The 72,089-nt window shown below is 44.8% G+C and overlaps 3 long non-coding RNA genes across 4 annotated transcripts; all 3 read left to right on the top strand.

Moving 5' to 3' along the window:
* Positions 1-16,887: 16,887 nt before the first annotated feature.
* LOC134761177 (uncharacterized) lies at positions 16,888-42,802 on the top strand. Its single transcript, XR_010139482.1, has 3 exons — positions 16,888-17,275; positions 40,713-40,783; positions 42,274-42,802. It is a non-coding gene; the product is annotated as an uncharacterized LOC134761177 (long non-coding RNA).
* LOC129052697 (uncharacterized) lies at positions 19,495-28,561 on the top strand. 2 transcript variants are annotated; one of them, XR_008517814.2, is made up of 3 exons: positions 19,495-19,674; positions 28,210-28,346; positions 28,485-28,561. It is a non-coding gene; the product is annotated as an uncharacterized LOC129052697 (long non-coding RNA). The 2 variants fall into 2 exon arrangements; XR_010139481.1 differs by lacking the exon at positions 19,495-19,674 and adding an exon at positions 27,313-27,488.
* On the top strand, positions 35,780-37,420 carry LOC129052698 (uncharacterized). Its single transcript, XR_008517815.2, has 3 exons — positions 35,780-35,885; positions 36,241-36,429; positions 36,627-37,420. It is a non-coding gene; the product is annotated as an uncharacterized LOC129052698 (long non-coding RNA).
* Positions 42,803-72,089: the final 29,287 nt, after the last annotated feature.

The following is a 72,089-nucleotide window of genomic DNA, read 5'->3' as shown; positions in this document are numbered from 1 at the left end:
TTGGGTTTCCAAATGCTCGTTGTTAATACGTAAAAATATAATTTTTATATTGACCTTTTATCTTGCATCTGTGGTAAATGTATTTATTGTAGCAACTTTTTAAAAGATTCCTTAAGATTTTCTATATACATAATAGCATCATATGTGAATAGTGACAATTTTATTTCTTCCTTTTCAATGTGCATGCTCTTTCTTTCTTCTTTTCTTCTTTTTTTCTTTCTTCTTTTTCTCTTTCTTTTGCTTTAATGCACTGCCTAGGACCTCTAGTAGCTGATGTTAAATACAAGTGATGAAAGTGTACATCCTTTGTCTTATTCCTAATCTTAGGAAGAATGCATTGAGATTTTCATTAAGTATGATGTTAGCTGTAGGTTTTTGGAAGATGTCCTTTATCAGGTGAAGAAAACTTCTGACATTTCCTATTCCTACTTTGTTGACAGTTTTTGTCATGAAAGGAATTGAATTTTGTCAAATTTTTTTTTGCAAAAATTTGGTTAATCATATGGTTTTTCTTTTTATTCTTTTAATATGGTGAATTATATTGATTGATTTAGTGGATGGGACTAAAGGTGTAGTTCAGTCTTCTACATTTTTCCAGGATTTCTGCCTACTTGTTCTATTGACCACTAACAAGGATGTGTTGAAGTCTCCAAATATAATTACCAATTTGTTCATTTCTCCTTTCAGTTCTATCAGTTTTTGCTTCATATATTTTGAAGCTCTATTTTTAGGTGCAAACCAATTTAGGGTTATTATATCTTCTTGATTGGTAATTTAGCCCTTTTATTATTCTGAAATACCCCTCTTTATCTCTGATCTTTTTTTTTGGTTCTGAAGTCAACACATGTATGGTATTAGCATAACCATTTCAGGTCTTCTTTGATTAGTGTTTACATTATATATCTTTATCCATCGTTTTACTTTTAACTTACCCATATTATTATACTCAAAGTGGAATTTTTAAACACCATATAATTGTGTCTTTTATCCATTTTGATTATCTTTTAAAATATAATTTATTAATTATACTATTTTATTTTCTAATGTGTCAATTTTTACAGTATTATGAGCTATATTTCAAATGCCATAAAATTAACTCATTTAAGGTATACAGTTGCTTGCTTTTCAGTATATTCACAGAATTGTGTAATCACCACAATCTAATTTTAGAACATTTTAAACACCTCAAAAAGAGGCTCCATACTCATTACCAGCCATTCAATTTTTCCCCTGAATCAGCCCCAGGCACCCACTAATTTACTTTCCATCTCTGTGAATTTGCCTATTCTGGACATTTCACATAAATGAAATCACACCATATGTGTTTATGACTTACTTCCAATTTGTCTTTTAATTGGCATGTGTATTTAGACTACTTACTTTTTGTTGCTGTTTGTCTGACTGCATTATTTTAATATTTTAGTATATTATTTTATCTATTTAGTACTATACTATACCTTTTGTGTAGATTTTAGTGATTGTCATAGGAATTATAATGTACATACTTTTCATAGTTAAGTATGAATTAACATTTTACCACTTCAAGTGGAATATAGAAACCTGACCATCATAGTTTCTTTACCATTTCTTGTATGTGGTAGCATTTATGTATATCATGTTTACAATCATTGAAAATCTCAATAATTTTTCCTTTCAGTAATCATACTTATTTTAAAGAACTTAAGAGGAAAATAGTGTATCATTATGTTTACCTAGATAGTCACCATTTCCTTTGCTCTTCCTTCATTCTCAATGTTCCAAATATCTGTCTGGTATAATTATTCTTATTTCTGAAAAGCTTCCTTCAGTATTTGTTTTAAAGCAGGCCTACTGGCCACAAGTTATCTTAAACTTTCTTCATCTGTCTCTTTCACTCCTGAAAGATATTGTTGTGGAATCTAGAATTCTGGGTCAATAGTTCTTTTTCGCAGTACTTAACAATGTTATGTCACTTAGTTCCTTCTAGTCTTCCTGTTTTGTCGTGAGAAATCTGTAGTTATTTGAATGATTACTTCCTTACATCCTATTCAGTGTCTTTCTCTGGATACTTTTTTTTTTTTTTTTAGTTTTCAGCAGTTTGATTATTATTTTTCTGGTGGAGAATTTCTTTTGAGTTTAACTTGTTCTTGAATCTGTAAGTTTATGTCTTTCCCCAAATTTGGGAAGTTTTAAACCAGTATTTTTTTTCAAGTATTTTTTTTTCCTGTATCTTATTCTTACTTCTCTGGGACTCCAATTACATAAATATTAGAACTTTGTTTTTCTTTCACAGGTCCCTGGGGTTCCATACATTTTCTTAATATGTTTTCTTTCTGATTCAGAATTGATACTTTATATTAACTTATCTTCCGGTTTCCTCTTTGTCATCTCCAATCTGCTATCGAGTTCACTTGAATATTTAAAATTTCAGTTATTATATTCTTTGGTCCTAAGATTTTTATTTTATTCTTCATTATAACTTAGTTTTCCTTGTGAAGACTTTCTTCCTTTCCATTTGTTTCCAAGTGTTTGCCGTTACTTCATAGAGCATGGTTTTGATAGCTACTTTAAAGTGTTTTTCTAATAATTTCAATATAAGTGTCATCTTGGTGTTGGTGTCTGTGATTAACTTTTACCTTACAAGCTATCTTTGTCCTGGTTCTTTGTATACCAATTAATTTTGGATTATATCTTGAAAATTTTAAATACTATATTATATAGTTGATGACTTTGTTTAGCAGATAATCAATCTGGTTATGTTCAGAACATAGCTCTGACCATCTTTTCTGTGTTTGAAAAGTTTTTAAAGGCTTTGCAGTGCTATTAAGATTTTCCAGTGTGTAAGCCATCAAGTGGCCAATCTCAGACTTGGGCAATGGTGCAGTCCATAGTTCAGCTCTCAAAGTCTCCGGGTTGTTATTTAAGGTCAGATCCATTCATGCACAGCTTGAAGGTGAACTCAAGAGTTTATACATAGTTTTATAGGACAGCTCCTCAGTCTCCTTCCTCTTCATGATGTCTCCAACACTTTTTGGTTCCCTGGAGCTCCCTTTTGCAGTCCTTGAGCCAGAAACCTGAGGCTAGCATTTTTCTGCTCTGCTATTATTTTCCAAAACCACATTGTGTCTAGGTCAAACAGCAGGATGAGAGAGGAAAAAGAGGAACAGAAACTCATTCTATTGCTCCTATTACCACCCCTAGTCATAGGAAAGTATTGCCTTTCCTAAGTGTTTGGAGTTTCTTTCCAGGCTCCACTTCTTTTGCACTCTAGAAAGATTGCCTGGGTAGCTGGGGCAAGAGAACATGAATAAAAAGGGGGGAAAAACAATGAATTTTCCCCTCTGTCTCTGGACCGTTGGTGTATACTTTCCCATTCCTCTGGCCAGAAATCAAAGGTTCTTCTTTAAGCTCTTTTTCTCTGTAACTGGTGCATTCTTTGATATTTCATGCAGACTTCAAGTCCAGTCTGGGCAATAGCAGAGGAAAATAAAATGGGGACCGCACCACCAGTTTGGCGCTCCTTCAAATTCTTCTCTACTTCGCCAATCTGCCTGCTGTTATTTCCTTTCCAGGGCCCTCGTGGAGCTGCTCCATGCATCCCATTCAGGATTTGCTTTCTGCTATGGATTGAATGATGGTGGCCTCTCCAAAATTCATGTTGAAACTTAATCCCCAATGCAACAGAATTAAGAAGGGGGACATTTAGGAGGTGATTAGCTCATAAGGATGGTGCTCTCATGAATGGGATTGATGCCTCTAAAAAAGAACCAATTATATTTGGGGACCTCAACACTGTGCCTTTGCAGATTTGCCTGTTCTGTCTAAATGGCTCTTTCCAATTTAGAAAGTTGGTGAAATTACTGTCTTGTTTTAAGTCTCAGGCCAGTAGCCACCTCCTCTCTCTCTCTCTGACCCCAGTTTCCTGGGTTCAGCCATGCACTTGCCACACCATTTTTGGAACATTTCTGGTTCTAGTCTGTGCCCTTCACTGGACTGGGAAGCTCCCAGGAAAAGGCCTGGGTTGGTCATCAGTATGGATTCAGCTCCCAGCATAGGTCTGCCCTGCTTGGATTCTCAGTCAGTGCCTAGCAAAGGGGCCCAGGTGCTTTGTAACTAAAAGGCAGGAGCCCGGATTTCCAAACTTCTAGGAAAACAGAGAAATGCATTTGTTTTCCTGACAGGGAGTGCTGTCCACCTCTACACAGCACTGGTTTACTGCTCATGAAGACTCTGTGCCTTCAGTGCCTGGGGAGCCCCCACTCCTGGGTACAGGATTTGCACCAGATTTCCAGACAATCTCTAACAGGTGGAGGTGGAGGCTCAACCTGCCTCTGAAGACTCTTTAATATTTCTGATCCCTGGTCCTTCTTCCGGAGCCCTCTGCTCCTATGTCTCATCAGCCTGTCCCCAAAAGGGCTCAGCTCCAAGGCATATTTCCTAATGGGGCTGCCTCCTCTGCTCAGGCCATTGCTTTTGTAAGGCTCCATCTTTTATCCATTCAAAGCAAGAAAACAAAGTCTGCCTGGTGCCAGGTCCTGAGCACTACAGATCCCAGGTGCAGAGAGATGGGCCCCACGTGCTCCTGCACCTTCAGCCCATTTGGTCTGGTTCCTACTGGCAGGGCCTCCTTCTCCACCCGAAGCACCGGGTATCCAAAGGGAGTGATTATGTGCTTGCTCGTGAATTCCAAGCAGGCAGCAAGCTTTGTGCTCCACAAATGGGGTTTTTCTGGGTCAGAGCTCATAAAGAATAAAGGAATCTGATGCAGTTACACAGAGAAGTGGCTGGGTTCCGAGGGTCAGATGCCGGCCTGATGCGAGAGCAAAGCCAGGGACTCCATACGCATCTGCCGTGCAGCTGATAAGGAGGCAGTGTCTGGGGGGATGAAGGCTGCATCCCAGCTCAGCCCACCGCCACTAAGTGGTTATGTGACCTTGAGCCCTCCACCTCTCTGAGCCCCCCAGCCCTCATTCGTAAATGATGACAGCCCCTGCGCCACTGTTGCTGTGTCAGGAGAGGACACACCAAAAAGAGCGCCTGGGGTCAGCATCCATCTCACTAGTACTTCACAGTCCAGTAGCCAGTTATAATTCCATGGCCCCTGGGTGCTGTAGGAAGCTTGGACAGCAACATGCAGGAAACACTGGCTGCCTTCCTCATTGGTCCACTTCACACATAGGGAAACTGAGGTCCAGCCAGGGCACAGATCAGGGGGGTTTGGAAGGAGACTTGAACTCAGCTCAGGGCTCACACTAAACCACACAGGTGGTTCCTCTAGTCCTCAAAAGAAGGGCCTGGACTTTTCTCTTTCTGGAAGCTTTTGAGAATTTAACTCAGGGCGAGGTGCACTGTGGTCTTTACAGAAAGTCTAAACCCCTCTGCCTTACAAAGACTTTATCCTGCCCCTTCTCATTCCTCTCCATTGTTCCCCATCTCTTCCCACTGTAATAGAAAAATTATTCATCAGACACTTGTTTAAAATGGCAAGACAAGCTTTATTTGAGACTACTGCCATTGAGGGGAGAGATTGGGCTCAACTCTGAATTCGGCAAGGACAGGATGGAAAATGACCCAGAGGGACTTGAGTGGGTATCAAGGGTAGAAAATTCTTGCTAAACTGGCCCAATAGGATTCTTGCTAGAGGTGATCAGATATCAAGAAGGAAAGAGGAGCCGGAGTAGATACCAAGTGTGAAAGGATGCTCAGCAAACTGGCTTAGCAGGAATCTGCTGAAATGGGGCTAAGCAGGCCAAGGCTGAGTGCAGAAGAGGCTCAGAGGAGCCAGAAAAAGTTTGATCAAGCAAAGAATCTTTGTCGACAGCCACCTCTCTCACCATCTCTGTCACCCACAGGATCCAGTGACCTTGAACCAGAGCCAAGGATATTTAATTCCTTGTTTGTCAGCTTCCAGGGTGACCCAGCTCCTGCTAAGACCTCTCTGCTAAGCAGCAGAGGTAAGACCAAGTCAAAGGGAGCTGGTGGAAAGCACCTCAATGACTGAGCGGCAAGAGGAGAGGCAGGAACAGACAGACAAACCAGCCGTCAGGACAAGGGGAGGATCGGACTTCCCTTAGTGACCTCTTTGCTGGCAGAGAGGTCTCAGCAGGAGCTGGGTCACCCTGGGAGCTGACTTAGCCCTCCCCACTCAGGCCCTGCCCCACAGTCCTGGCTCCTGTCTGCTGGCTGCCTCCCCCAGCAGGTAAGAGTTGACCGTGGGCCAGGACTGGACTGACCATGGCTGGGTCTCCAAGCCCAGCCCCAGCCCTGCCCCAGCCCTGCCCCAAGTAGGCCCTGAGAGAAGCCTGCTGAATGAAAGAGCAGCTGCAATTATGAAAATAGCTATCCTTCAGAGAACAATATGGGAACTCAATCAATCAGTCATTGAGAAAGAAACATTCATGCGAATTAATTGAAAAGCATCTTTAGGGGGTAATGTCTAAGCAGTATTCTATCATCATTGGTTTTTCATGCCTCACTGAGAGGTTGGTCTGAGAGCTGGGCTAGGCCCTGGAGAGGCAGCCACAAGCCCCACAGGTTGGGGAGGCAGAGTGTCCGGGGCCCACTGATCCGACCTCCCTCCTGCTGCCTTTCTCCCCTGAGGCACTGCACATCGGTTCTACTGGGTAGGTGTAGCATCCTCATTTCCAGATGGTGAGCAGGGGCTCTGAGCAGCAGCTGAGTATCTCACAAAAGCTCACCCAGCTGATATTGGTGGTGAATTCAATTGAACAGGCTCTCCCGGACTGTGGCACCCAACTTCACCCATGTTCATGCCTTCCTCGGAACCAGACCCCTGAGCTTGCAGTGGTGTGTCAGCACGAAGACAAAGGTCATTCATGTCCTGACGTCCTCACTCCCCAAGCCCCCAGCAGCCTCACCCCATCCTCACCTGGGATCCCATCAGGCCGAGGGCATGCAGCCTGGGCTGCGGGAGTATTTCTCTCCTCTCAACACTGCAGAACTTCATGCATTCTCCCCCATCCTCCACCATTGCCTTTCTCTTTATGCATCCATTCATGTCACAAACACGTACTTATGCCACCCACTAATGGCTTCTTTTCAAAAGAGTGGGTGCAAGGTCAGGACAGGATAAGAAGGCATGAGGGATCACAGCACAGCTTCATTCATGTATTCATTTGCTCAGCATGCATTGCCTGAGCAGTCCTGTGTGTCTGAGCATGCATTGCTTAAGCAGCACCTCCTACTGTGGGGTGGGCCCAGAACAGGATTGAGGACACACTGTGTGCAAAACAGGCAAGTCCCTGGGTTCACAGAGCTGACACCTAAAAGCAGGACCAAACAGAAAAAAGCACACAAATGATTAAACAGGGTCATCTCCTGGACTGCTAAGTGTGAGGAGGGAAAATAAAACAAGGTCATTCAAATGCACAAATGAGATGAATAGTACTAACAGCTAATGTTAAGTGAGGACTTATCATGATGCGTTCAGCCCTGTGGAAGGGCTTCACATGCTTAATATCCTTCTCTCCACTGTGCAGAGGAAAAACTGAGGTATGGGCTTGTTAAGGAAATTTCACAGGCTTCACAGGTAATATGAGTCAGCACAGCTGCAAACCCAGGCATTTGGCTTTAGAGCTATGCTGCCCCCCAGTACAGACATAAGCCACAAATGTGAGCCATGAATGCAAATTTAAATTTTATAGTAGCCATATGTTTAAAAGTATTTTAAAAAGTGAAATCAATTTTTATGTTTTTAATTGACAATTAAAATTTACATATATTTATGGTGTACAAGGAGATGTTTTGATGTATGTATACACTGTGGAAAAAATAAATCAAGCTAATTAACTTATCTATCCCCTCGCGTGTTTATTTTTGTAGTGAGAACTTTTAAAACCTACTCTGAGAAATCTTGAAGTGTACAATGTGTTACTTATTGTTAACTACAGCCACCATGCTGTACAACAGGTCCCCAGGACTTATTCCTTCTGTTTAACTAAAACTTTGTAACCTTGGAGTGAAATTATTTTTTTAACAATATAGATCATTTAACTCAATAGATCAAAAATATTGTTTCAGTAAGTAACCAGTAAAAACAAAATATTGAGCCATTTTACTTTCTTCTTTTCAAAATAAGTCTTTGAAATCTGGAGTGTAGTTCCCACTCACAGCTCATCTCCATGCAGACCAGCCACACTTCATGGGCTCAGTGGCCACATGGGATTCATGGCTGTCACGTTGGACAACATGGATCTAGAACCAAGGGGAGGCAGGAATGGGGGCCATACATGCCGGTTTGGAAGCGAAAGAGGATGGTCAGGATGGGCAACATTTTACGAGTGCTGAACATTGTGGAAAAGCAGCCTTAAGAGTCACTGTGGGAAGAAATGTATTGGCAGAAGAAATGAGAAGGGCATCAGCCTTGAGCTGGGAACAATCTTGATATATTTGAGGAGCAGGAAAAACAGCACTGAGCCCAAGTGCACTGCTCAGAATGTGTCAGAAGCAAGGTGGGAGGTCCCAAGGTGAGTATGTAGAAGAGCAGATGAAGGACACATCCTTGGGCACTCCCAATACTCAAGTGCCTACTGAAGCAGAAGGGTCCAGAACAGGAAGGGATAATTCACAAAAGGAAGTGGGACATAGGACATGAAAGGGGATACAGAACACGAAGTGGGGCATACTCAGAACAGGAAGTGGAACACAGAACAGGAGGTGGAGCATAGAACAAAAAGTGGAACATAGAACGGGAAGTGGGACTTAGAACAGGAAGTAGAACACAGAACACAAAGTGGGGCATACTTAGAATAGGAAGTGGAACACAGAACAGAAAGTGGAGCATAGAACAAAAAGTGGGACACAGAACAGGAAGTAGGACACAAGACAGGAAGCGGCAGAACAGGAGGTGCAACACCCTAGGGAGATTGAAGTTGAACACAATAAATTGTGTCACTGGAGCCACATGCAGACTTAATCTGAAAGACAAGGCAGTGGTCTACACTGCAAGTAAGACTGGGCATTTGGGGCAGGCAGGGCTGGGTTATGGGGATGCAGAGGTGGGCGAATGCATTGTAAGACCTTCAGCTTTTCCCTGGTTTCAACTTTCTCAGCATTTCTGGCTTACAGGAAAGCAGGGACCATTCTGCAATGTGAAAAATTTCCCTCCATTCTCAACCTGCGTAAACAAAATTAATCCAACCAGAAAGCTACAAGGAGAGCAGCACCTCCTATGTGGGAATCATCTGGCTAGAATTTCCTTGCTTTATAACTGATGGGGAGGAAAGTGGAACAAAAGGAGGCCTTGGAGGAAGAATTATTGCTCCCATCCAAGGCTGATGGGTGGCCTTGCAGTGGCCCGGCGTGCCATTTCTGCTCACTGTGCCACTTAATAATCACGATGTCTATTGTTGGTTACCTTAGAAATCACCATGTCACTTCAGCCTTTCCAAGGGGAGGGGGCAAAAAGTCTGCTGTAAGTCTGATTGGAGTTGTCACTTTTTCCAAGTTTATTTAAATAAGGAGTTACTACAAGGGAGTAACTGCTGCCTGATCCAAGGGAAGGATCACCAAACATTCATTTGCAAGCAGAGTTCTGTAATCCATACAACCTTTTGGCCTCAGAGCACTGCCAGGTGTAGCCTCCAGATCTCATTAGTAAGAACAGCCATGGGAAGGTGGGCTCAGTGACCTTCATTAGGCAGAAGTGTTCTACCTGGCGATCTGGGTGTGGAACTGCTAAACAGCCCTCTGAATTCCTGATGAGGATTCATGAGACTCATCTGTCTTCACTGCAGAACTCTGTCTGGGCAATAATCACAAAGCCCTTGCAAGAAATAGGCACAAAGACAGAGCGTGGTTTACGAGAAGGTTACAGAACAAGGTTTCAGAAGGGGGCCTGTGGGTCAGCCACTCAGTCTACAAATCTTTGTGGAGCATCTGCTATGTGTCAATGACTGTTCTAGAACCAGGGATGCCATAATGATTAAGCCAGACCAAATCCCTGAGCCCACTGATTGAATGTTTTAGTGGGAGGTCCACCTGTCTTCTTTGCCACTTTCCATGTACCTTGAAGAAATAAAATTCCCCTAGTCCCTAGGAATCAGATTCCTCAACTGTGAAGTGGAAGCAATGATAACACAGATGGCTCTTCCTGAAACTCAGTGGTGTGTCAACACAGTAAAGTACTGGGCAACTTACAATTGCCAAGAGGTGGAAGCAACCCACACGCCTATCAACAGACAAATGGATAAACAAAATGTAGTATACACGTGCACTGAAATATTATTTGGCCATAAAAAGGAATAAAATTCTAACACATGCCACAGCATGGACAAACCACTTATGCTTCTCTATCCCTCCCTTGTCCCAAATCACTCACCAATGTTGTCAAGATTCTACCAAGACGCAGGATGCTTGCTGAGTGCTAAGGATGCATGAGAGAGCAAGACAGCTAAGGTCTCTGGCCTCTCAAAGCTTCACCTGGAAGAGGCTCACGCTGCCAGCAGACACCCACATAGATGTGAGGTTTTACAAAGGCTCGAGAAGGAAATGTGAAAAAGTGGTGAGATAATCCCTAAACAGCAGGGGCCCCTAGGCTTGGAGGACAGAAAGGGTGGGGGGGGGGGGTAAGGTTGACAAAAGCAAACCTGTTGAAAGTGAAGACAGATATAAGGCCTGGAATCATGAGCACAGAAAGATGCATCCCCTTCAAGACAGTGTGTATTAGTCTGTTCTCACACTGCTAATAATGACATACCCGAGACTGGGTAATTTATAAAGGAAAGAGGTTTCATGGACTCACAGTTTCACATAGCTGGAGAGGCCTCACAATCATGGCAGAAGGCTAAGGAGGAGCAAACGCACGTCTTACGTGGTGGCAGGCAAGAGAGCATGTGCAGGGGAACTGCCCTTTATAAAACCATCAGATTTCATGAGACTTATTCACTCTCACGAGAACAGCACGGGAAAACCCACCCCCATGATTCAATTACCTCCCACCAGTTCCTTTCCATGACATGTGGGGATTATAGGAGCTACAACTCAAGATGAGATTTGGGTGGGGACACAGCCAAACCATATCACTGTGACAAATAAGAAAGACTACACATCAATGAGTGTTCCACTTTAGAGGCCGAGAAGGAAGAGAGTAAGCACAAGAAGGAAAGAAGAAAAATAATAAAGCAGGAAGGAAATAGTAAAGACAGCAAACTCAAATCAATAAATGGGAAACAAAATTAATGAACTAGATAAGATCATTATCCCAGTTTTACAATGAGAAAAACAAGATGGGGAATGATTAGAGGAAAATATATAGCCTAAAATGCTGAAGAAAAAAAGAAAGATGGAAAATAAATGAACTAAATATTGTACTTTAGATGGTGAAAAAAGAACAGAATGGACAGAAGAGGATAGAAGAAAGGAAATAAATAAGATTATGAGCTCACATTGGTAAACAGAAAGCAAGTTCAAAATGAAAAGGGTCAACAAAGGCTGGGTGCAGGGGCTCATGCCTATAATCCCAGCACTTTGGGAGGCCGAGGCAGGCAGAATACAAAATTCAGCCGAGTGTGGTGGCGGTTGCCTGTAATCTCAGCTACACAGGAGGCTGAGGCAGGAGAATCACTTGAACCCAGGAAGTGGAGGTTGCAGTGAGCCGAGACTGCACCACTGTACTCCAGCCTGGGTGACAGAGTGAAACTCCATCTCAAAAAAATAAAATAAAATAAAATAAGAAAACGGTCAACGAAACTAAAAGCTGGTTCTTTGGAAAGCCTAATCATATAGGCAAACCTCCTAGAAGTTGTCTCAGAGACAGAGAGAAAAGACAGGGAGGGAGAGAAGGGTACCCATAAGGATGTATGTCTCATGATATTTGGGCACATCAACTGGAACAACCACTTTGCAGATGAGGTCATTAATAGCAAAAGTGAAGATATAGTAGTTCCCCCTTAGCCACAGTCAGACTTCCCACAGTTTCAGTTATCCTCATTCAACCATGGTCCAAAAATAATAAATGGAAACTTCCAGAAATAAATAATTTGTAAGTTTTTGATTGCATGCTATTCGGAGCAGCATGATGAAATCTCAAGCCACGGCATTCCATCCTGTCCATTTCTGCCTGGAATCATCCCTTTGTCCAGCTATCCATGCTGTCTACACTCTTCACCCATTTAGCCACTTAGGAGCTGCCTTGGTTATTAGATGGAAAAAAAAACGTGGTGTCTATAGAGTTTGGCACTATCTGTGATTTCATACATCCCCTAGGGGTCTTGGTACTTGTTCCCCATGGATAAAGAAGGCCTATTTAATCTGTTTTTTATAACCTAGAAGTCACTCCTTTAGATGCAGATACAAAAAGATACTCTACGTATGCTCCAGGACAATGGTTGATTATTATAGAAAAAAGCAGATCAAATTAAAAGTTCACCAAAAGAGAATGAATGAAAAAAGTGTGGCCTATGCACACAATGGAACTCTCTACAGCAGTTAAAATGAATGAACTATAAAAGCATGTATCTAGTTCAGGATCAATTCAAAATAAATCTCTGAAACCTGCAGAAAATACGATCAGTTGTTTATGAACATGACATGTGCAGCAAAAATATAAAATGATACAAGTTCAGAATTGGATGACCTTAAAGAAAAAGAAAAATGGGAGTTGGGAGAACAAAATGGGTGTCGCTCTGTTCATAATGATATTTTTCACTTAAAAACAGCAACAAACCTTCTTTACAGAAAAGATCTGAAGCAAAAATCTGTTAGACTAACAAAGCAAGGGGGGAATGTACCTGAGAGGGCACTGTATTACCCTCCATGCTTTTCTCTACGTTTAGAATATTTATATTAAAAAATTGAAAGCATTCTATAAAAAGCAAATGTATAAAAATAGATAATTCTGTAAAAAAGACATATATAAAATCACTTTAGATGTATGCAATACATATGAGTTATCAATATAACATTTTAGTAATTGAAATAAGATGATACTGGCTCACAGATGTGTAATAGATAATTCACCAGAGGTAGGACAAGAGTTCCAAAGCATGGCCACGCGTGTGCAGAAAGTTGATCTGTGGTCAAGGTGTCAATAAGGGGAAAGTTGGCTATCAAAAAATCATGGTGAAAACAAATAAGCAAAGTGAAATGATATCCTTATATCATACCATATCCAAATACGAATTCCAGATGATTAAAGTCAGCCAAGGAACAAAACTTTAGAAGAAAATAGAGGAAACCATCTTTGTATTCTCATGGTGAGAACATGTCCATTAGATAACACACAATCAGCACAACACCTGGGGGAAAGTACTGACCACACAAATAGATTATACTTTACAATTCTGACAAGAAAAAGGCACCAGAAATAAACTCAAAATGAGCCACAGACTAGCAAAAGGTGTTTTCATTGAAACCACCATATGACTAGTATCCAGAATATGTAAAGATCTCCTATAATTCAATAAGAAAGGGCAAAGTGCCCAATAGCAAGAACACAGAGATGCTTTATGGAAGATGAAAGTTCAATGGTCAATGAAATTACAAATGGAGTTCCGCTTTTTTTGGGGGGGTAGGGTGGATAGAGTCTCGCTTTGTCACCCAGGCTGGAGTGCAGTGGCGCAATCTCGGCTCACTGCAACCTCCACCTCTTGGGCTCAAGTAATTCTCCAGCCTCAGCCTCCTGAGTAGCTGGGATTATAGGCGCCTGCTACCAGGGCTAATATTTTTTTTCCAGTAGAGATGGTGTTTCACCATACTGGTCAGGCTGGTCTCGAACTCCTGATCTTAGGTGATCCTCCCACCTCAGCCTCCCAAAGTGCTGGGAATACAGGCATAAGCCACCACGCCCAGCCGGAGTCCCACTTTTTTAAGTGACCAAGGAAATGGAAATTAAACCACAGTGAAGAGCATTGTAAACATCCCCAGTTCCAGCCACACCAAGGATTGGTAAGGATGTGCAAATCAACAGAACACGCATGCAGCCAGCGGGGGATAAACTGCCACAACACCTCTGCTAAAAACTTTGCCGATATCCTCAGAGGATGCTCTGCAGGTGAGACGCTCCATTCCCAGGCAGGCATCCTAAAGGAACACGCCATCTTCCCCAGTGACATCACACAAACGTCACCACAGCACTGCAAGTGTCAGTCCACAAAGAAATGGGTAGATAACATTCTATGGAGTGATATGAAAAAATACAACGAAACAGTAACAATGAATTTTAGGTCTCAAAAATACTAGTAAAAAAATGTAAAAGCCAATAAGATAGAATGCTATATCCGTACATTTTAAAACCTTAGAACAGCATTATGATTGCTAGACATGTGTGTGTGTGTGTGTGTGCGCGCGTGCGTGTCTACCTATATATCTAGGTAATAAAAATACATGATGTTGATTGCAAAAGAAAAGTCACACAAACTTCATGACAGTGACAGATTTTGGGGAGAGACAGAGAGGGTCAGCCACAGGAGAAGAAACCCTGGAGAGGTCTTCAATTTTATCTGAAGCCCTGGATTTGTTTTATGAGAGAGAGATAACTGAAGGAAACTTCCAGAATGTTAATAGTTGCTCATGCTAGTTGGTAGGTGCATGGACCTCAGTCATGCTATTTATTCTCTGTTCCTTCTGTATTTTGAAAAGAGAGAGAGGAAAGGACTATAAGGCAATACGAACTAAAACAGTTCGATGCTAAGGAAAGAGTATAATAAATAAGAAAGGCCACAGGCAGACACTTCCACACATTAGGATTCAGGAGCTGGCACAGTGGCATTTCCATTTAGAGAGGGCCGTAAAGGGCTGCAGAATCGTCCACCTCTGGGGCAGATCTCCAGCTTGACTCCTACCTCACCTCATTTGCCAATTAAGGAGGTAAGTGCTGTATGGGGTGAAGCCAGAAACCATGGCAGGACTGGGGGGAAATGGAAATCGATGTTTTTCTGACCTCAGGACAGAAGGCCGTTCCCATGCATAACATCCAAGGAAAGCATCATAAAGGGGGCGATTGATGGACTTTACTATTTACCACATAAAAATAAAAATGTTATTCTTGCAAAAACACTAGAAACAACATGTAAATGCAAATGATGAATTTTACAAGAGGGAAAGAAAGAGCTGACCTGAGCCCAGGTGGTTATGAGAGGTGACAGCGTGCTGGCAGTCCTCACAGCCCTCGCTCGCTCTCGGCGCGTCGTCTGCCTGGGCTCCCACTTTGGTGGCATTTGAGGAGCCCTTCAGCCCACCGCTGCACCGTGGGAGCCCCTTTCCGGGCTGGCCAAGGCCGGAGCCGGCTCCCTCAGCTTGCAGGGAGGTGTGGAGGGAGAGGCGCGAGCGGGAACCGGGGCTGCGCGCGGCGCTTGAGCGCCAGCTGGAGTTCCGGGTGGGCGTGGGCTTGGCGGGCCCCGCACTCGGAGCAGCCCGCCGGCCCTGCCGGCCCCGGGCAGTGAAGGGCTTAGCACCCGGGCCAGCGGCTGCGGAGGGTGTACTGGGTCCCCCAGCAGTGCCCGCCCACCGGCGCTGTGCTTGATTTCTCGCCGGGCCTTAGCTGCCTTCCCGCGGGGCAGGGCTCGGGACCTGCAGCCCGCCAGGCCTGAGCCTCCCACCCCCTCCGTGGGCTCCTGTGCGGTCCGAACCTCCCTGACGAGCGCCGCCCCCTGCTCCACCGCGCCCAATCCCATCGACCGCCCAAGGGCTGAGGAGTGTGGGCACACGGCAGGGGACTGGCAGGCAGCTCCACCTGCAGCCGCGGTGCAGGATCCACTGGATGAAGCCAGCAGGGCTCCTGAGTCTGGTGGGGACTTGCAGAACCTTTATGTCTAGCTAAGGGATTGTAAATGCACCAACCAGCACCCTGTGTCTAGCTCAGGGTTTGTGAATGCACCAATGGACACTCTGTATCTAGCTACTCTGGTGGGGCCTTGGAGAACCTTTATGTCTAGCTCACGGATTGTAAATACACCAATCGGCACTCTGTATCTAGCTCAAGGTTTGTAAACACACCAATCAGCACCCTGTGTCTAGCTCAGGGTTTGTGAATGCACCAATCGACACTCTGTATCCAGCTACTCTGGTGGGGCCTTGGAGAACTTTTGTGTCTAGCTCAGGGATTGTAAATATACCAATCAGTACCCTGTCAAAACAGACCATTCGGCTCTACCAATCAGCAGGATGTGGGTGGGGCCCGATAAGAGAATAAAAGCAGGCTGCGCGGCCCCCACCCCCCCCAACCCAGCAGTGGCAACCTGCTTTCCGTACTGTGGGAGCTTTGTTGTTTTGCTCTTTGCAATAAATGTTGTTACTGTTCACTCTGGGTCCACACTGCTTTTATGAGCTGTAACACTCACCGCTAAGGTCTGCAGCTTCACTTCCTGAGCCAGCGAGACCACGAACCCACCAGAAGAAACTCTGAACACATCTGAACATCAGAAGGACCAAACTCCTGACGCGCCACCTTAAGAGCTGTAACACTCACTGCAAGGGTCAGCGGCTTCATTCTTGAAGTCGGTGAGACCAAGAACCCACCAATTCTGGACACAGGTAGAGGGGCCTCTGGACACAAAGGTGGGGCCCCTGTGGTGGAAAAGGGGAGCTCTTGGGGTCACATATAGTCGGCCCTTGCCCGGGCCCAAGGCAGTGCCTTCCTCCTCCTGTCCTGCCCCAGTGCCCTGCGGCAGACCAGTAACTGCCCTTCTTCCAAACATTGGCTGATCAGGAACATCTGGCAGATTAACGAAATGACACAGGAATGGTGAAATCTCAGAGCAAGTTCCTAGGTGTCAGAGTTCCTAAGCTTTCTCTCCTTAAATGCCCTTTCTGCTGTGCTATGGGCCTTTACACTCAGAAGTAAGTCTAAACACTAACATGTGTTTGTGAAAACTCTAAACTTCCCCTCCCTGGAATATGTAGGTGTGCATTACAACTTCACTGCAGCAGCCACTCCTTCCTTCGGTTATTCATGCAGCCACCTTGTCCTGCACAGGTCTGTGGCAGGCCGTGAGATGGTGACCAGAGAAGCAGTCAGCACTCATAGCCCCTGCCCTTTCAGAGTTTACGCTTGCTTGGAAGCCTCCAGAATGGGGATAAGCACAAGACATTTATGCTGGGCTTCATCCAGGAAGCACTGGTGGAAGGAAGAGAAAGCAGCCCACATAGCAAGGTTCAGGAGAAGATTCCCATGAAGGACAAGTGGGGTTCAACCCCATCCAGCAGATGACACGGAGCCGGCCTCGGAGGTGGGAGGTGTCCTCGCCGTGGGACACTGGGATCTGAGGTACCTCAGGGCATAGCCGGCCAATGTTCCCAGCCTCCCCTGGGCACAGCCAGCCCAGGCCAAGTGGTCTAGGTAGGCAGCCCAGAAAGGGGACACAGGTGAGGCTGGGACAGCACCTTCCAGGGGGTTAGGTGGACAGTAGGATCAAGAAAACACACAGCAAGCACCATGGTGGGGTGGGGACCGAAGCATGACAAGGCCGAGGATGGCATCTTAGATGAGCCTTGAGGCATTTGATATCTAGCATTTCCTTTTGATCGTTTTAAAGTTTTCATCTCTCTGCTTACATTTACATGTCATTTACTTTTTTCATTAGAACCCATAACACATGACTCATAGATATTTTAAGTTCCTTTTTTGATAATTTTCAAATCTTTGTTATATCTGAGCCTTGTTCTGTGTTTTTCTCTTGCCTTTTAATTTTTTGTTAGAAGCCAGACATGATGCATCAGGTAATAAAAAGGGAGGCAATTAGGCTTTTGGTGTGAGGTTTTATATTAATTTGGCCAGGAGTTAGACTGCGTGTAACGATTGCTGTCGTTGTATATCCCAGGGGCTTTAGTTTCTTTGTGTTTTTCCCCCGTTTTCTTCGGGTTTTCCTATGAACTTCTTATATAAGAACCTGTGTCTTACAGCTCTCTGGGTTATAATCCACTGTTACTATCCTGGAACCCTATTGACCTGGTAATAAGGGGAAGATTCTGTAATTTTTTTTTTTTTTTTTTTTTGGAGATGGAGTCTCACTCTGTCGCCAGGCTGGAGTGCAGTGGCGCGATCTTGGCTCAATGCAATCTCCAACTCCCTGGTTCAAGCGATTCTCCTGCCTCAGCCTCCTGAGTACCTGGGACTACAGGCTCATGCCACCATGCCCAGCTAATTTGTATTTGTAGAGTATTTTTAATAGAGACGGGGTTTCACTGTCTTGGCCAGGATGGTCTCTATCTCTTGACCTTGTGATCTGCCCACCTCGGCCTCCTAAAGTCCTGGGATTACAGGCATGAGCCACCACACCTGGCTGAAAGGTGAAGACAGAGAATCATGACCAAGATTAGTTTACCTGAGACTAAAACCGCTGGCTCCTGTAAACGGCAGAGCCACTTTAATGCTTTCCCCTTTCTAAAACACTTTTGTCTGATCTTTACGGCAAAGGAAATTTTGGCTTCTTTTTGTCTCTCCTTACATGAGACATGAAAGCAACAGGGGGCTTGAGCGGGCCAGTCGCTCTTCGTCCAGGTCAGACAAGGGGAAACTGTTGGAAGTCACGGCTTTGTTAAGGAGAATTTTCTGGTCATCTTTCAAAATGGTTCTTTTCACCTCCCCGTTTCTAAAACACTTTTCTCTGATCTTTACGGCAAGAACCTGGTGCGGTTTCTGCAGGTGAAATACATGAGCCTGTTGCAGTCTCCCTAAGACTGGGCCCCGAGAGTTTTTAACTCTCAGGCTAGTCCACACTCAGCCTCTGGTAATTTGTCAAAATTAGCGTTAAAGTGGCTCTACCAGTTACGGGCTCCAGTGGTTTTAGTCTCAGGTAAACTAATCTTGGCTATGATTCTCTGTCTTCACCTTTCTCTACAAACTTCAGAGAGGCTGGTTTGCTCTGTGATCTCAATTCTCTGAAGGATCTAGGTAAAGTCATTGATGTTCAGTCTGTTCAGTGTTTTTCCTGATGTGAGGATGAGAGAGGGTGACTTCCGTGCTGTTTCCATATTGGGGCTGAAACAGGAAGTCCCATATATGCTCTCTATACGTGTTGTGCACATATGCTGTTAGATGCATTCCTAGGTACCTTAGAGTTTTTTGCTATTAAGTGTATTCATTATCTCTTACTCCTTCCATTATAGTTTCTCAGTTGTTGTTACTAGAATATAGGAGTGGACTTGGATTTTGTATGTTAATGGCATAGGCTCTGAAGCCAGGCAGTCTGGATTTATACCCCAGCTCCTCCACCTGTTAGCTGTAATACTTCAAGCAACTTAAGTACTACACTTAGATTCAGTGTTCTTCTGTATAAAACAGAAATAATAGTAGCTACTTCATAAGGTTGTTATGAAAGGAGAACAAAGCAGAATGTTTAGAGCACATAGAGCAATGCCTCTGTCTTATTGCACAGAGCGGCCTTGACATAACTAACTCCATCTTAGAAAAGGACTCTATTTGATATTTCATAGGACAGTTTGCCAGCAAGGACAAGGTGATTTGCTTAATTAAAAAAAAAAAAAAGACTGCATCCAGCCAGATAAGGACATAAACAAGCACGCTCCTCCACTATCAGTCCTCACCAGAGGACTCTGTGGTCATAAACAGCTCAAAACTGCGGTCTTAACAGACTCAGTCTTGCTGTCACTCATGATAAGAACCCAGCATTGGCTACCAAAGGCTCTGCCACATCAAAGACTCTTCCTTGCAGAACCAAAGGACTGCCTGGCCCAGACCAGGAGATTCTTTTTGGCTTCGTTGCTCTCCCTGGACTGGTTTGTTAAACCTTTCTCCTATCTCTATTTTCTTGATGTTAAATGTTACTTTTTGTCTGTTTGTTTGTGGAATGTTTAATCTATAACATTTATGTATTGATTAAGTATACTATTACGTATGGCTTGCAATATTGACTGACATTGTGGAAGGACACACATGTGCGTAGACCTGGTTACCTCTAACCTTGCACTGCTCGTGAGACTTAGCAACCCTTTGATGACTATTATCTACTATTAGTGATAGAGACAGGAGGTAGCCAAGGGTCCCCTGCGAAACTCTGCCTTCAAACCTAAAATAGCCTGAAATTTAAAAAACCAGACAGCCAGTCGTGGATGAAGCCCACCCTTTCCTGACTGATTCCTTTTTTTTTTTTTTTTTTCCTGTCTGTTGCCCAGGCTGGAATGCAGTAGTGCAATCTTGGCTTACTGCAACCTCCACCTCCTGGGTTCAAGCAATTCTCCTGCCTCACCCTCCTGAGTAGCTAGGATTACAGGTGTGTGCCACAATGCCTGGCTAATTTTTGTATTTTTAGTAGGGACAGCGTTTCACTATGTTGGCCGGGCTGGTCTTGAACTCCTGACCTCAAGTGATTCACCCACCTCAGCCTCCAAAACTGCTGGGATTACAGGCGTGAGCCACCGTGCCCGGCCCTGACTGATTCTGTCAGAATAATGCCAACCTGCACACTGGGAGGACGGGGTGGGACCTCAGGAAGTTGGTGCCATTTGCAGTGGGCAGGAGCCTGGCCTTTTCTGTTCCTGTGTGGTAACCTGGGATTCAGTCTGTGAAATGGGGGCCTGTTAACAGAAACTCCTCTCGCTTTGCTGAGAATTTTTTCCTTTTTGCCCAATAAATCCTACTCCTTACCCTTCCATGTGTCCATGAGCCTAATCTTTCCTGGTTGTGTGACAAGAACCCGTTTTGGTTTTTTTTTCCCCCTACAGCAATAGTATTATGTTATTTTACTATAATTATCCCAAATCTTGCTAATCTCTCTGTTGAAACATGTTCATGAAAGATATTGTCTTAGTTTTTGGCTGCTATAACAAAATGCCATCGACTGAGTGGCTTAATAACAAACATTGATTGCTCAAAATTTCTGGAGGCCAAGAGGTCAAGGTCAAGGTGCTGGCAGATTCAGTGTATGGTGACAGCCCCTTTCTTGGTTTGCAGACAGCCTTCTTCTTGTATCTTCATATGATGAAGAGAGGGAACTTGTGTCTCTTTGTCTCCTTATAAGGGCACCAACCCCGTTCATGAAGCCTCCACACCTATGACCTAATTACCTCCCAAAGGTCCCATTTCCAAATATCATCACATTGGGGATTTAGGCTTCTATATATGGATTTTAGGGAAACATAAATACCCCATTCATAGCCGATATCATTCACACATCATAGAATTTACTCATTTAATGTGTAAAATTCAATACTTTTTAGTGTATTTAGCTTTGTACAATCATACAATAATCTGTGCTTTTGTTTTGTTTGTTTTAACATTTTAGTTCCTACTGAAAGGAATTCATATCCATTTGTAGTCAATTCCCATTCTCCCTAACTTCCCCTCGTACCCAGCAATCACTAATGTACTCTCTGTGTCTATAGATTTACCTATTCTGGAAGTTTCATGTAAATGGACTCATACAATATATGGTTTCGTGTGACTTGCCTCTTGCATTTATCGTAATGTTTTCAAGGTTCATCAACATTGTAGCATGCATCAGTACATCCTTCCTTTTTATTGCCAAGTAGTATTTCATTGTATGCAAAATTTATCCCCATTTGGACATTTGGATTGCTTCCAATTTTTTTGTTTTTGTTTTTGTTTTTTTGAGACGGAGTCTCATTCTGTCGCCCAGGCTGGAGTGCAGTGGCGCCATCTCGGCTCACTGCAAGCTCCGCCTCCCGGGTTCACGCCATTCTCCTGCCTCAGCCTCCCGAGTAGCTGGGACTACAGGTGCCCACCACCACTCCCAGCTAATTTTTTGTATTTTTAGTAGAGAAGGGGTTTCACCGTGTTAGCCAGGATGGTCTCGATCTCCTGACCTCTTGATCTGCCCGCCTCAGCCTCCCAAAGTGCTGGGATTACAGGCGTGAGCCACTGCACCTGGCCATGCTGGGCTATTTTTCTTTTTTTTTAATTTTTAGTAGAGACAGAGTTTCACCGTGTTAGCCAGGATGGTCTCGATCTTCTGACCTTGTGATCCACCTGCCTCAGCCTTCCAAAGTGCTGGGATTACAGGCGTGAGCCACCACGCCTGGCCTCCAATTTTTTTTTGACTATTGTAAATAATGCTGTTACAAAATTTTGTACAAGTTTTTGTGGGAATATATGTTTTCATTTCTCTTGTGTATATACCTAGATGTGATATTGCTGGGCCATATGTAAAAGTTTTTGTGCAAGTTTTGTGGGAAGATATGTTTTCATTTTTCTTGTGTGTGTACCTAGATGTAATATTGCTGGGTTGTATGTTTAACCATTTGAAGAACTACCAGACTGTTTTCCCAATATAGTAATGTTGAGCATCTGTTATTGTGCTAATGGGCCATTTCTATGTATTCTTGGGAGAACTGTTTATTGAAATCCCTTTCTCATTTTAAAAATTGAGTTATGTTTTTATTATTAAGTTCTAAGTGTTTTCTATATATTTTAGAACAAGTCCCTTATTAGATACATGGTTAGCAAATATCTGACAGGTTGTCTTTTCACTTTCTTAATGGTATTGTTTGAAGTAAAAAGTTTTAAAATTTGATACAGTTTAATTTATCTAACTTTTCCTTTTGTTACTTGTGATCTTGATGTAATATTTAAAAAACTATTAAGTAACCAAGATCACAAAGATTTAATTCTATGCTTTCTTCTAAGAGTTTTATGGTTTTAGCTTTTGCACCTAGGTCTTTGATACATTTTGAGTTGATTTTGGTGTGCAGTAGGAGTCTAACATCATTCTTTTGCATGTAGATGTCAACTCTCTCAGTACCATTTGTTGAAAATCTTATTTTCTCCATTGATTTTTCTCGGGATTGTTTTCAGTAATCAATTAACCACAAATCTGAGTGCTTATGTCTGGACTTTCAATTCTATTCCTTTGACCTACACATTCATGCTTATGTCAGTATCACACTGTCTTGATTACTGTGCTTTGCAGTTAATTTTTAAAATTAGAAAGTGTGAGACCTCCAACTCTGTTGCTTTTTCAAGATTATTTTGTCTATTATGGGTTCCTTGAATTTACATATAAATTTTAAGTTCAGCTTTTAAATTTCTGCAAAAATGCTAGCTAGGATTTTTATGGGGATTGTGTTGAGCCATTAGATCAATTTGAAGAGTATGACTATCTTAACAATATTGTCTCTCAATCACGATGTCTTTCTAGTTATTTAGGTTTGCTTTAATTTATGTCATTGATGTTTTATAGTTTTCAGTTTGGAAGTCTTACACTTTGGTTAAATTTGTTCCTAAGTATTTTATTCTTTTTGCTACTATTGAAAATAGATTGCTTTCTTAATTTTATTTTTGGATTATTCATTACAAATGTATAGAAATGCACTTAATTTTGTGTGTTGATCTTGCATCCTGCAATCTTGCTGAGCTGGTTTATTAGTTTTAATAGTTTTATGGTGGATTCCTTAGGGTTTTCTATATTCAAATTGTGTCATCTGTTCATATACGTATAGTTTTACTCTTTCTTTTCCAATTTGGATGACTTTTATTTCTTTTTCTGGCCTAATTAGGTATGTAGTATTTCTTCTACCATGTGAAATAGAATTGATGGAACAAATGCTTTTTGTGTGTGTGTATCTATTGAGATAATATTGTGACTTTGTTTCTCTTTTCTTAATATGGTGTGTTACAGTGATTGATTTTCAGATATTAAATCAACCTTGCATTCCTGGGATAATCTTATTTGATCTTGTTGTCCGTGTATATGTTTTTCTTCACGTGGTGCTGGATTAATTTGCTAGCATTGTGTTGAGAATTTCTGCATTTATAGTCATAAGGCTAACTGGTTTTTTAGTTTTCTTTTCTTGTAATATATGGTTTTGGTATCAGGATAGCACTAGCCACATAGGGTAAGTTGAGATGTAGTCCCTGTTCTTCTATATTTTGAAAGAGTTTGTGAAGGATTGGCATTAATTCTTCTTAGAATGTTTGGTAGAATTTACCAGTGAAGCCATATGAGCCTGGAATATTTGTTGTGGGGAGGTTTTAATTATGAACTAACGATATCTAAGAGACATGTACAAACCACTCCACCCAACAGCAGTGAAATACACATTCTTTTCAAGAGCATCTGGAAAATTCTCTGATTGATCATATGCTAGGCCATAAAACAAGCTTCCATAAACGTTAAGGAACTGAAATTATACAAAGTATATTCTCCAGTTGTAATAGAATGGAATTATAAATCAACAGCAAGAAATTTTGAAAATTTACAAATATGTAGATGTTAAATAACACACTTCGAAGTAACTGATGTGTCAAGAAGAAATTACAGTTAAATTTGAAAAGCCGTATGGTAAATACAAATAAAGATAAAAATGTACCAAAACTTCTGTGATGCAGATAATGCAGTGCTCAGAGGGAACTTTATAGCTGTATACTCAATATATTAAAAAAGAAGACACATTTCAAACCGAGGACTTAAAAATTCAATTAAATAAAATGGATTCTTTTAAGAAGATTAACAAAATCAACAAAAATTAGTGAGCAAGAAAGTATAGAGAAGGCTCAAGTTACTGAAATCAGGAATAGAGGAACATTGCCGTTGACCTTATGGGAAAAAGGGGGATTATTGGGGAATACCATGAACAAGTATGTGCTAACAAATTTGATGACTTAGATGAAATGGACGAATGTCTAAAAAAACAAACTGTTGAAACTGACTCAAAAGAAATAGAAAATATGAATATACTTATAGAAAGTAAAATAATAGAATTAGCATTAAAAAAATACATACAAAGAAAAGCCTAGGCACAGATGACTTCTCTGTGAATTCTACCAAAAAATGTAAAGACGTAATACCAATGCATCAGAAACTCTTTCAGAAAATGCAAGAGGAAGGAATACAGTCTAATGCATTCTATTAGGCCAGTATTACCCTGACTTCAAAACCAGAGAAAGACATAAAAAATGACTAATGTAGCTTGTAAATACAGACACGGAAATCTTAACAAAATATCAGGAAACCAAACTCAGCAATAGATAAAGAGGAATAGAGATCAGGACCAAGTGGGATTTTTTTCCCAGGAATTTCAGAAAATCAATTAATGTAACACAAGATGTCAACAGAATAAAAGATAGCAAGCAAAACCCATACGATCATCTTGACACATAAAAAGCATTTGACAAAAATTCAACACCTTTGCATTAAAAAAACCCTTAACAAAGTAGGATTAGAAGGTCAATTCTTCAACCTGTTAAAAAGCATCTGTGAAAAAATCCATTGCTAACACCATAATGGTGAAAGATAAAATGCTTTTCTCCTCAGTTCAGAAACAAGACAAGGATGTCTGCTCTCACTGCCTCTATTCAACGTTGTACTGGAAGTTCTTTCCAGGGCAGTTAGTAAATAAATAAATAAATAAATAAATAAATAAATGGCAACTAGATTGTAAGTAAAGAATTAAAACTATCTAATTTGCAGATACCTTGACCTTGTACACAGAAAACCATAAGGTTTAACCAAAACACTGTTAACCTAATAAGTGTGTTCACCAAGGTTATAAGAGGCAAAATCAATAACATTCCAAAAAGGAAACTATGAAAAACAATTCCATTAAAAATACCATGAAGAAAAAAATAAAATACTCAGAAATAATTTTAACAAAATAAGCACAAAGCATACTATGAAAATTACATTTTGAATAATTAAAGATCTAAATAACTGGACTGGAAAGACATCAATGTTCATGGGTAAAAAGCATTAATATTGTTAAGATGGCTACACTCCCCAAATTGTTGTGCATTTTCAACACAATCTCCATAATAATCCCAGCAGGCTTTCTTACAACTATAAACAAGCTGATCCGGAAATCTGTATGTAAAATCAAGGGACTTGGGGTGGCCAGAACAGTCTTGATAAAAGAACAACTCCAGCCTCAGCAACATAGGAAGACCCTGTCTCTTAAAAAAAAAAAAAAAAAAAAAAAAAAAGCCAGGCATGGTGGCACATACCTGTGGTCCCAACTACCGGTGAGGCTGAGGTGGGAGGATTAGTTGAGCTTGGGAGATTGAGGCTGCAGTGAGCTGTGAACACACCACTGGACTCCAGCCTGGACAACAGAGTGAGATCCTGTCTCAAAAAAAAGAGGATGACAAAATTGAATAACTCACACCTTCCAATTTCAAAACTTACTACAAAGTTACTATAATTCAGACAGGGTGGTACTGGCATAAGGATAGATAGGCATCAGTAGACTGGAATTGAGAGTCCAGAAATAACCCCATATATCTATGGTTAATTGATTTCTGAAGAGGGTGCCAAGACAATTCATTGGGAGAAAGAATAGTCTTTTTCAACAAATGGTGCTGAGACAATTGTGTATCCACATGCAAAAGAATGAAGTTAGACCCCTACCTCACAACATATACAAAAATTAACTCAAAATATAGCACATACAAAAATTAGCTCTTAAACATAATAGCTTAAACTATAACACTCAGTGAAAAATAGGCATACATCTTCATGATATTTGATTAGGCAATTATTTCTTAGATATTACATCAAAAACATAAGCAACAAAATAAAAATAGGTTAATTGGCCATCATCAAAATTACAAACTTGTGTGCTCCAAAGGACACCATCAAAAAAATTGAGGCTGGGTGTGGTGGCTCACTCCCAGCACTTTGGGAGGCTGAGGTAGGAGCATCACTTGAGGCCAGGAGTTTGAGACCAGCCTGGACAACATAGTGAGATCCTGTTTCTCCAAAAAATTTAAAAATCAGCCAGGCATGGTAGTGCACACCTGTATTCCTAGCTACTCAGGAGACTGAGGTGGGAGGCCATTTGAGTCCAAGAGTTCAAGACTGTGGTGAGCAATGATTGCACCACTGCACTCCAGCCTGGGCAACAGAGTGAGACCCTGTCCCAAAAAGAAAAGGAAAATTAAAATTAAACCGGCTCATGCCTGTAATCCCAGCACTTTGAGAGGCCAAGGCTGGCAGATTGCCTGAGCTCAGGAGTTTGAGACCAGCCTGGGCAACGGTGAAATCCCGTCTCTACTAAAATACAAAAAATTGGCCGGGCGTGGGAGCGTGCGCCTGTAGTCCCAGCTACTCGGGGGGTTGAGGCAGGAGAATTGCTTGAACCCAAGAGGCGGAGGTTGCAGTGAGCCAAGATCATGCCACTGCACTCCAGCCTGGGTGACAGAGCAAGACTGTCTCCAAAAAAAAAAAAAGAAAAACAACTAAAAGACAACCCATAGAATGAAAGACAATGTTTGTAAATCGTATATCAAATAAGGGACTTGTATCCAGGATATATAAAGAACTCTTGAAACTCAGTAATAAACGGACAATGTCCCAATTAAAAATGGACGAGGATTCTGTAATAATAGACATTGTTCCCCAAGAGGATAAACAAATGGTCATTCAGTGTACAGAAAGCTGCCCAGCATCTGCAGCCATCAGATAAATGCAAATCAAAATCACGAGTTACCTCTTCAAACCCACTAGGATGGCTATAGTAGAAAAAATAATTACAAGTGTCGGAGGCAACGTGGAAGGATTAGAACCTGTATACACTGCTGGAAGGATTATAAAATGGAGCAGGAGACAATGTGGAAGGATCCTAACCCTTGCACATGGCTGGTAGGATTATAAAATGGAGCAGCTTCTTTGGAAAACAATCATGCATTTTCTCAGAGCATAAACATAGAATTGTTCCATGACCCAGAAATGCACTCCCAAGTATATTCCCAGGAGCCACAAAAATGCATGTTCACAAAACAACTTGTACACAAATGTTCATAACATCATTATTCGTAATAGCCACAAAAGGAGAAACAACTCACATGTAAAAAGAATGTGTTATATTCCCACAATGGAATTTTATTTGTTAATACAAAGGGATGAAGTATTGCTATATGCTGCAGGTGGATAAATCTTATAAACATTATGCTAAGTAGAAGAAGTAAGACACAAAAGGCCAAGAGTTCTATGATTTCATTTAAATAAAATGTCCAGAATAGGCAAATGCCATAGAAACAGAAAGTGGCAGGTGGAAGGGAGGACTGCAGAGAGGCGGCACGTGGGAGCTGGCTTCCTTCTTGCCATGATGAAAATGTTCTCAGATTGATGGTGGTGATGGCTGCACAAGTCTGTGAATATGCTAAAACCACTGAATTGTTCCCTTTACCAAAGGGAATTGTGTATACTACACAAATTATTTCTCCAGGAAGTCTCCATAAAGCTGTTATGTATTTAAAAAAAAGAAAATTATATGGTTCCCAAGTTATGAAGACTTTTGGCCCTTCCTTCCCCACATTTGTATTTCATTAATTTTTCTTTCTTCCTTTTCTGCTTGTCAAAGACGTAATACAGATAGAATAGAAGCAGTGAACAGCAGCCTCCTCGCCTGGTTGCCAACATTAATGAAATGGCTTCTAGAGTTTGCTGAAGGGTTCTGAAAGTCTTGATCACATCAAAAAAGTTACTTTCTATTCTTTGGTAAGCATTTTTATCCTGAATGGGTATTGCGTTGTATTGAATGCCATTTTGTATCTGTTTAGGAGATATGTGTTCCTTTATATTCTGTTACTTTTGTGTATCACAATAATAGATTTTTCTGATGTTGAACTGTTTTAGAATTCCTGTGTAAAACCCTACTTGGTAATGATCTCCAATGCTGGATATGAATTGCTGGTATCTTTTTTTTTTGTATATCTGTATATATTTTTATGCAAGATTACAGCACGATTTTCTTCTCTTCTACTATCTTGTCCGCTTTAGGTGTCTAAGCTTGATATACTTCCTTTAAAAATTTCTTTAAAAATTTTCACCCAGTAAAATTTACTCTTATTGTCTAGAACTATAAGTCTTGGCAGATGGATAGTCATTTAAACATTACAATAAAGATATCTTTACAGAAGAGTTGCAACATCTCCCAGATTCCTTTATGCTGTCTTTTGTGATCATCTCCCTCCCTATACAGGTCAGAACGATCTGTTCTCTATCCTAATAGCTGTGTTTTTTCAGGTGTCAGACACATCGAATGGCACTCTCTGTAGCCTCTTGCATCAGGCATCTTGTACTTAGCATAATGGATTTGAGAGTCACATTTGTGTGACTCAAGAGCCTAACATTTTTTTATGGCTGGGACTATTCCATTGCATGACTCAGGTGGCTTCTGAAGCTTGCTGCAGGTTCCTGACAGTCTTGAGGGGGTCAGAGAAGGGACCTTTGTGTCTTTACCTGTTCATCTATTGAAGAGCATTTGGGTTCTCAGCTTGGAGGTGTATCAAGACACATGTTCAATTTTTGTGTGACTGCAAGTTAATTCCTTCTGATACCAAGGGAATGGGATTTCTGGGTCCTTTGATACATGTACGTGGGGCTTTATAAGAAACTGCCAACTCCTTTCCCTTGTGACCATGCTGTTTGCATTCCCGCAGCAACGCATGGGAGATCCAGCTGCTTCCTCTGCATCCTGAGTGGCACTTGCTATTGCAGGTTTTATTTTTTTTGTTGGTTTAAGTTTCAGTTTCACTTAGATTTTGTGAGTTTAGTGGGTGTGGTATTATCTTATTGTGGCTTTAATTTGCTTTTCCCCAATGACCCACAATGTTGCGCACCTTTTCACGTGCTTTCACATCCATATATCTTGTCTAGTAAAATGCCTGCTTAATTTTTTGGCCTGTTTTTAAATTGGAGCATTGTTTTCTTATTGCTGAGTCCTGATAGTGCTTTATATATTGTAGATATAAGTCTTTCTTGAGATGTGTGAATTGCCAGTCTTTTCACCAAGTCTGTGGCTTGTCTTTCCGCCTCCTGTGTCTTGCACAGAGCAAAAGTTTTTCATTTTTGTGGAGTCTCGTTTATTTATTTATTTTTGTTAGGAATTGTGCTCTTAGTGTTCTGTCTAAAAATTCTTTGCCTAATGCAAGATCACAGGAGTTTCTCCTCTGATTTCTTTTAGGAATGTTATAGTTTACATTTTACATTTAAGTATGTTCCATTTTTAGTTACTCTTTGCAAAAAGTACAAGGTATGGTCCAAGGTCTCACTCTGTGCTCCTCTCAGTTCTCTGGCCTATGGATGTCCAATTGCTGAAAACACTATTTTTTCTCCATTGAATTGGCTTTGCACCATTGTCAAAAATCAGTTTACCATATTTGTGTGAGTCGGTTTCTGGACTCTCTCTTCTTTCATTGATTTTACATGTCTATCCCTTTGCCGATACCACATTGTCTTGATTATTGTAGCTTTATGGTAAGTCTTGACATCAGTGTGATTTTACTTTGTTCTTTCTTCCCCCACAATTGATTTGGCTACTCTAGTTCCTTTGCTGTTTCATTGACTAGATCCATTTTATTTATTCATTTATTTATTTATTTATTTAGACAGAGTCTTGCTCTGTCACCCAGGCTGGAGTGCAGCGGTGTGATCTCAGCTCACTGCAACCTCTGCCTCCAAGGTTCAAGTGAATCTTCCACCTCAGCCTCCCAAGTAGCTAGGACCACAGGTGTGCACCACCACACCTGGCTAATTTTTTTTGTATTTTTAGTAGAGACGGGGTTTCACCATGTTGGCCAGGCTGGTCTCAAACTCCTGACCTCAAGTGATCTGCCCACCTTGGCCTCCCAGAGTGCTGGGATTACAGGCGTAAGCCACCATGCCCAGCCTTTCCTTTGCCATTTCATATAAATTCCAAATCCTTATTAATCTTTATTTGTTTGATATATTAATTTCTTATAGACTTAAAAACACTCTCATTATAATTACGGCCTTGGAAAATTCTCCTGCAAGTTCATGGTTTTCAGTTTCTTTTGGTTTCTTTTTGGTTTCCTTTTTTTAGTATGTAAGGTTTGCTTTGAAATCCTATTGAAGCTTTTTGCCTTAAATTATATTCTCTCTGTGTCTTTGCTACATCTCTTCCTATATGTAGTAGTTTTCATATATATATTCCATCTCTTTATTTTCAACTTTTCTGCGTGATTTGTTTTCAGATGTGTTTCTTGTAATCAGGAATTAGTAACATTTAAAAATCCAATAAAAACTTCTTCAAGGCTGCCATGCCCATCACAAGCCCAGAGTACCAGGGCCTTGGGGGAAGAAACTGGGAGGGGCTCAGGGCACCCTTGGGACCTTCAAACTCACTGCCCAGGGTGCCTCAAATCTCTGCTCCACACAGTCTGGCACAGTGCTCCTCAGCCTCCCCAGCTGTGGCTCAGCCAGGGCTAGGTGAGGCGTGGGACTCTGCCCCAGAGGGTACAATTGGTGAGCCCTGTTGCATTCATGTGGGGCTGATTCTGTAGGCACACAGTGCATGAGCTGTGGAGCCGGGGCTGCCTCTACCCAGATGTCAAAAGATGTTGTAACCGCCCAGTGGGTTCACCTTGTCTGCTGCCTAGACAGAGCCAATTTATGAAGACAGGGGAATTGCAATGGAGAAAGAGTAATCCTTGCAGATCCGGCTGTGCGGCAGACCGGAGTTTTATTATTACTCAAATCAGTTTCCCTGAGCATTTGGGAATCAGAGTTTTTAAAGATAATTTGGCAGGTAGGGCTTGGGAAGTGCGGAATACTGATTGGTCAGGTTGGAGATGGAATCACAGGGGGTTGAAGTGAATTTTTCTTGCTGTTTTCTGCTCCTGGGTGTGACAGCAGAAATGATTGGGCCAGATTACTGGTCTGGGTGATGTCAGCTGATCCATCCAGTGCAGGGTCTGCAAAATATCTAAAGCACTGATCTTAGGTTTTACAATAGTGATGTTATCCCCAGGAGCAATCTGGGGAGGTTCAGACTCTTGGAGCCAGAGGCTGCATGATCCCTAAACTGTAATTTCTAATCTTGTAGCTAATTTGTTAGTCCTGAAAAGGCAGCAGACTGGTCCCCAGGCAAGAAGGGTGTCTTTTTGGGAAAGAGTTGTATCAGTTTTGTTTGAGAGTCAAACTATGAACCGAATTCCTTCCCAAAGTTAGTTCAGCGTATGTCCAGGAATGAACAAGGACAGCTTAAAGGTTGGAAGCAAGATGGGGTAGGTTAGGTGTGATTTCTTTCACTGTCATTATTTCCTCAGTTATAATTTTGCAAAGGTGGTTTCAATGTCTCGGACAGCCGTGGGGTCCAGGCACAGATCTGCTGCAGGGCTGGGGTCACCCAAGAGAGCCCCCACAAGGACAATTCCCAGCAAAGCTGTGGGGTGGGGCTGTCAGGAGCCTTGGATGCCCAAACCTCACCCCCGTGAGTCCAGAAGGTGAGGCATGAAGTCAAAGATGACTGTCAAGATTGAATATTTCTGCCTTGCTGGGTATTAGACTGACTTAAGGCCTGTTACCTCTGTCTTCTTGTCTGTGTGTCCATTTTGTAATAGAATTGTTTGCGCTGCGCCCGTCCCACAGTGTGTTTGAAGGCTCACAACTTGTTTGATTTCACAGATTCACAGCTGGAGGAGAATTTGCCTCAGGACAAATCATGCTTTGAGTCTCATCCATATGTTTAGACATGTATCTATATGTTTAGACATATATCCATATGTTTAGATATGTATGCATATGTTTAGACACGTATCCGTATGTTTAGACATGTATCCATATGTTTAGACACGTATCCGTATGTTTAGATATGTATGCATATGTTTAGACATGTATCCATATGTTTAGACATGTATCCATATGTTTAGATATGTATCCATATGTTTAGACATGTATCCATATGTTTAGATATATATCCATATGTTTGGACTAAGACTTTAAAGTTGATGCTGGAACAAGTTAAGACTTTTTGGGGCTACTGAGATGAAATGAATGTATTTTGTACGTGATAAGAACATGAATTTTGGGAGGACAGTAACCAGAATGCTATGGTTTGAATGTGTCCCCTCCAAAATTCAACTGTTGTCAATGTAATAGTGTTAGGAGGTGGGTCTTTAGGAGATGATGAGGCCATGAGGGCTCCTCCCCATCATGAGTAGGATTAAGGCCCTTAAAAAAAAGGCTTCAGGCCGGGCACGGTGGCTCACGCCTGTAATCCCAGCACTTTGGGAAGCTGAGGCGGGTGGATCACGAGGTCAGGAGTTCAAGACCAGCCTGACCAACATGGTGAAACCCCGTCTCTACTAAAAATACAAAAATAAGCCAGGCGTGGTGGCGGATGCCTGTAATCCCAGCTACTCAGGAGGCTGAGGCAGGAGAATTGCTTGAACCTGGGAGACAGATGTTGCAGTGAGCGCCACTGCACTCTAGCCTGGGTGACAAGAGCAAAACTCCATCTCCAAGAAAAAAAAAAAAAAAAGGAGGCTTTATGCATCATTCACCTTCTGTGCTGCAAGGACACAGCATTCCTTCCCTCTGGAAGATGCAGCAACAAGGCGCTGTCTCGGAAGCAGAGAGAAGCCCTCCCAGACACCAAACCTACCAGTGCTTCCATCTTGGATTTCCCAGCCTCCAGAACTGTAAGAAAACAAATTTTTCTTCTTTATGAATTAACCAGACTGTGATATCCTGTTATAGCAGCACAAATAGGTAGCGACAAATATTTTTTGACTTTTATTCCATGATTCTAGGCCTTTTGCACTTATTGTGATTATATCCATGCTTAGACTTAGGTCCTGCTTACCCATGTTTTTAGCGTGTCATCCTTTTCACTTCTCTTTCTTCTCGCCTTGCACTGCATTAACTGTATTTCCTAAATTTCTTTTTTGCTTTATTGGTTTGGAATTTATATGTTGTAATTATACTGTTGTAGTGATTTTTCTCTACATTTTCAAACACTAAATATTTAACTCTATATACATTTTTCTTGTGAAATCCAAGTGCTTCAACATAGGTGTCTATTTATTCACATCCATTGTCCATGAACTTCTGAAAATCAGAGGTTCTACGTAAATGTGCTAATAAGGAGTTTATTTCCCCATATTTAAAAGCAAAATATTTGTAATTCATTCCACATCAATCCAAAACTCTCAACCAATTTCCTAGAGTGTTTCCAAAACAGAAAAATGCCTAGATAAAACTAAAAACCGAGCATATTAGGATATAAAATGTTTAAGTATCAGTTCCAGATCACCAACACTTATCATGGTTGTTAACAAACCATTGCTTTGTAGGCAGCAATATATCCAATTTACAAGTTGTTCTGCAAACATTATCTTTGCCACACAGCATGGCAAATAAAAATGAAAGTAGATACACTTTTTAGAAAAATGCAGACTGCAATGGACTGAATTTTTGTGACCCTCTAAAATTCATATGTGAACCCCTAATCCCAGTGCCATGGTTTTTGTAAGTGGGGTCTTTGAGAAGTAACAGGTCATGAGGTGGATGGATGCCCTTGTAAGAAGAGACCAGAGAGTGAGCCAGCTGTCTTTTCCACCATGTGAGGGTGCATAGTGATGTTGATAGTCTGCCACCAGGAAGGGGCTTCACCAGAACCAGACCATACCTTGACCCCAGGCTTCTCAGCCTCTGTAACTGTGGGATATGAGTGTTTGTTGTTTAAGCCGCTCAGCCTATGGCACTTTGTTATAGCAGCCCAATCTAAGACATAGACTAAAATGATAATAAAACTCAAAGCAAATTCCTGTAATGAAATGGGGCTCTCCAAGTAAAGAAGGGATATTTGTAGCTCAAAGTCAGCTGAGAAGGGAGAGGGCTGAAAAGAGGAGGCAGTTTCTGTGTGTCCTGGTGGTGGAGGAGGAGAGGGATAGGACCTGGGTGAGAGAGAATTGTTTTGGGCATTTGTCAGACTCACAAGGCCTGGGAATGGCTCTCCATGGTTTGGTGGCTGCTCTGAGGAGGGGGTCTGACAAATCTTCAGAGGAGCTACTCAATACTCTTGGGCGAAACACTTGCAAGACGTAATCTTCATCTTTGTCTTGATGTTTACTTTCATAAATTCATTTACGTGAGGTTTTAGGAGACATCGGGCTGTTTCTTTTCTTCCTCCATTTGAAGCTTCCCAACCTATCCCAGGTACATTCAGGGCTAATATTTAACCCAGCACTGGCATGGCCTCATGGAATAATGCCTCCCTTGGGTCCAGCAACATCTCACAGGCACTTCCGCACCCTAAGATTCATGAGCTTTTCAAAATGTTTATATGTGCAATTCTGCCAATATTCTTTAGAATAGAACCTGAGACTTCCTCTATATTGTTTTGTTTAAAATGTTGAATTGAGTCTTTGGGACATAGATATCAATGTTTTCTACATAAATAGTTGGACATATTGCATTGAGAACTACTTTAGCTCCATGAAGTTAGTGTATTAAACTCAAGAAGGGCTCTCCTGGGGAAGCGTCACGGAAGAAGACTTGCTTCAGGGGATGCTCCTATTTCTGTCTTTTCCTACAGCATGACCTGGACTGCAGCAGAATTTACCAACCACTAGACCATCCTGCTATCACCCTTTCTGTTCCTGTTATCTGCAATTCTGTTTTGCTTAAAAACACTTCAAACCTGCTATTATTATTTCAAAAGTCAATATTTAATTACATTCATCAATCTATAAATCATCAATATCTAAGCTTACTCTTACATGTGATATGCTATGAGCCCTCTCTGGGTGTACTTTTCCTCTTGAATCCTCTCACAGTTCTTAGAACAAGCATCTTTGGTGGTAAGCAAGTTATTTTAGCCCTTGCAAGTTTTTATTTTCTTTTTTTCCTGAATAATTGTTTATATTGGTATAAATTATAGGTTAATAATTATTTTTCCTCAGTCTTTTGAAGTTATTATTTCATTTCTTCTGATCTTTATCATTGTGGATAAATCTACTACCCATCTAATTCATGATCCTTTATAGGAATCTGTCTTTTCTGTCTTGTAGCTTTTAACATTTTCTCTCTTTATCTTGCGATTGTGTAGCTTCACTACTGTCTCTACATGTGAGGTTTGTTTGGTTGGTTTGTTTATTCTGTTCTTTACCTCTACAGCAATTTTGAACTGAGGACTCCTGTTGACATGGTTTGGCTGTGTCCCCACCCAAATCTCATCTTGAATTGTAGCTCCCACAGTTCCCACATGTTGTGGGAGGGACCCAGTGGAAGGTAATTGAATCATGGGGGCAGGTCTATCCCATGCTATTCTCATGATAGTGAATAAGTCTCATGAGATATGATGGTTTTATAAAGGGGAATTTCCCTGCACAAGTTCTCTTCTCTTGTCTGCTGCCATGTGAGATGTGCCTTTTACCTTCTGTCATGATTGTGAGGCCTCCCCAGCCATGTAGAACTGTGAGTCCATTAAATCCCTTTCTTTTGTAAATTTCCCAGTCTTGAATGTCTTTATCAGCAGCATGAAAACAGACTAATACACTGGTTTTTCTCTGAATCTGGAAAAAATAAATTACTAGCTTTTCATATAGAGCTTCTCTATTTTCTTCTTCTGAAACTGTTATTTCAGAGATATAGGACCTCCTTGACTATTCTCCACCTCTGATCTGTGTGTGAGTGTGTGTGTGTAGATGTGGAGATAAACACACCTCAAGCAGCCTAAGAAGCCATTAATAGAAGGAGGAACCATTATTTTCATGCACCACTAAGAAATAAAGGTGCTACAGACAAGGAGTTTAGTAGAAGACCCCTACATAAGGTGAGGACCCCAAAAGGCTGCAGCCTTGCTGTAAGAAGAAATGAGAAATGAGAAATAAACCCACTGTGAGCAAAAGGCAGAAAAAAAAAAAACCTCTGACAATCTGTCCTGAGGTTTTAACCTCCAAACTGTACACACTCAGATTTACAGTTTAAATGTAAATCTTAACTATAGATTTTAATTTTAAATGACCTTAGGTCAGTAATACTTCCAAGTGACTGGCGGGGCAAATGAAGATTCTCTTTGGAAGATGTCTCCAGTCTAGACCAAGAGTGGCTGTAAGTCACCTTCAGTTGTAAGGTGTGCTCCAATTTCAGATATATTAAAATGAGAAAATGGAATCAATGAAGTGCAGTGTACATGTGTGCATGCATGCACACATCCATATCTATCTACAGAAGTCAGCTTGTCTCTCTATGCAATATTCCAGGTGAGTTCCTCAATAGTGTCTCCAATTCACTAATTCTCTCTTTAGTCCTGTTCTGCCTAAAATGTGTTCCTGTTATCACGTATTTTCTTTGGCTATATTTTTAATTTCTTAGTTTTCTAATTGTTTATTTTAAAGAAATGTTTTTTGTTATTTCTTATGTGCCTGTTCTATTTTTCAATAGTTTCCTGTGCTTTTAAAAGCACATTCTCCCTCCTTCACCTCTGTTATCTCTTTAAACACCCTAAACATAATTATTTTTATTTGTAGACAAATTGTCTCCATGCAATTAATTTTGTTTGGAGTTATTTCATGTTCTGAGTACTGATTTTGTTATTTATCGTTCTGAGCACTGGAACACTCCTGTGTTGTGGGACAGGGGAGTATTTGGCTTTTCTTTCTGCACTCCATTTTTCTTCTTCTCTGTTTGTCCTTCCTTTAAGAACAGCTTTGCCGTTGTCCCCAGTGACCCTCAGGGCTGCCAGTGCTGCACCAGGTACTACGTGGCTCTCCTTTCCTCACGGCATCTCCCATTGCTTTTACCTGGGCTGTCAGCTTCTCAGTGGGTCCCACAGATTCTCCTTCTCTATGTCTTTTTTCTCACTTATTTTTTCATTTGTTCAACAAATAACTTTGAGCACTTACAATGTACCAGACTCTGTCCCTTTTTGTCTCCTTCTTTTAATGATCTGTTTTATGGAAATTGATTATATTCTATAATGTGTTGTTTATACTAGTTTTAATGAGTTCTGTTTTCATTTACAAGGAGGTGAGTGTGATGGTACATATTTGTCTGAAGAATTCTTCTTGCTCCTCTGACTATAAATGGATTACTGTATTTTCCAGGAATCACCAGCCTTCTATAATAATACTATTCCTCACTTCTGTATAGCACTTTGCAATCCACAAGTGTTTCTTATCCATCAACTCAGTTGACCGGTTGTGATATGAAATACATAGGACATATGTTGGTCCTGTTTTACCAGGGGTACGCCTGCAGCTCAGAGAGGTTAAGTCTGCTCCAGGGCCACCAGCCAGTAAGAAGCAGAGTGGAACCACACCTGAAACCAAATCTCATGATTCAGACACCTCAGTTAGACTCTTCAGATGGGCCTTAGAATATGTTCTGGGCAAGGGTCACATCTTACGTCCTGGTATCACTCATTGTACCTAGCACACTACTGGGCATGGCATGTATTTGCATAAATAAATTATTTGATGAAGGCTGTCTGGGAGAAAGCTGATTTTGCACATTTCAGGCAGGTGCTGTGGCTGAACTCATTCTGTTGGGACACTGAGTGCCCTGCTGACCCCTGAGGGGCACCAGCCCACAGGACCTGCAGGAAGGTCTGCACCTGCAGAAGTGTGTGAGGGAGACCAGGCTGCCTGTGGGCTCCTCATTCTTTAACTGAGGAGGATTTATGACCCAGCCGCAGTGATGGGAATTCAAGACCTCTCAACATGTTCACATTCAAAAAATCAGTAAGTATCGATTCACATTACTGAGTTGACTGAAGGCAGAGGCAGTATTTATTCCGAGTTGTGTTCCTGATGTAATAGTACTTAGATTACAATATTTTCTGTAATTACTTAGAAATGACAATGCATATTGGGTTAGTGATAAATCAGAGGCGATTTAAATAATGTCATCAGGAATCGAGGAGCATAAATTCTGTGGATTTCATCTCAGCCAATGGGCCATTGCTTTGAAGGGTGAACAGTATCTCTGACAGCCAGCATTGCCCAGGGGAGGTGGGGTGCTGAGGGCCCTAGCTCTGACCCTGGCCTGTGGCGGCCTGTCATCTCATCCCGGCAGCTCTGGGTGCAGCTGGCGAGCTCTGGCTGGAGCCTGCAGTACAGATCATGCCAAGGGTGCAGTGGAGGCAGGACTGCGGGATGGACATGACCTCGGGCAGCAGCAGGTGAGGGAGGAGGGCGCTCAGCCAGGTGATCTGTGACTCATGAAGGTGCAAGCAGCTGAGGCTCCCTGCTGGTGCCCAGGCTCCATTTGTACCTCTCCTCTGCTCCTTCCCTCACTGCTGCAGGCTCTGGGTAATCTGCACACTTTTGCCAGGGTCCTTGGGGCCGCCTCTTACAAGAGTGCAGTTTCTTCAAAAGCTAGTAGGGCACAGAGGTGCACAAGATTGGTTCTGAAGCCCCGTGGGAATCTTGCTCAGGGGTGATAGTTCCATTTAGGGCTGAGGTCACGCTAGCTGAGTGGTCTGATTCCAGCTGCTGGAAGCTGGAAGTGGGGTGTGGAAGGAGGCTGTGGTCATTAAGCCCCAATCATGTGACAGGCACTCCACTGGCTGCCCTCTTCATGATGTTGATTGAAATCATCTGCTCACAAATAACAGAAACGTGGGTCCTTGGGTCAGAGTAAAGGAGAAGTAGGAGGCAGTTATGGGGTTTGTGGAGTATCCTATGTGGCGAGGGCAGGAATGTGGATGGGACCTCAGGAAGGGATGGGATCAGAATCAGAAGTGACCAAAGTCTCTCTCCATCTCCCTGCTCTTCCTGCACACCAGGTTCTATTCCTCCTTCTAGTGAGGTTTTGTCGCCTCTGTTCCCCTGTGGCCTTCTGTGGCTCCTGATCCTATAGGTACAAGTCCAGCCTCTGGGAGACACGAACCCGTTCCTGGGCTCAATTCCACGTCCTTTGGGAAGGGTGAGCGCCTCACCCAGCACTACTGGAGTAGTGTCGGGTACAAAATGATGACCTTTCTCCCGTCAGCGTGGACCAGTTGCCAGCTAAGAGGGTTCATGTCAGTGTGTTATCCTGAGCCTGTGAGGTGGTTTTCTTATGGGTGTTACCAATGAACACCAGAGAGCTGATTGCCACGCCCAAGGCGAGACCAGTAATGCCCCAGCGGGGGTTAACTCATGGCTACTGGGTCCAGGGAGCATGCTCTATCAGCCATGCTCTTCCTCTCCCTGTTATTGCTCTGTGTTCTAGTTGGAGAAAATGGCACAAGCAAAGAGCTAGAGGTAAGCAGGCTGGCACAGAGGGAAGCATGTTAGGAAGTGTGTTGATGGCGTGCTTGTTGGGTAGGGAGGAGCCCTGGCCCTGCTGGTGGGACTATGAGAGTGAAGATGACAGCGTTCAGCACAGTAATAGGATGGGATGGGGGTGGGGGCGTGGGTGCCCTGGAGAGGGAAATAAGGTGGAGAATGAAGACAAGGACCCAGAGCAAGAATACAGCACTCAATAATGAACAAGTGTGTTAGTCCGTTCTCACACTGCTGTAAAGAACTATCTGGGACTGGGCGATTTATGAAGAAAAGAGGTTTAATTGACTCACAGTTCTGCAGGCTTAACAGGAAGCATGATTGGGAGGCCTCAGGAAACTTACAATCATGGTGAAAGACAAGGAGGAAGCAAGAACCTTCTTCACACGGTGGCAGGACAGAGAGAGCACACGAGGAGGAAAGTGCCACACACCTTTAAACCATTGGATCTCACGAGAACTCACCCACTACCATGAGAACAGCAAGGGGAACTCCACCCCCATGATCCAAGCCCCTCCCACCAAGTCCCTCCCCCAGCATTAGGGATTATAATTCAACATGAGATTTGGGTGGGAACACAGAGCCAAACCATATCAACAAATAGGAATTTATTTTATTTTTGGACCAAAGAGCCCAGTTTGGTTTCCTTTCTCCATCCCACTGGCCAACACTCTGTGTGGCTTCCCTCATAAATGCCCCCAGGACTCAGAATTCTCACCCCAAAGGGTTTGAGACCAAGTCTGCAAGACACGGATCATCCAGATGAGTGTTTTCCTCTTTTCTCCGTGGTGCTGAGGGGCTGAGAAGCATCTGGAGATCTCATGCAACTCTCAGTTTCCCACCACAGCCTCGGCCCCCACTCAGCATGGCCCAAAAAAGGAGCAAAAAGCAGAAAGCTCAAGGACCCTCAGAATCAAGGTAAATTTTCTTTTTAAATAACTTGAGAATTTTTTTCCCTCTAGTGCTTGAATTTTCTAAGCTCTACTTGATATTTTTAAGATGTTAAAATGACTCTGATTTTGAATCAAGCTCGTTGGTCTTGCAAAGAAAATAACTGTGCTTTGAATGGAGAATAAACAAGTCGGGAAGGGAGAGTGAGGAGATCCTCAGCTCCTTCTGGGACCCAGACCCCACCTCCCCCTGCACACTCCATGCTCAGGTGCATCTGGAGGTGGAAAGACCCAGGGTCAAATGACAGCTCTGCCTCTTGAGACTGTGTGACCTTTGGTGAGTGACCTCACATTTCTGGGTCTTGGTTTTCTCAATAAAAATAAAAAAGAGAGATAAATAGGTCTACACGGAAGAATGCTTGGAGTGAAATGGAATAACATATGCAAAATAGCTGTGCACTTCTGAAAGTCCTCTATAAATGTACTCTTCTGATGCATGACACTGATAATTATTGTTGCTAGTTATTCTCTCAACCTACTGTGTGCAAATCCCCTGTGCTTCGTGCCAGAGGAAGGAATTGGGTTGAAATTGTCGACTTGCAAAATGTATAATATTTTTCTTTCAAGCTTGTTCTCTCAAACAAAATCACTATTCAGTACCTGGGACATTACAATAATACATTTTAATGTAAACTTAATTAATTTGAAATGATTGCTTTGTTGTAAGTAGAACGAAAAAAATCATTATAAATTGGCAAATGGAAGAGGAAAATGTTTTATATAAGTACTTAGGAGAGACATATTGAGGCCATGAATATTTCTAAAACAAGAGAACATAAAACTTGAATTTGTAAAGTTGTTTTCTTAATTTGGAGGGCTGTTTCAACTTGTTTCCAAATGAAGATAAAAGAACCAAGTTCTGCAGCTTGTGCAAATGTATGGGGAAATCAATGTAGGCTTTTTTCTTCTTCTTCTTTTATTTTATTATTATTCTTTTTTTGAGACACAGTCTCACTCTGTTGCTCAGGCTGAAGTACAGTGGTATGATCTCAGCTCACTGCCACCTCCGCCTCCCAGGTTCAAGCGATTCTCCTGCCTCAGCCTCCTGAGTAGCTGGGATTACAGGCGTGTGCCACCATGCCCAGCTAATTTTTGTATTTTTAGTAGAGACAGGTTTTTGCCATGTTGGCCAGGCTGGTCTCAAACTCCTGACCTCAGGTGATCCACCTGCCTCAGCCTCCCAAAGTGCTGGGATTACAGGCATGACCCACCATGCCTGGCTAATTGTTGTATTTTTAGTAGAGATGGGGTTTCACCGTGTTGGCCAGGCTGCTCTCGAACTCCTGACCTCAGGTGATCTGCCAGCCTTGGCCTCCCAAAGTGCTGGGATTACAGGCATGAGCCACTGCACCCAACCTCCTCCTCCTTCTTCTTTTTTTTTTTTTTTAAACCTGTTTTCCAATAGGGTTTAACAACATGGGCTCATTGGGGGCTTCAAGTGTTTATTGTTTGGTTTAGTTCTGCAGAAAGACACAAAGCTCAAGACCAGAGGTGCAACTGAGGGAGCACACCCTGTAAGACTGCCTCCCGGACACACCACTGCAGCCAGTGAATCGCACTGTTTAGACTTTGACTTCAGGGTCAGGGTGAGCTGATGAGACTGGCCTCTTGATGAGGTGAGAAGCCACCGAGGAGTGAGAGCGGCTGAGTTTGAGCCCTGCCTCTGCCGTCTGTAACTCTCTCATCTTGAGCAGGTCCACCCCAGTGTGGGCCTCAGATCTCCCATCCTTGAGATGAGAGAATTCAAATCCAGCTCCGGCTCTGCAGCCCACGCCCTTCCCCTGCACTGCATGGCATCCAATAGGCTTGAAGAAGGAGTGAATGACATTCGAAGGTCACATCATCTAAGCCACACTCCTCCCCCATCCCATCCCTTGTTGTCCTTTACATGATTCCCATTCATCTTTCTTCTCTTGGGCCCAGGGGTGTGCTGGTGAATGTTTAACAGCCACTCCATGAAAAAATAAAATGGTCTTGATTGATGGCATTTGCTGATTTCCTTGGTGTAAACGCTCCCACTACGGTCTGTTTCAAGCAACCGCAGCGAAGCTGCTGAATGCTGATCCCGGAAGAGTCGGTGCAAGCTGGTTCCGGCATAGCACTGGCTAGGTTGCTCCAGGATAGGGGCACTTGCTGCCTGCTGGCTAAATGTGAAATCCAATGAGATCGTTATCAGCTAATATTATTCATTGTGTGCTTATTGTGAGCCAGGCTCTCTGCTCAGAGCTTTGCATAGGTTGTCTCCTTGAATCATCAACACAGTCCTAGGATTCAGTCCCTCGGTACAGATGATTATGTAACCAGCCCAAGGCCATGCAGCCACAAGGAGGAGGAGTTGAACTGGCCATGGCGCTTGAGTTCATAGCCCATGCTTTTAGGCAATATGCTATCCTAGATTTCAGCCTTGCTGCTTTCTGCTCTTGAAAGCCTGCAGAAAAATGCCTCAAGACATAAAGCAAGTCCATTTGCACTTGGTTCCTTTATTTTGAGCTTATTTATCAAATCTCCTGATGATCCTCATGCATCTCTGTATTGCACCTGGCTTATTAATACATATATGGGTAAACATACTTTGGTGATATTTATCGTCAGTCTAAGAACTCACAGATTTATACCGTTTACTGTTCTGTGTTTTGTTTTTGGGTAGGCCTCATTAACAGGGTAGAGTTCAGACATATGGGTCTTATATAAAAAAATGACTTTGTAACAGCTTTTTTTTGTGTGTGTGTGATTAGGGAAAGAAACAGCCTTAAGTAAAGGGAGCTATTTGGAGCAGAGAGGTTTTTTAATTAGGGTGATATTCCAGAGCTGAGTGACAGCGTTCTTGAATAACAGAAGCCTGGAGAGCTCTCCCTTGGAAGGGCATTGCCATACACCAGCCGGCCAAACTGATTTTTCAGGGAATTAAGCCCTGCACCAGACTGGCAGAGGCAAGAGGCTTTTGTCTGGCTGAGCATGGTACAAAATGGGTTGGAACATAAACAATGATCTGGAGAAGCAGGGCTGCATGGATTGCCAAACCAGGCAATTTGTCCTCATCAGCAATACAATATCCACCCAGGGTATGATTCTGTGGGCCGCTCCCCTTGGCCCAGGACTGACTGCCTCCAGGGGGAGGCCAATCTCACGCCACTGCACCTGATCTTACGCAAACTTACAATATGAAAATGTGGATTTGGAGAGGCATAACTTGGGTGAAATCAGCTCTGTGGTGGAGAGCATGACGTAGCAGTAAGGGTATTTGTAATAAATAATGGTTCTATTGTTACATAAAAATACTTGATACCAATTATTAAAAAATTCAGGCCGGGCACCGTGGCTCATACCTGTAATCCCAGCACTTTGGGAGGCTGAGGAGGTTGGATAACCTGAGGTCAGGAGTTCAAGACCAGCCTGGCCAACATGGTGAAACCCCTTCTCTACTAAAAATACAAAAATTAGCCAGGCATGGTGGTATGTGCTTGTAATCCCAGCTACCCAGGAAGCTGAGGCAGGAGAATAGCTGGAACCCGGGAGGCAGAGGCCAGTGCATTCCTGCCTGGGTGACAGAGCAAGACTCTATCTCAAAAAAAAAAAAAAAATTAAAAAAAAAAACCCTGCCATTCAGAAATTGTATTAGTTAGCTCTCATGCTACTAATAGAGACATCCCTAGACTGGATAATTTATAAAGGAAACAGGTTTAATGGACTCACATTTCCACATGGTTGGGGAGGCCTCACAATCGTGGCAGAAGATGAAGAGCAAAGGGAAGTCTTACATAGCGGCAGGCAAGAGAGAGCATATGCAGGGGAACTCCCTCCTGTAAAAAACCATCAGATCTGGTGAGACGTACTATCACGAGAACAGCACTGGAAAAACCTGCCCCCACGATTCAATTACCTCCCACCCGGTCCCTCCCACAACATGTGGGGATTATTACAATTCAAGGTGAGATTTGGCCAGGGACACAGAGCCGAACCATACCAGAAATCATCACATAGTTGGTGACTTTTCTCGTTATCTGCTGTTATGTAACAGAAAGCCCTGATCATCCTGGCATTTGGCAAGAACCACCTTGTAATCATCGTGGAATCTGTGGGTCAGAATCTGCGTGTGTCTCCTCTCCATGATTTTGGCACTGAAGGTCACTGAGAAGCATGCTGTGGCCAGCACACTTCACTGGGGTCCAATTCGCCTGTCCCCTTTCCTGGATGCACTTTGAAGGTGGGCACTGCTTTCTTTTTTTGAGACAGGGTCTTGCTCTGTTGCCCAGGCTGGGGTGCAGTGGCACGGTCTTGGCTCACTGCAACCTCCGCCTCCTGGGTTCAAGTGATTCTCCTGCCTTAGCCTCCTCAGTAGCTGGGATTGTAGGCATGAGCCACCATGCCTGGCTAATTTTTGTATTTTTAGTAGAGATGGGGTTTCACCATGTTGACCAGGCTGGTCTTGAACTCTTGACCTCAAGTGATCCACCCGCCTCAGCCTCTCAAAATGGGATTATAGGCATGGGCCACCATGCCTGGCCTGGGCACTGCTTTCAAACCAGGGTTCTGTGGCTTGAGGAAAGGGGGGCCAGTGAGGAAGCAGTGGCCGCCCTGAGAGTGGTCCTGGGTTCTCCTTCCATGGGCAGTAGCTCATTCCCACTTGGGCCTGAGTTCCTGTCTGTCCTGGGTCCTCAAGGTAGTGCCTGCCCAGGGCTGTGCAAGCTCCCTCTTCAAGCCCACTTCTCTGGATTCTGGCCGTGGTGCTGCTTCTGCAGATGGGGCTGGGAGGAGGGAGTTAAGAGTGTCTGAAGCTCTAACTCCCACAATCCTACCTCAAGTCTGTAAAGGGCAGGCTTCACAGAAGATCAGGAAACTTAGCATAAACCCCTAGCTTTGGTCAAGCGTCCCTTTGCCTGGCTTGTCCCTGTGGACGGTGTGGTCTCTCTGGGGTCCCTGGGGTCCTCTGGACACTGAGGCAGGGCAGGACGTAGAGATCCAAGACCCTCTTCCACCTTAACATGCCCTTGGGGTGGATTTAACGTCCCACTTTAATGCTTCTCAGTGCCTCATTTCCTCCTTTGTGAGACAGAAATATTCTCATTCCCCACCTCAAAGGGTTGTTGCATCAAATGAGGGGCTGCATGGAGTGCTCAGACCACCTGGCACCTCAAAGGGTTGTTGCAGGCATCAAATGAGGTGTTGCATGAAGGGCTCAGAGCCCGCCTGGTGCAGAGAAGGGGTACCTGAATGTGAGCACCCATGACCGCTGGGGCCGTTACGTTGCTACTGTAGTTGAGGTGAGGAAGTGCCCGGCCACAGGACACTGCCACCACCAAGGAGGCCGCTGGGGAGGCCGCTGTCCCCTTCCTCCTCCTCCTCCTGCTTTTCCCAGACCTTGGCTCTGACATGGTCGTCTATGGGGCCCTTCCTCTCCCCAAGCCTCTCTCCCCAGCTGGACTGTGGGGGTAGAAGACGGGTCGGCTGTCCTCTGCGCTTCCGGCCCTGTTGTTCCTGGGCTCCCCCCTTTCGCTGGGTCGCCTCTGCTGGCATCCTCGGCCTTAGACCCTCCCCAGCACCCAGGGGGCTGCCCAAGGTGGCCTGGATCTTCCTGTCCAGTTCAAAGCTTTGACGGGATGCTCAGGGCCCATGGCCTTCATCACCCCCCACCAGCAACAGTAGCCTTATTGCTATTTTAAATGATTTTTACTAAGTGGCTCTAACTGGCTGCCCATAAAATAATGAAAGGAAAAGTATTCTCATTAAAGAGGAGTTTATTTGGATTATAAACTTGGGTCTGCTAATTGTGGCCTAATGCCAGGAGCCCAGTGAGGCTGTCTGTCGTGGCTGATGGAGAGGCAGTGGCGGTGAACACTCACCCTGGCTCCAACTGGGTGTAAGGAGGGGCGCTCTTAAGGGCACTGGGGCGGGGCCTTGGTGTGGAAACACAAGGGGCTGTGTGTGCTCTCTCAGGAAGCAGCCGCTCTGTGAGGCTGGGAACGGGCCCAGAACCACAGTGAGGAGGCGGGGGTGCTGGGGCTGGCCTGGGCCGGGATCTCCCCAGGGCTGTCTTGCCCTCATGCCCAAGGTGTGTGTGGCAGGCCCAGCCTGGGGAGCCACGCTGATGACTCTTAGTGCGATGAATGATGAACCCCACCCAGGTCCTCTCCTCTGGGAGGCAGGGCAACATGGGAGCTTCCGCAGGTCTGCGGGGCTAGAGGCAAGGCCAGGTGCAGGGCTCAGTTCTCTGCACAGCCGCTGTGCCAAGTTCCTTCTTCTACAAATTCAAATAAATATATTGATCTCATGGGGCCCTTGTGTGGGTTAGGGGCCAAATCCAATGCCTGGCAAACAGTAGGCACTTAATAACTGGCCCTTTCATGATAGGTAGTGGCAGTTCCCAGGCCTTCATTCATGAGGTGGTTGTAGAGTCTGTCTCGAGACAGACAGGACTCCAGGTGAGTCCTTGCACTCTGGGTCTTGTTCCAGCGGAGGCTGCGGACAGGAAAGGGGCAACAGGTGAATGGTCAGAATGATTTCATGTCATTGCAGGGACAGAAGGGAGTCAGGGGACCGAGGGCTATTTTGAGGGCTTGGAGAGAGAACTCTAAGGAGATAGCCCTGAATCTGAGACCCCAAAGAGGTATGGTTGCCACCGCCCTGTCCCTCTGCTTGGGTCTTCCCCGCTGACCACTGGAGAGAGCTTGGGGTGAGGCCTTTGACGCATTCTGGCCCTCCGGCCCCTCCCCTGTGGCAGGCTAACTCTACCTGGTATCTGTGACAGGTCTTAGGAAGGAGAAAGTTTTCTTTCTCTCCTCCAGGAGGGGGATCACGTCTTTGCCTTGTGGGATTCTGGGCCGAGGAGTTTTCCTGCCCCTCAGCCAATGGCAGATGGCCTCCATTCCTCCCCTTTCCCCAATCAGTGGTTTCTTACCTTGTCTTGAGAATGGGAAGGGCGCTCTTTATTTATTTATTTATTTATTTATTTATTTATTTATTATTATACTTTAAGTTTTAGGGTACATGTGCACAATGTGCAGGTTAGTTACATATGTATACATGTGCCATGCTGGTGCGCTGTACCCACTAACTCGTCATCTAGCATTAAGTATATCTCCCAATGCTATCCCTCCCCCCTCCCCCCACCCCACAACAGTCCCCAGAGTGTGATGTTCCCCTTCCTGTGTCCATGTGTTCTCATTGTTCAATTCCCACCTGTGAGTGAGAATATGCGGTGTTTGGTTTTTTGTTCTTGCGATAGTTTACTGAGAATGATGATTTCCAATTTTATCCATGTCCCTACAAAGGACATGAGCTCATCATTTTTTAAGGCTGCATAGTATTCCATGGTGTATATGTGCCACATTTTCTTAATCCAGTCTATCATTGTTGGACATTTGGGTTGGTTCCAAGTCTTTGCTGTTGCGAATAATGCCGCAATGGTGCTGGGAAAACTGGCTAGCCATATGTAGAAAGCTGAAACTGGATCCCATCCTTACACCTTATACAAAAATCAATTCAAGATGGATTAAAGACTTAAATGTTAGACCTAAAACCATAAAAACCCTAGAAGAAAACCTAGGCATTACCATTCAGGACATAGGCATGGGAAGGGCGCTCTTGATTCTCGTGCGCAGAGGCCTGGGGAGGTGACTGCATTTTGTGCTCGTCCTCTCCAACTGTCCATCACTGGGCTGCACCATCCAGGTGGCTCCCCTCAGCCCCGCCCTTCTTGCTGGCACACATGGGGAAGAGCTTATGACTGAGCACAGGTGCCATCTGCATCTGGAGTGCCCAGCAGTTCTGCAGGGATCCTGCAGGCCATATGCAGCCTTTGGCGGATTTCTCCCCATCCCATCCTAGGGTGGCCACAGCTTCCTCCCAGGCTCTGCCAAAGGTGGGACGGTTGATTCTCATTTTCTAGAATTGTCATAGTGGAAAAGACTTGTCATCTTTTCTTCCCTTTGAGAGCTGTGAAGGCTTTATTGATGCTCCAACATGTCATGCAGTTTGCAAGTGTTTGATGTGAGTTCCTGAAAATAGAGTTTATTCGTTAGGTAGTGTATTCTATATATATTTCTTAGTTCCATTTTGTTATTCATGTTCTTCAGATTTCCTCTATCTTGACTGATTTTATTTTTCTGCTTGTCCTCTCAGTTACTAAGACATGTATTAACATATCCCAATTGACTGTGGGTTTGTTTATGTCTCCTTGTAGTTCTATCAATTTTTGTTTTAAATGTTTCGAGCATCTGTTACTACTGCACATAAATTTATATTTTTAAAACCTTCTCGATGCATTGAAAACTTTATTATGAAATGTTCTTTTTTATGCCCCCAAAACCTATTTTATCTAATATCAACATAGTTACACAGCTAAAAGAAAAACCAACTTTGGTAGGTGTTTACATTTTATATATGTATGTGTGCGTTTTTCCCTTTACCTTTGTCACAATGTCATAGATATGTCTTTTGTCAACAGTGTATAATTGAGTCTTTATTTTTTTTAAATGCAGCAGTCTTCATATTTAACTGGAGAGGTGACTGCTTATGCATTTGATGTAATGACTTGATGTCGTGAATGACCATTTGGGTTTAAATATATGAAGTGTTTCCTATTTGTCTCAATTTTCCCTTTTTTGTTTTCACTTTCTATCCCATATTGCATTTCATGGGTTATCTATTTTATTATTTACCACCATTAACTTGAAAGTTTTAGACTATTTGAATATTCTTGTAGTGGTTGCCCTGAATATTGCAATAAGCATTCTTGGCTTATTAAAGTTTAGTATTTTTTGTTATTTTACCCTCTTTCTGGACAATTAAGGGCTTAAAAACACATAAGGTCCATTTATCATGTTCCTTCTTGTATAGCATTGCTGTTGTATATTTTAATTCTCTCTCTATTTTAAGCCCAATGAGGCATTATTTTCACACACACACACACACACACACACATACGCACACTCTTTTTGTTCCTTATATATTTTGCATCTCTTACCTTTCACCTGAGATCATTTTTGTTCTGCCTGTAGAACAATCTTTAGTATTTCCTTTAGTGTGATCTATTGGTGATAAATTCTCTGTTTTGTTTGTATGAAAATTCTCTTTATTTAACCTTAATTTTAAAAGAATATTTTCACTGGGTATAACATTCTTGGTTGGCACTTATTTCCTTTTCAGCACCTGATATCATTCATTGTGTTTTAGTTTTTATTGTTGCTATTGAGAAGTAGCTATTATTTGAATAGTTCCTCTTTGAAGGTAATGTGTCTTTTTCTCTAATTAAAAAAAAATCCTCTTTGCTTATGGTTATCAGCAGTTTTGCTCTGATATAGCTTGGTGAGGATTTTCTTTTATTTATTTATTTGTTTGTTTTTTGATAGGGGTTATAAGATTCCTTGCTTCTGTGCTTGAAGTCTTTCATCAGCTTTAAACGTTTCTCAGCCATTACCTTTTCAAATTTTCTTTCTGACCTACCTAGTCTCCCAGCTCCTTTTGGGACTGCAATTACAAGGATCTTAAACCTATTCCTTATATTCTTTCTATTTCATACCCATTCTTCTATGTTTTCCATCATGTTGTAGCTCTGTTTTTTTTTATTCCAGACATTTTATTTTGACTTTCTATTTCATTAATTTTCTCTTCAGCTATGTCTAATCTGCTTTTAAATCCATCCACTTAATTTTATTTTGCTAATTTGATTTTACAGTATTACAGTTTCCACTTAAAAAAGGAATTTTCATTTATGTACTGAAATTTCTAATTTTTCTTTTATCTCCTTGAACATTATAAACATAATTATTTAGAAGTATGTGTTGATGACTCCAATAGCTAGAGTCCCTGTGATTACTTCTATTGTCTGTTGTTTCTGCTGGTTTCATTCATATTGTTTTGACTCCTTGTATGCATGGTTATTATGCCTGATGTTGTGTTTTAAAAGTTGTTTGGAAGAATAAATTAAGCCTTACCATGATATTATCTTCTTTCAAAGATGACTTACATTTCTTTCCATTGCTTTTTAGCACTTGAGGTCTAAATCCTCTCCACTCAACCCTAGGTGTTGAGATGATAAGATGTCATTTCCATTTCCTGGGAAGGTTTGTCTGCTGTAGTCCCTCACCACTCCTCACTTTCAGCCCTTTGGTGTCTCAACTAAAATGAGGGGGCCTCACTGGGGCCTTCCCTGTTGTCTGGGACTTCACATGGCTGTGAAAGCACTGCTGTCTTTTAGCCTCTATATTGATCCCCATGGTATCAGCAAAGTGCCCCCAGGAGTAAAGCAGCCACACATGGGAAGGCTTGGCCCCCATTTTCCTGTGATTCTGGCCTGTAGGTTTTTCACTATCTTATTAGTTCTGTAACAATTTTTAAGAAGATATTTTTGCCCAGATATTTTAATTGTGTTCAGTTGGAGAATTGGTCATAATTGCCTAGTCTGTCCTTACCAGAAGAGGAAATCCTGACTTAACTTGCACCTTCACTTTGAACTATTTAAACTATTGCCTCTGGCCAGAACTTCCAGCATCCTGCTTCCCATGCCCTGGGCTCCACATACCCTAGGCTGTAAGATCTGCTTGGACTGGCCCGACCACTCCCACTCAGGTGTCAGCAGGAAGAAGGGAGGGACGAGGGGATGGTGGCACATTGTCCCTTCCCCTCCACTCGGCTCCCCACCTCCAGCCTACGTCTTGGCTGATGATGACAACATAGAAGTCTGCCAAGGACCAAATAGGGTCTCCCAAGGTTTGCAGCACTGGGGATACAGGAGTTATCTGGAGAGAAGGAATCCCTGCCCTCATGGACCTTATATTTTAGTGGACAGACGGAAAGTCAACATGCTCACAAACCAGTACTAAAGTTCTGATGGTGACAAGTGCTGCAAAGACAACAAAATCGGGTAATGAGACTGGGTGGGAAGAACATACAAGGGCAGGAAAGGCTTCTATGTGGAAGGAGGAGCCAAATGGGGAAAAGTCTGAGGGCAAAGCGTGCTCGGTTAGAGAATAGCAGGGCAAGGGTCTTCCCCTGGAGCAAATGCAGCATGCCGAAGGGGCTGAAGGAACACCGGTGTCTGGTGTTGGAGAGAGACGAGCACAGTGGTGACAGGATGCTGGGGCGGGAAGGCATGAGAGCTGCCTGGACACAGTGCTGTGGCACTTTATTCTCCCCGGATACGAAGCCTGTGGCATATTTCCAGGGGGAAATGAACTGGAGAGGGCCCATGTGAAAGTAGAGAAACAAACCCTCTCTTTAGGGCAGCAACTTTCTGAGTCTGGTCTGCTGACCCCAGCGGTCCCCAGGACATTTCTTACGTGTCCATGTGCTCAAAAATACTCAAATAATACCTTAGGTATGCTGCTACTACTGTATACTACTATATAGTATGCTTAGGTATACTACTATACTAATACTAAGGTATTCTTTAAGGTATTATTTTCCTTCTTCACTGTGCCATATTTGCCATGATGTACAATAGCAATAGTGGATAATACTGTGGGTGCCGCAAAACAGATGCTGGTGGTGACTCTACACCCCCACTAGTGGTCATTGTGTGTTCTGCACCTGAAGACATTCACAGGAAGACAAAACCGTCAGTTTCACTCAGGAGTGCCCCTGATGGGAGCAGTTACAACAGTTAATTTTATTTAGTCTCAACCCTTGAGTACTCATTGTTTTGATATTCCATGCTACCACATGGGAAGTGCCCACAGGGCTGGGGGTAAGGAAAGCTGAGTGAGTCCTGGGGAAGGGGTAACTGGAGCTGTGTCAGCCTCTTGAGCTGTCCATGCAAAGCCCAGTGCTGTGTGTGTGTGTGTGTGTGTGTGTGTGTGTGTGGAGAGAGAGAGAGAGAGAGAAACAGAGGAACAGAGAGAGAGTTGGCAAGAGAGAGAAAGAGAAACAGAGATTAGAAGGGGAGAAGGGGGAGGAGGATGGGAGGAGAGGGAGGTGAAGACAGGTGATGGGTGGGACATACCTAGCAGAGGAGAGAACACAGAGAATGAACAGAATAAGAGAAATTATGGAATAAGATATGATGGATGAATTGCAGATTTTTTTTTCTTTTTTTTTAGAAATGGGGTCTCTATGTTACGCAGGCTATCTCAAATTCCTGGGCTCAAGCAATCCTCCTGCCTAAGCCTTCCAAAGTCCTGGGATCACAGGCATGAGCCTGGCCCTGAATTGCAGATATTAACACAGAGAAGGGATGCAGCATCTGTTGGCCAGGGAGTCAAGGCAGATTCCCCAAGGAGGTGAATTTGCAGTTGAGGGCCGAGGCTTATCTTGAAAGCTGCCCAGTGGAGGGGACAGGTGGGTAGGGGAGAAAACGAGCATCCCACGTCAGGGGGCAGCTGGTGCCCAGACGGACCAGGGCAAGCCTGGCCTTCAGAGGTGGGTGGGTGCTCCTGGCAGCCTTCCTTTCCCCCATCATGGTGCATCATTCATTGGAAGGTTTAAATGGCAAAGCTGTTCAAAAAGGTCTTGACTATTTTATTTAATTCAATCGTCAGAAACCCCATTGTACCACTGGGGTCCTTATACATCTGATGTGGAAAATGGGGCTCAAAGGCATCCAGGGATTTGTGGCAAGTGGACCTGGATCCACGAGACCCGGAACGCTCCCACAGCCTCCTCCTCCAGGCCAGCTGTCAGATGGCGGCAGTTTGATTGGAAACAGAACAGCCAGCACTTTCAGAAGTGCTAGCTGGTGGTTATTTTGGGGACATTGGGATGTAGCTGGGATTTGGGTGTCCAAAATATCTCCTATGAGACGGAGCCTGGCCTGAAGCTCTGATCCCGGGATTTCAGTCTTGCAGAAGGCTCCCAGCATCCTCAGGCAGAGCCCTCTCTGGGTGAAGGCTTCCAGCTCCCAGTCTGGAGTCTGTAGATTAAGGTATTAATCACATCACAGTCTGGCTGTACCTTTCAGCTCCTCCAAATAAGTGCGGTGTGATTCTATTTCGCAGACAAAGTCCCCGGGAATCCAGCCAGTAGGTGATGAGGGAGCGTGGGGCAAAGGCTGACAGCATCACTTCTGTATCTAGAGTGCAACCCAGGAACAGGAAAAAAGACCCTTCAGCCCCAGGACCCTGGAGCTCCTGCAAGCTCTCATCTCCTCACCCAGCAGTGTCTGCATGCTGGAGGGAACCGGCGCTCTTTCCAATCCAAGTCTTGACCTACGGCCTGGGTGGATGGAGGCAGCAACCCAACCTCTCTGAGACTCATCGGGCATGGGGAGGATGAACTGGGGAGACTGCAAAGGCTGGTGCTCACCTCTTCTTCCACCACCCTGGACCAGGACTCGACCGTCCAAAGGCCCTTCCCAACTGGATTCATAAACTATACGGAAATAGAAACATTTCCAAAACCGCTGTCTGGCCCGGCAGCCTGTGGGTGTGTTCTCACTTGATGCTTTTGACAGCTCGGCCTGGCAGACATGGTTGTCACCACCACTCTGAAGACAAACAAACGGGGCATAGGGTGGCGGCCTTTGCCCGTGGTAGGGATCCTGAACATGGTTCGCACCCAGGGCTCTGGCTCACGGCCCCCCAGAGGCAGGTGGGCTGTCTTCTTCTCCTATACCTGCTGGGACCCCGCCTGTGTGTGTGTTCAGCATGGGCCTGTTGGATTAGATGGAAGATTTTGAGGGGATCGCTGAGTTCAGTGTACGTAGCAGGTGCTGAGAGGCCTAGAAGGTCATCGAGATTCAAAGTTCTGCTCTTCAGCCAGTTTTTAAGGCTACTGGGTGCAAAAGAGAAATGTCTTGATAGGGAGGGGTAAATGTTGGTGCGGTCAGTAGAGTAACAGCCCCCAAGACAGCCCTGTCCTGATCCCTAGAACCTGTAAGCGTGTTCGGTTACATGGCTTACAGGGAGTTGAGGTCGCAGGTGGAATCAGGTTACTCATCAGCTGGCCTTGAGTGGGAGGTCCTCCTGGATTATCTGGGTGGGTCCAACTTAATCACAAGCGTTTTCACAGGAGGGAGGGGTGAGAGAGACTAAACCTGCTGGGTGCTGGTTTTGAAAATGGAAGGGGCCCCCAGGCAAGGAAGGCCAAAGCCTCCGGAAGCAAGAAAACCGCATCGGAACCAATTTTCCCCGAAGCCTGCAGAAGGAAGCAGCTCTGCCCACACCTTGATTTTGGCCCAGGGAAACTTCTTAGACTTCTGGCCTCCAGAGTGCTAGGATAATCACTGTAAGTCTGTTACTGCAGCAGGTGGCTGCGAGTGCAGGTGGCTGGCACTGGGAGCTGGGCTGCGGTGTGGTGGACACGTGTGTGTGGTGCTCTCAGCATTCACAGGCTTGCCGGGAAGCTGCTCTATGCTGGCCCCAGCCCAGCAAGCTCCCAGTGTCTCCCTTCTTATTCGATAACATGAAATGACTATTCATGGGGAGGAACTTTCTTTTTTTCTTTTAGAACTATGTATTTTGCTTTATTCTTTGTCCTGGTTTTTAGGATGCTCAGAATCAAGTTTTTTTTTTTTTATTATACTTTAAGTTATAGGGTACATGTGCACAATGTGCAGGTTAGTTACATACGTATACATGTGCCATGCTGATGTGCTGCACCCATTAACTCGTCATTTAGCATTAGGTATATCTCCCAATGCTATCCCTCCCCCCTCCTACAGTGACTTTTAAGAGGACTGTGATGACCAGGGGCACCAGGTGACAAGAATGTTTAGAAACATTTTCTGAATAGATTTCCTTACATTTCCTCCCTAATCCAAACCAAGCCAATACACACACTCACATGCACCGTGCATTAGTCCATTTTCACACTGCTCTAAAGAAACACCTGAGACTGGGTGGTTTATAAAGGAAAGAGGGTTAATTGACTCACAGTTCCACATGGCTGGGGAAGCCTCGGGAAACTTACAACCACGGCGGAAGGCAGAGGGGAAGCAAGGCACGTCTTTCATGGCAGCAAGAGCGAGAGTGTGAGGGGTAACAGCCAAACACTTTTAAACCATCAGATCTTGTGAGAACTCCCAGCAAGGGGGAAGTAGGCCCCCAGGATTCAATCACCTCCCATCAAGCCCGTCCCCCGATACATAGGGATTACAATTTGCGATGAGATTTGGGTGGGGCCACAGAGCCAAACCATATCACACCCCAAACACAATGCACATACGGTGTCCACGCCTTAAGCACACACTCATATGCACAGACACAGCCTAAGTGTGAGGCTGGTTGTGACCCAGCGGAGGCCTTTCCAAGGACACTTAGGCTGGCACAGTGCATTGCACTATGTGGGCTGCCGGTTCTAGGATGGGAATGAAGGTGCTGAGGTGGCCCGTAGACTGCCATCCTCAAGTGTGGACTCCAGCAAGCCTCCGCTGGGGCAGGCCCACGGCCGCACTCCTCCGCATGGTCTTGGCCTGGGTCGCTGCATGGGTGCCCTGCAGCAGCCACAGTGTCCCTCCCTGAGTGCTCTGGGCCAGTCACAGCTTCAGCAGCCAGCGTGCAGTTCTGGGTCCTCACTGCTCTCACTGCTGCTCCCAACCCTCTGCTCGTGCCGAGGGCCCAGGGAAGCTTCTGGAAGGTGGGCGGCAGCTCATTGGGTGCAGTTACTCTGGCCTCCTGGCTCTGGGGACTCCATGTCATTAACCCTTCAGTTCTGTTTTCAGAGCCCAAAGATGCACTGCAGAGCCAGAGATGCTGGGAGAGGCAGCGTGGAGGAGACCACCTGAGCCAGGCGGGGGACGGCAGCCGAGCTGGGGGCAGAGCAGGCATCATTCAGGTGAATGAGGTGGGGCCCTGGGCGCCTTGGCACTGGCTGGGCATGCAGGGGCCTGTGCACATCTCCCTGTGGGGTCCCCTCTGCTCTGGTGGTCCTCAGTTTCCTTCAGGCCATGCTCAGAAGAACCTTCAGTCCGAGCCCCGGGTGCAGGAGAGCAGTGCTCGGAGATGCTGGATCCACAGCGGTCCAAGGGGTGTGGGGAGGATGGACAAGGCAGTAACTGGGGGCTCCTGCTGGGTGTCGGCCCTCTGTGCTCTCTGTGTGTTCTCAGCCTTGGTGGTCAAGAGCAGAGGCGCAGTTTGGGGAAGGGACAAGAACAGACCCTAATGCTGTCCACCTGGAGAAGGGACTCCCAGCACATCAATAAAAAGTGTGCTGGGGTTGAGAGACCTCTCAGTGTCTTCCCACCACACTTAGGATGAAGGAAAACACCCTGTCATGGCCCTGAGACCCTGCAGGGTGTAGCTGTAGCCCCGTCTCTGGCCTCCAACCCACCCCACTCCATGTGATCTGCCCTCAAGCAGCAGCAGCCTTCCCTGTGCCGGTCACGGTCCCTCCCACCACGGGGCCTTTGCACCTGCTGTGGTTCTGCTGAATAATCTTCCCTTTCTCCTTTGTCTGCCAACTCCTCCTGGCTCCACCCAAGCACTGCTACCTCGGGCGTGCCTGCTTCTCCCTCCCTGACTTGGCCAGTCCCCATGTCCTTCCCAGCACCCCTGCCTCCCTCACTTCGCCAATCCTCATGTCCTTCCCAGCGCCCCTGCCTCAGTCACGATTTGACATTTGTTTACCCAGTGATCTGATTGGCATCCAGTTCCTCTGCTAGACTGTGGAGTTACCTGAGGACAAGGACCTGGCTTGCTTGTTAGTTTGACCCTTGCATCTCTGAGCCGAGGGCAGGGACAGCACGTGGCGCTGCAGAGTGCCGCAAGTGCCGCCTGCTCTGAGTGGTCCATGTGAAGTGACCCTCACGTCTTCAGAGCAACCCTGGGCAGGCGCTGTTACTATCTCCATTCTACAGAAGGGGAAGCTGAGGCACAGCAAGGTGAGCCAGTATGTCTAAGGCCACACAGTGACATGTCACAACTGGACTTCAAAGTCTGAGCAAGCTGGCTCTGCGTGGCACTTTCCCATACAGGAGCCTCCAGCCACGCATAGCTCGTAGAGATTAAATGAGTGAAAATGAAATGAAAATAAAATTCAGTTTCTCAGGTGCATGAGCCGCCTTTCGGGTGCTTGGTATCCACGTGTGGCTTGTGTCCGCCATATTGGGTAGATTTGGCTCATTTCCATCATCGCAGGAGGTTCTGCTGGGTGGCATCATCTCTAGAGTTTGTGTCTATGGCTGGATGTAGACAGCCCCCAAGCATTTTCCAGTGGAATGGAGAAAGAGGGGCTCCCAAGCACCTCACCCCACTCTCTTCCCACACTCCACAAGGGGCTTGCCGGCCTCTCTGGAGCTCCTGGACTTGGGAGTGAGCCCCTCGCTTCAATATTCCCAAGCTTTCTTGCTCTCTATGCTGTAAACTGCTGACTTCGACAGCACCTGTTTCTAGCCTCATCTTACCTTCCACATCACAGACACAAACCTTTGTGTTTTTGTTTTGTACAGCACTAGACAGGCTTTGCAGGCCACATTTGGGCTTCGTCTCTTCTTTCTCTCCTCCTCCTTCTCCCTCTCCTTTTTCCTGTCTCTCTCCCTCTTTCTATCTTTCTCATTTTCCATCTTCTCTTTCCAACCCTGTAAAGATGTGAACACCACTCTTAGCTCATGGGCTGTGTCTGGTGGGCAGGCCATGGTTTGCGAATCTCAGCTCTAGAGTCTGAAGCTTTGATAAGTGCCTTCCTCCTCTCTGGGCATCACTGGAGTTTTCGTCCACCTGTCCCACCTGTTCTGTCTGGAGAGCTCCTTTCTGATTTGAGCTGGATTCAGGGTCCCGTTCTTCCCTGGGGGTGTAGCTCCAGGAGCGGAGGCGGAGTTCTGGAAACACTGCCTCTGAGCACTGCCTGGGCCTTCTCCCCCTCCTCCCTGCAATTCTGGGGCTTGGATGTTGTTTTTTGTGTATGCAGGTGAGGCATCAGCTTACTCCACTGTTGTCTTTATTGCCTGTGATTTTGGCTGAGAATGTTGTGTTTCTTTCAGAATCAGCAGCACACTGTCCCTGGCAGTCAGGATCAATGTGACCCAAAGAACACTTTGGGGGTGGGAGTGAGGGCCTATCCCGCCCTCGCATCCCTCGTCCTGCCAAGGAGTTCTGGGGGCCTGTTTGCTCTGCTAAAACGATTCATTTTCCTGTGGCTGAGGCTGCCTGCCTGGCTAGGCCCCTGGTTGGTGCAGCCCTGCTGTGTTATTGACTCCATGTGTTCTGTTTCTTGGCCCTGTTTCCTCCCCACCAAAGGGGCCATGATGCACAAACACCTGCAAATGGCCGTGAGGCCTGTGTGCTTGGCGTTCTGAGATGCGCCTGGAATGCAGGCCGGTTCCGCACTCCGTGTGGAGGCTCCTCTCGTGTGTGTCTTCGACTGTCATTTGCCAGTGGGTCTCAGTAACCGTCTGCCCCACAAACGCTGCCTGTGGCCACCACCCCTGCATCCAGGCTCTCCTCCTCCAGCTGACTTCACTGCCACCCCACTGGGGGAGCTGAGAGAAGGTGCCCAGAACCAAGAAGCCCCACCTTGTGGGCAATGCCAGCCACTCAGAAGAGCAGCAGGCAAGGTGCCTGGTGAGATGTCATGGCTGAAAGTGTGGGCTGTGCAGGCGGACAGAAGAACAGGTGGATAGGTGGACAAGCAGACAGGAGGACAGGACGTCAGGAGGATAGGTAGACAGAAGGACAGGTGGGCAGGCAGACAAGTGGACAGGAGGACAGGCAGACAGGAGGACAGGTGGACAGGTGGACAGGAAAACAGGCGGATAGGAGGACAGGTGAACAGGTGGACAGGCGGACAGGAGGACAGGTGGTCAGGAGGACAGATGGACAGGTGAACAGGTGGACAGGCGGACAGGACAGGAGGACAGGTGGACAGGTGGACAAGCAAACAGGAGGACAGGTGGACAGGTGGACAGGCAGACAGGCAAACAGGAGGACAGGAGGACAGATGGACAGGTGAACAGGTGGACAGGTGGACAGGAGGGCAGGTGGATAGGAGGACAGGAGGACAGGTGGAGAGGTAGACAGGTGGACAGGCAAACAGGAGGACAGGAGGACAGGTGGACAGGCAGACAGGCAAACAGGAGGACAGGAGGACAGGTGGTCAGGAGGACAGATGGACAGGTGGACAGGTGGACAGGCGGACAGGACAGGAGGACAGGTGGACAGGTGGACAGGCAAACAGGAGGACAGGTGGACAGGTGGACAGGCAGACAGGCAAACAGGAGGACAGGAGGACAGGTGGACAGGCAGACAGGCAGGGCCAGGGTTGCAGCTCGGTTCCTGTCTCACTAACTGTGACCCTTGACCAAGGCTAACCCTTCCAAGCCTCCTTTATGAAATGGAGATAATTATAGCACCTACCGCAGTTAATCCAGGGGATACAGGGGCTTCCTGCCCTTTGCTTTCCCACCCTGTGCTGTCTGTGGCTTCCCACCTGACACTTTCCCGCTGCGGATGCTGCCCAGCCTGCTCGGGCACTTGCCAAGCATGGACTGTGCTCCCTGTTGGGTGCTAGGAGGCTCTCCACAGCTGGGACGCAGCCCCTGCCAACACGGAGCTCACAGTCTTGTGTTCCTGCAGAGGGATTGTCGGCCTCAGCCTGACTTCCCTAGAAAGTGGATCCCGAGGCAGCACCCTGACGTGCTGTGTTTTATGAGAGGGTCCAGCCCCAGTTGGCGGGAGTGAGGCGCACACGGAGAAGCAGGGAGGGAGGGAGAGCCAGGGAGATGTGCCTATATGACCTCTCTAGCCTCGCCGAGCAGCTGCTTCCACTGGGGGCCTGCCATGGAGAAGCCACCTAGCCATGTCCCAGGCCAGACCCCGGGAAGGCAGGGGCGGGGTAAGGGGAAGGGAATTCATCCCTTGACTCACTTGCTCATTGGTTAAGTTCTGGATGGGGTTGCTCGGCATCATCTGTTGGGAAGCCATTCATTCATTCATTCATTCATTCATTCATCCACTCATTCATTCATTCATTCATCCACTCATTCATTCATTCATTCATCCACCCACCCACCCACCTGCCCATCAGACATTCAGGGACACCCTCTCTCTACCAGCCTCAGCTCTGACTCAGGGGGTACAAGAAGAACCAGAGTGGATGCTGTCCTTGTCGTAGGGGCTCCCACATGTCCCTGCCTACACTAGCCACATCCCAGCTGCTGATGACATGTAACCCCTGTGGGCTGGCCCAGCTGGTCCAGGACCAAGGGAGGTTTCCATTTGGCTGAGGATAATCAGGGGCTCTGGATGTGCCCTCACTCACTTTTGCTCATGGTCTGGACAGTGATGGTTCTGCACGTGAACCTGAGATTCTGGTGACAGTGGTAGGTAGGTGTCCCCTCCCTCCCCCCTGCCAGCGTGTGGCCATGACAGCCAGGGCTGGGTTTGGGGTGGCCACTTGCCAGTTCTGGCTGGGTCTCTTTCACCTAACCCCACTTGTGAGGTCTCTGTAGGCCCCTAACTTGACCCGACCCCATGGGTGGGTTTTAGTACTGCCTTGATTCCCCATGGACTCCACTCAGCCCCCTGTGCCTGCTCTCAGCCCCCTGCCTTGTGTGAGACCCAACCCCTTCACTGCTCCATCCTTAAGCGTGACTAGAGCTGGGCTCTGTCTTGGGCCTTGGGGCTTCCCGATCCCAACTGCACAGAGAAAAGGGATTATTTCCATCTGGTCCCTGCTCTGGAGCCCTCACCACATGGAGCACAGGGCCTGACCCTGCCATCATAGCCACTGGGCATCAGTTCTTACTTCTGCCTCTTCCTACCTAAGTGCCTTTGGACAAGTTACTGACCCCTCTGAGTTTGTTTCCTTACTATTATAATTTTGGATTGTAACATTCGCCTAGTGGTATCATCATGAAACTTTAGTGAAATAACGCATGCCAGCCTCCTGGGACAGTGCTGTCACAGAGCTGGGACTCAATACAGGGCACCTATTATCATTGTTATCATTACTAATTGTTGGTGATGGCAGTGGAGGGATATGCCTCTGCCTGGCTGGGTATCCCCTTGTTTCTGCCAGCTCTGGGCTGGGGTTTATGTGCTGCTTTCTGGGTGCTGGTGTTGCAAGACAATAGACTCATCAATTACCTGGGATTCAGGGTGCCATCAGGGGGTTTTAGGAACACAGAGAAAAGGGCAGCCTTTCCCCAGGGAGGAGAAAATCTCAGAGGATAATGCACTCTAATTTTTTTTTTAAAGAAATGTCGGTCTGCTTAGATCTTGAGGACAAGGGGAGTGCATGGAATGATACAAATTGGGAAGGCATCTTGCAGGGCCACCTTCTTGGCTCACTGGAGGACTGCACGGGACTCACACTGGGAGCCTGACAGATTCTAGGTCTCTCAGCTCCCAGGAGATTCTGGAGAGGCCTCAAAAACAGCCTGCGCTGAGTCACTATCACACCACTCAGCTCCCCTGTTGGTGACCCAGGATGCCTGGCCTTTCAGGGGCATTGTCTAGATGAGTGACACAGGCTGCCTCTGTCCAGCTCTGTCCTGGTTGGGGGACTTTTCCGTTTTCTCATACAGCTTGGTAAATAAGCAAATTTTACACAGTTGTAATTGGTATATGATCCATTTTGTTATTGAAATGCCAGGGGTCAGGTTTAGGTTCGGCTGTTCACCACGCAGGAAGCCAATCACTGAGACAACAGATATTGTTGAGGAAGAAGGCTTTAATCCAGTGCTGCAGATGAAGAGATGGGAGATCAGCCTCAAATCCATCTCCCTGATCAACTAAAACCAGGGATTTATATAGCAGGGAAGAAATCTAACTATGTGCAGAAAAACAGGAATGAGAGAGGGTAAGGAAATCACCATGGGTGAGGGGTCTGGAGTCTTGTTGTCTGGCTGCAGTGATTTTGTGAGTTTCATTTCCTTGATTCTCTCTGGGAGGCCTGAGGGTTGGTTTCTTGAGAAAGGAACTCAGATAGGACACATGTAAATTTCTCAAGTTTTAAGACCAGAGGGGCAATTTCTAGGTTTATTAAAAAACAAAACAAAACAAAACATAAACATTAGTTCTGCAGGGCAATTGGGCTGGTTTCCATTAGAGCCTATCATTTCCCCTCACCATAAGCCTTTTCTCCATTTTGCCAGTGTCTTCAGTGATTGTTTTAAATTACTGCAGAGATTGGCCATGTGCCTATTTGGGGGAATGGGGGGAGTTGGGCTACTGCCTGTTGCCCTGAGTGTGTCTGCCAAGGTCCCGAGCCCACTGCATTCTGCCCCATAAGGGGCCAGGAGGCTCTTCCATGATGGAGACACATCCTTGCAGCCTTGTGGTCCTCAGTGTCCTGGCATGGGGGGCCTGGGATGTTGTTGGCATTGCTGTAGTTCTATTATAAATAATGCTGTGATGGACATCTTCCTTCAAAAAGCCACACTCTCCCCTTTTCCTTCCACTCCTGAATGCTTTACTTGGGACTGGCAGTGACGCTTTCTAAGCAGTGTCACTTCCTTGGTTTATAACAGCCTCGAGTTGTTCTTAGCAGGCCCTACCTTGGACACAGAAACCCTCAGATTTCCCTAAAGACTATTTAACTGAGTGGGCTCACAAAAGACGTGGCACAATTGCATTTGTCTCTGCCATGCTTGCTCACTGCCTGCCATCTTTAATCCCATCCTGTATTTTGTAAGCTGCATAAGTAGCCTGCATCTCACTATTGCTGGTCTTCCTGGAAGCCCTGAGTTCCAGAAGCTTCTCTACAGTTGTGGATAGAACAGAGCCAATTATGCCCTTTCCTTTTTGAAAAGCAGGAAAGTGTTCATTCTGAGTTCTGATTCTATTCTATGAACCATGATTCTTTATGTATAAAATGGGGATAAGAATATCTAACCCACAGAATGGTTGTGAGGACTAATCTATATAATAGCCAACAAAGCAGCTTCAAACACGAGGGCGATGCATACATCAAATGGCCATTGCTAGTTTTGTTAGCACTCTTACCAGCTAAATGCATCAGATATATTTCTTATAAATTATAGTCAATAAGCCAAAATGAATTGAAATAGGATGCTTCCCCTTGCATCAAACATGCAGAAATGATGGACATAATATAACAAAACATTGTAAATACGTAGTAGAACTTTGTTTATTTATTTTGAGATGGAGTCTCGCTCTGTCACCCAGGCTGGAGTGCAGTGGTACAATCTTGGCTGACTGCAGCCTCCTGGGTTCAAGCAATTCTCCTGCCTCACCCTCCTAAGTAGCTGGGATTACAGGCACACACCACCACACCTGGCTAATTTTTGTATTTTTAATAGAGATGGGGTTTCATCATGTTGGCCAGGCTGGTCTTGAACTCCTGACCTCGTGGTCCACCCACCTTGGCCTCCTAAAGTGTTGGGATTACAGGCATGAGCCATGGTGCCCAGCCATAGTAGAACTTTAAAGCAAGGGAAAGCCTCAGATACCAGAAGAAGATGGGGCTTAAAACCAGAGGCAAGAGTGGGAGTTTAAGTGCAATGTCAGCAGTAGATACAAGGCTGACCTGCGGCTCCTGGCCCCAGGATTGGGGAAATCTGGAATGGAGTTTCCTGCATTAATTTGGGGTCTGAAACTTCAGGGAATGGGACCACCAAATGGGAACCTGCTCCCTGCCATGGGTCACTGATTTTGGAATGCCAATTCTGTGATGCGTAGGGTCCATGTTTGTGTCAAAAACATGAAGTGAGAAGGCAAACCCACTTGGCTCTAACAGATGCAAATGCAAAATCACTGCACAGGGACATCTTCACCATGGTGCTCAGAACTCCTACAAAAACCAGTTCTCATAAAATATGCACTTAGAGTAAGAAAATACAGAGAACACTCAGCACACAAAAGAACTGGCATTCCAGAACTGCAGACGACAGAGCAATGTGAAGGTGTTAAAATGAGTATGTTTAAGTTTTTCAGTGAGTCAAAGAAATAGAGTGCATAGACAAAAGTAGGACATTATGAAGAAAATGAACAGGTGGCTTAAAAAAAGAACCAGAAGGAAATTCTGACAATATAAAAATATAGTCATTGAAAGAAAGATTTTATAACCCATGCTGCTATTCCTAAGGCAATTGTCTTAAGCATATACAAGCTTTGCTCCTTCCAGTCTTTGGACTATGGCAAGGAAGTTAGAGGTGACCAAGTTCTCACATACCCTCTCCACTGAGGATTTATAACCTACTGAGAGAGAGAGGCCAGAGAAAACAAAAATAGCATGGAGCATTTATTCATCTCTTACTATGTCCTGGCAAGAGCTAAGCCTTTACAAGCATTAGCTTATTTAATTCTAACAACAACCTTTTCAAGGAGCCCTGTTATTACCTAAGGCTCAGGAGGGTAAGGATCTGTTCACAATTCCATCGTGTGTCATGGGTGGTGCTGCTTCCAAACCTGGGGCTGTGGACTTCAAAGCTGGATGATGTCATCACTGAACAGAGATTATTCGACGGAGACTCATGCAATGAAAGAACAAAGGAACCCATCCACACAGGCAGCTTCCATGCTGACCATGACTGCTTCTCACATCCCCATCTGGCTGTTTCCAAAAGCTTTCAAAATCATTTTCCTTAGTAATTAATTTGCTAACAGTCAGTTGATATGGATTTAAATTTTTTGGTTTTTGACATTTATTGGATTATCCCAACTCTACTGATGCACCTGCTCGTCTCTGTTAGCCCTTGCGCTTGGCCCTGGCAACTCTGGCATCCTTCCTATCTCCAAGCGTCCGTTTGGGTGGTAGTGTGACTTTCTACGAGAAGCTTGATTGCTAAGGGCAAATTCTAGGACAAAAATTCAAGTCCAGCCACAGCTCCTGGGGGTGCCTGGGACTCCTGGGATTACTGGGCTCTTGACCACCGGACCCTAGTGATACATACGGCATGTGCTATCCAAGGTGCAGACTGATCAGGCTTCAGGGAGTGGATCAAGAAGCCCTTTAAAAATTCAAAATTGGGCCGGGCACAGTGTCTCATGCCTGTAATCCCAGCATTTTGGGAGGCTGAGGTGGGCAGATCATGAGGTCAGGAGATCAAGACCATCCTGGCTAACATGGTGAAACCCTATCTCTACTAAAAATACAAAAAATTAGCCAGGTGTGGTGGCACGTGCCTGTAATCCCAGCTACTCAGGAGGCTGAGGCAGGAGAATTGCTTGAACCCACGAGGCGGAGGTTGTAGTGAGTCGAGATCGTGCCACTGCACTCCAGCCTGAGCGACAGTGAGACTCCATCTCAAAAAAAAAATCAAAATTAATTTAAAAAGACACAGGTAAGGATACAAAGCAGGTCTAAGCCTCTTTGCACTTAATAAATCTTTATCAGAAGTGCAATTTTTCTAACATGGCTTTTGGAAGAATAAGTGAAATGTGTTCTTAAAATATCTCAAAGTACAACCCCCTTCCCACCAAAAGGGGAAAAAACATAGGATTTAGTGGTGCATACAAACAGGCTATAAAATATGTTGACGTTTAAGTTAGCTGGGAATTAAGTAATTGATCATCAGGTAAATTGCTTTAAGTTTGCTGATTTTAGGTAAAGTGGTAGGCTCTCATCCTAACTATGCTGAATACCTTATTTTGAAAAGGAAAAAGAGAATTTGGAATGTAGAGGAATCTTGGATTGCGGGCATACTCAGATACATTTTGTGAAAGTTGTCAGAGTAAAAATGAAGTCACTTGTGTTTAAAGAAACCCTGACAGATAGAACTGGAGAAGGCCATGCAGGGAGGGTTCTCACCCATAAATGCCGGATAACACAAACTATCACAAAAGACTGAGAAACACCCAACCTTGCACAAAGGCCATTGCAACCTTACACAAAACATACTTCTTCAAGACATCTGCCTAGCAACTGCCTGTTCAATCTTAGACTGGTCTCACCCTTGTCATTACTCTTTTAGCCAAGGATAACGATCTCAGAATAATTATACAATCCTCCTCATTTTTTCCTTAAAAAGCTTTGCCTTCCTTTACTTTCCTGAATATGTGTGTCGCTTACTATGGAATGTGTATTCTCATTGCAATGCCCAATTCCTGAAGAAATATCATTTTCTTTTAGAGAGCCTTTCTCTGTTTGTTATTTAGGTTGGCAATTTCCAGTGATAAGTGTTTTAAAAATCTAGAGCTTGAAAGAAAAGACGATTGGAGACCTCCACTACTATGATATGGTAAAGATGGCTGCAAGTCTTTTGCTGGTCCTCCCATTTAGAGAAACAATTTATGCCCCCCTCCCCTTAAATCTGGGCAACCTCTGTGATACCTGACACTAAAATACAGCAGCCACCACACTATGCTGGTTTTCAGGCACAGTCCTGAAGCGGCTGGAATCTCACTTCTTGTATCTTGGAATACTGGCTTTTGGCACCAATCAACCATGCAGAGGGACCCCTTGTGGAGAAGAACTGAGGCCCCAGCTGGCAGTATCCACTGAGCTCCAGCATGGACTGAGCTGTCCTGGAAGTGGGTTCTCTAGCCCCATCAGGCTGCCCTCAGTGACTACATGGAACAGACATGAGCCATCCTTGCTGGGTCGTGCCCAAATTATGGACATGTAAGCAAGGGCAAAGTTTGTTAGTGGTATAAGCCACTAAGTTTTGTGGTGGTTTCTTAGGCAGCCACAATAGATAGTTGGAAAAATAGTGAAATGAGCTATGTGAGAAACTCCTTTTCTGCTCCAAACACAATACATAAATGTGTTAAAACAACAAAAAAGACAAGTTCTTATCCTTTATTAATTTAATATTAATTAAAATAATTTTCCAACATTTAAATTTTAATATTATGTACTATTTAATAAACAAAGTTTAAAAAAAAAAAAAAAGTAAACAGCAGATTTAGAAGCAGTCCTGTGAAATCTCAGGTGCTAGACAGTACAAGAGAACATGTGGGTTAGCAATGGGGAAATGAAGCCCTGTGCCTCAGGAGTGCTGGAACAGACTTGTGACTTAAAGCTGTGTGTCAATGACTGCATTAGGTCTTGAGTGAAGATTGGAGGGTCTAATATTTAAAAGAGAGATAGATGTGGGCTCTCTGCAAAAAGCTTAGAGCAGGGAAGGATTGATCTGATTTATGACAGGAAATAGTACAACTTCCCCAGAGCCTTAGGAAACAGACAGGAAACAAGCTGCCTTGGGCAGAAACGGTTTCTCCCAGGTAGTGAGAACTCCAAGCCCAGACTGTGTGGACTCTAAATCTACACAGTGCTATGGTGGAAAACTCTGAAAGTAGAAATTAAGGCCCAAGTGGATTTAAAACCAGTGTATTAGTGCGTTTTGCATTGCTATAAAGGAATACCCGAGACTGGGTAATTTATAAAGAAAAGAGCTTTATTTGGCTTACAGCTCTGCAGGCTGTACAGGCATGGCACTAGCCTCTGCTTGGCTTCTGGTGAGGCCTCAGGAAACTTTTACTCAAGGCAGAAGGTGAAGGAGGAGCAGTGGTGTCACGTGGCAAAAGAGGGAGGAAGGGAGAGAGAGGAGGTGCTGGGCTCTTTAAAAAACGAGTTCTCATGTGAAATGATAGAATGAGAACTCACTAATCACCCAGGGGAGGGCAGCAAGCCATTCATGAGGGAATCTGCCCCCAGGACCCAAACACCTCCCATCAGGCCCACCTCCAACAATGGGGATGACATTTCAACATAAGATTTGGAGGGGAAGGACATTCAAGCAATATCACTAATGAACACATAAAACACTTCTGCAATTCTGTCCCATAGAAACACCTTCATATTCTAGGGAACTGGCAGGCCTACAAGTGAGGACAACTTCAAGGGAAATGAGCCGATAAAAGAATATATAAAGCACAAGGAAAAGGCACCATAGTGAGGGGCTGCCAGCACAGCATGTAGAGAATTCAGCCCCGAAGAACTAGACATGATGGAGTGTCCTAACAAGGCTTTAGCACAAGTGCAATGAGAATCATCAAAGAGATAAAGAGGTGAAATTCATAAAATGAGAAGGGCGTTGTTAAAAACCAAAAGACCTTATTAAAAACAAAAGCTAATTGAAATTATAGAGTTGGAAAATCTAGCCAAAGGACAATAATTTAAAAATCTCTCAATAGAGATTTTATATGCAAAGCTTTACCCTTCCATGGAGAGAAACATATTTGGAAGGTACTGATGGACACGGGAGGCCCAGAGTGCACGCAGTTCAGAGGGGAGGAACGAGGAGGCATGGGATCCCTTACAACCAGCTCTCTCTCAAGCCTCCTGGGCTCCTCCCCTTCCTGCAAGCTCAGTCCCAAGGTTTATCCATAATTCGTGTGCCCCTGCGGTCCCCAAACCTCAGCTGTGTACCCCGACTGCATTTCCCCTGTGGTCTGGCACAGAAGGATTTTCTTTCTTGCTTTGAGTTTTGCTTGGTTTTAGAAAATATTTTTTGTTGTTAGGACTTCTTCTGCATTTCTGCAAATTTGCAGTAGGAAGGAAGCTGTTAGCTCACTTTATCATGTATTTCCTAGCAGAAGCAATCGAGGACTGAACTGTCTGATACAGTAGCTGCTAGCCACATTCAAATATAAATGAACTAAAATGACATGAAACTAAATTCAGTTCCTTATGTGCTCAATCTTCCAGTGGCTGCTAGACCAGAGAACATTTCCCTCACTGGGAAATGCTAGAGTGTCCCAGAAGGTCCAGTAGAACGCCATGTGGTGGACGTGCACTGGACATCAACATCTGTGTGCACAGAAATGAATCCATGTTGTTGCAATATGATACCATGGGTTAGGTATCATTTAGCAATGTCTGGAAACAGCTCCCTGAACCTCCTAAAAATGACCTTCCACAGACGGCAGAGATGCTTGTTTGGGGAGGAGGTCACATTAGGTGGCTTGTGATTTCTTCAGGAAACACTATCACAAGGAAGTGAGTCATAGGCACTCCTGGTGGCTTCCTCGTGTCCTCGCCGATGGCCGAGGGTGGAACAATGAGATGGAAGAAGGAAGCGTGAGCAGCTGCCTGGCTCTGTCTCCTCCTTGTGACTGAGAAATCCTGCATCTGTGAGATCTGGGAAGAGAAATCTCAGGGAGCTGCTTCCAGATGTTGCTAAATTACACCCTCACCCACGGCACCGTATTGCAGCAACATGGATTCATTCATGCACACACAGACTTTGACATCAACTGCATTTCAAAATTAAGCAGAAACAGGGAACTGCAACAGCTTCTGGTTGCTATGATAAGAACAGAGGAGATGTGCAAACTGTTTAAACAGGAGCAGAAACAGTTGACTGGAGAGGTTTGCATTACAAAATGAATGAAATGGAGAGTCTTAGGAAGATTGTCCCCCAGCCAGGCATCGGCGATGAGCGAGGAGGTCCTCTAGGTGGCAGGGGCAGCAGAGCGAGATCTGAACACAAGGTGTCCTTAGTTGACGATGCTGGAATAGGCAGTCCTCAGTCTGCAAGGGAAGCATGGAAGAAGCTGTCCACATGGCGAAAGAAGGACGAGCCCAGCTAATGAGTTCCTCATTGTGTACCATCCAGTGCCTGATAAATTCCAGAGCAAAGCTGGAGGGCCCCATCCATTGAAGGTGGAGGGACAGAGCATGGGGCCGAGAGAGGAGGAATGCAGGAGGGACCAAGAGATCCAGGGGCTGCACCGACGGCCGCAGCAGGGCCAGGCTGTGCTGGGTGGCTTCATTTCTTCCCACTCACCCTCTGGCTGAGAGTTGGGGATTCAGAGATGTGTGGGACCTCAGGCTGTCCTCATGGGGTTCACTCTCTGGTGGGGAAGTCAGGGAAATAAAGAGCATGGTTGAAATTCATTTTGGAAAGCCTACACTTGCAGCATGACTTGAGTTTTCTGAAGATACAGGAAGGCCTTCTGAGAAGAGGTTGCCTTTGAGTTGGGGCCAGAGTGGTGGGTGAGTGCCCTGGGGCAGCTGGAACAAAGTGCCTTACACCGGGCAGCCTTGGAAAACAGGCATTGGTTCTCTTCCAGTCTGGAGATTAGGGGTGTCGGCAGGACCGCGCTTCTCTGAAGGCTCTCGGGAAGGACCTTCCTGGCCCCTTCCAGCTTCTGCGGTTGACTGGCATTCCATGGGATTCCTTGGCTTGTAGCTGCATCACTTCATTCTCTGCGGTCATTGTCACACGGCCATCTCCCTGTGGGCCTCTCTCCTGGTCTCATAAGGGCACTGATCGTATTGGATGAAGAGCACACCCTGTTCCAGAGTGACCTCATCTCAACGGATTACACCTGCACTCACCCTATTTTCAAATTAGGTCACATGGAGAGGCATTAACCATTATGACTTCATGTGTCTCTTTAGGGAGCACAATTCAACGCAGGACAGGTGGGCTGGGTGTAGTTCAACTGCTGTAGGAGTTTTCCTGGTCAGAAACTGGGGGATCACCACCCTCAGGCTCAATTCACACACCTGCTCGCTTGGCGCAGCTGGCTGTCTCTCCTGTGTCCCCGGTCCACCCCTCCCTCTCTGTCTGACTGCTGCCCATGTCGTGTAACTGATCTCCAAACCTGCCCCATCCACTGCTGGCCAGCCAGAGTGACCAGCCGGAAACCCATGTTTAACCTATTCAGAATTCTTAAGAGGGCCCTTACTGCTTGCAGGATAATATCCAAATGCCTTTTAATGACACATGGGGGCTCTGCACAGCCTGTTTCCACTGTCTCTGCTCAGCATCCCTGTTTTATAAAAATAGAAAACATTTTATTGGACTCTTCACCATGTGCAGGTGTTGTGTAGTACACGCACCACCTCCTCGACTCTACAACAACCTTGGTGGGCAGATCATCTACCCCCTGACTACCAAGCTGCTTTCCTGGGAGAGGAAATGGAGGCATAGGGAGTTTGGGTGACTTGAAAATAATATTTGCAGCCGGGTACGGTGGCTCACACCTGTAATCTCAGCACTTTGGGAGGCTGAGGCAGGTGGATCACAAGGTCAGGAGACCAAGACCATCCTGGCTAACACAGTGAAACCCTATCTCTACTAAACAAAATACAAAAAATTAGCCGGGTGTTGTGGCGGGCGCCAGTAGTCCCAGCTACTAGGGAGGCTGAGGCAGGAGAATGGCGTGAACCCAGGAGGTGGAGCTTGCAGTGACTCGAGATCGCGCCACTGCACTCCAGCCTGGGTGACAGAGCGAGACTCTGTCTCAAAAAAAAAAAAAAAAAAATATTTGCTGAAGGAAAGTGTGCCTTTTGCAGGCTACACCACTAGTGACTCTAAGAGTCCACATGCAAAACGCAGACAGTCACATCTGGGGGACTCTTAACTCCTGTTCTTCTCTGATAGGTCCCTGAGATACCACTTCTCCAGATATTTCTACTTCCTGCAACAGGCAATGCACTCTCAAGCTCACGTCTTGCTTCTGCTTTTGATTCTTCTGGAATTCCCCATCTACGCCTGTCCACCATGGGTCCTCTGGGTCTCCATTCAAGCCTTCCCTCGTCCTCTGTGTGTT

The sequence above is a fragment of the Pongo abelii genome, chromosome 23 (assembly GCF_028885655.2).
Source record: "Pongo abelii isolate AG06213 chromosome 23, NHGRI_mPonAbe1-v2.0_pri, whole genome shotgun sequence".
Lineage (NCBI taxonomy): Eukaryota > Metazoa > Chordata > Mammalia > Primates > Hominidae > Pongo > Pongo abelii.
This window is presented reverse-complemented; position numbering and strand designations above follow the sequence as displayed.